Here is a 72089-nt window from a genome sequence, read left to right as displayed (position 1 = left end):
CTCTCTCCGGCCAGCCAAATACACATGCACAGTAGGCTCTCTCCAGCCCGGCAACAGCGAGAGCCTTCGCAGGATCCCAGCCTGCCTGGGAGCACCCAGCCAGGGTGCTCCCAGCCAATCCTGATGCTGCTCTGTGCAGCGTCAGGATTGGCTGCAGGGTAGGCTGGGAGCCTGTGCCTGAGGAGACGGAAGAGAGGAGAGGAGTGGCGCGGATGTGAGTTTTTTTTTTCTTTTTTTTTTTCATTTTTTATTTACATTTATTTACCCCCCCGCCACCACCCCACACGGCTAGCTGTGGGTAGAACGGGGTCATAGTTTGCAGTCACATGCAGATCTCTATGAGGATGCTGATAGGTATGACACCTTCATTGGAGAGCGCACACCTTTCTTAGGCTGCTGTGACCAGTGAGTCATTGCCTGGTCCATAGAGTGGGTAACTTTCCGTTATTACTTTGCATGGACCTTTGTGCTTGGAGACACTTTGCATACATGAAGGCTTGAGAAGGTGTTTATTTGTGGTGTAAGGGTCCATGAATCGTGGAGCACATTTTTGGGTTTAATTCCTTAACTCCATTTATCTAAATCAGGCTCTTTTATATGATATAACTCACCTGGAAATGTAGCGTATAGAGTGTGATTACCGTGTCACTATATATTTGAGTTCCATTCTCTTTACGATCCCTTGAGTAAACCTTGACTTTCTCCTACTGCCAACTCTTGAGATTTAAGTTAACATGCTAAATAACTATCTATCGAAATGTAATGAAATTGTATTATACCTAGAAATGCCAATGTTAACAATTTACACCAAAGATGCTGCCCAATAATTTTTAAATAATTTCCAAGTATTACTGCTCCTTTATATGGTTCGTAGTGTGATCTGCCTGTTCAGGGTTCCCTATTATTTTGGCTCAGTCTTCACCTGGGATAAAAAAACATAAATTCAACTGGCACTTACGTCAGCTGCTTGTCACTTCCTCCATTGTCACTGCATAGGTTTTCGCCTTTACTTCGACTTAATATTGCAGAAACAGGGCACTTTTACTATTATAACTTCAGTCTTTCAACTTTGAGTCTTAGAGTAACATTGTGCTCCATGTAATGTATGTAGTGAAGCATTGGATGTGTAAAGTATTGGCAGTCAATGGGGTTGTGGAAGGGCAGTAGTGGACATGTGCCTGTTTCCATTATCTTGACTTTCCTGTAATGCTGAAGACTTTTTAAGGCGAGGTAAGGAAAGGCCCAAAACAGCTGTATTTTTCCTATTGTATAGGTACCATTTCAGGGGCAACATTTGTCCGGGGCATCTAACATATTTGCATTGTTCCTACTTCCCACACTTCAGTAAATACAGGTAAAAGGTATTGGAAATGAGTCTTGCTGAGCTCTGGTTTCCTTTGGAACCAGATATGATTATTAACACATAAAAAAAAAACACATCTCAACATCTCAAATCAGTGTCACAAGGGCAACCGGAATCCAGGCCACCATATAGACGTCACCTACAACCAGTGTAGTCATTCTTGCTGCACATTTTATGCATGTCTGGTAATCGGGGTGGGGGGGATGGGTCCACAGATCTTTAAATCCTCAACCACCTTGTCATCTCTGGGGGTCAGTTTGATATGCTGCTCATCTGCAATCGCCCATTTAAATAAATCGCGCTTCCAAGGTCGGATCTCTGGCGCCCGAGGCACCTTCCATCTGACAGCAATTTATCATTGTGCCAGAACTACCCCAAGTGCCAGCATCTGCGCTGCCATTTTCGGTACCCTAGTCCACAGGAGCACTCCCAGCAAGCAAAATGTCACTGTTCTCATCAAGGTAACTCCAACTACATGCAACAATATAGTGACCACTTTGGTCCAAAAGTCCACGAACTGGGTGCAGGACTAGATCATATGCAAAAAGTCTGCTGAAGGCTGGTCACAGTTATCACACTTGGCCAGAGCTGCAGGATAAATGTTAATGAGTTTCTTAGTGGTCATATAGGTTTCATGCAGAAAGTTAAACTGAATAAGCTTGAAACAGTTGTTGGGTGTTACCAGTCGGACCTGCAAGCATGCCTTCCGCCACTTTGCATCTGTCAACATATCTGGGCAATCTGCCTTTCACCTATCTTTGGCACACGTTGTCCCTCCCACGTATCTGCGAGAGGGCCCCCTGGAGGTGTGTAAAGAGTCTCCTACAGCCTGCCAAACCCACTAGCTGTGCCATCACTGCATGCTCCTGTGGGAACTGCTTGTTAAGGCAGATATCACCTGCATTCATGCAGCCTCCCTCCATCTCACGAAAGACATATATTTTAGGAGGGCGGAAACCAGCCTCAAAGCCAATAGGCGCATATCTTCGGCATAGTGTGCTCTTCACAAGCCCATGGCCAGCACCCTAGGTCATACTCAGCCTGTTTGTTGCAATAAGTACAGGAGGGAGTTTGAAACAAATGTCCCCATCATGAATATCTCTAGGTGGGTATAGGGGTCGTGTTTGCCTACCAGCAAAGGTTTTTCCCCAAGTCGGTTTCTCACTGAGCCATTGCACCACAGTGCAGTTGCTTGCCCGCATACTATAAGAAGAAATTAGGTAGCCCAATGCTGCCATTTCTCCAAGGAAGTTTCAGTGTGCCCAGTTTTACCCAGCTCTGTCCACCTGCACACACCAGTGTCCCCAGCATCTTATCCAACTGCACAAATGTGGAAGGTATGATCTATCAGATTACATTCTGTAGCACCTATAAGCAGCGTGGCAAAAATACAACTTTAGCTTTAGATCCATCCCATTGTGGAGGGAGGGAGCATTTTCCAGAAATCAACAGACCAAGTCAGTCTCCCAGGATCCTACCCTCATTGAGGTCATAATGGGCAACTGGGCATTGATTCTCTCCACTGACCTACATTGAAGCAGAGGAGTTTTTAGGAGGGAGACACTTAAAATTAATCCATTTTTGGCTTCTCAAATCGGGAGTCTCCTGCCTGAATTGTATCTTGTGGCATGTATGAGTCTCTGTAGAGCAAGTCTCTTCAGTGCAGTATTAGGATGACCAGACATCCTGGATTAGCCTGGAAAGTCCTGGTTTTTCAAGGACTATCTCAGCATCACACTTTTTGCAAAAATAAGTACATGTCCCTGTTTTGAGAGTGGGCCAGGTGAGCACACTCATTGCTGTGAAGGGTGACATTCACACCGGCCCTCTCTTTGCACCAGGGCTGCCTGGTCTCATTCACACAGCACAACAGCACAAAAGGATTATGATTTAATGAGGGCTGAATGAGCCTTCTCAGGTGGTGCTTGTGTGCTTATTTATACACAAACCTCTATTGGATGCAAAAAAATAAAATTATATATATATATATATATATATATGTATATATATATATATATATATATATATATATATATATATATATATATATATATATATATATATATATATATAAATATATAGGAGGAGCCAAGTCAACAATTAAAATACATGCACGTGAGAGAATGGTTTCACGGAGAACATTTGAAAAAGGCTTGGTAGCTGAAAGGCGTCATGCTGAGTGGAACTAATCCATCTTAGGGAGCGAAATAAATGCAATTTTCAAGACCGAGGAGTGCTCCGTTTGTGCCTGGTGGAGGGACTTTGTTGTTGGTTCATCTATTCGTGCAGACCACATGCACGCCGGAAGCACCCGTCATTTAAGAGTTCGCAGGCTCGGTTGCCAATTGTTGGAATATATATATATATATATATAGAGAGAGAGAGAGAGAGAGAGAGAGAGAGAGAGAGAGAGAGAGATAGAGAGATTGCTGGTGGTCAGTGCATGTCAATGTCTGTGTACTGGTTTTTGTGCTGAAAATCTGGTCACTCCTTGCAGCATGCTGGACAAATGTGCACAGGCTCCTGGTCTGAAACAAATCTATTCTCTATACCTTCGGCATTGTATCTCCTACTCTCCTTCAGATTGCATCAGTTGCTTGAGTATTCTCTCCTCAAAGCCATGGAAACAAAGAACCTTAATAGAAAGATGAAGGGTAGGAGGTTGTCCTCTGTGGGCAGTGTCAATCCCCTTGCAATTGTTAATCTTGCAAAAAGACTTGTATGCAAATAGATATGAGTAACCTGAGTAATGGGTGGAATTATAGCATTTGTAAAGCATAGGCCATCCACCCATGTCATAATTAGCATTGTAAAACATGTACTCTTAATGTTTGTGAAACACCTCAAACACACAAGAATGATAAACACAAGGGTCATGTTTTTTCTAAGCCTCCAGCCTGGTCTTGCACAGACTGGGTTAACAAGGGACTATGGGCCTGATTACGACCTTGACAGAGGGAATTACTCCATCACAAACGTGGGGGATATTACAAGTTCCATTATATCCTATGGAACTTGTAATACGGTGGATGGAATATCCGTCATATTTGTGACGGAGACATTTTCTCCCTCAAGGTCCTAATCAGGCCCTAAGTGTTTGAGAATACAAAGTAGAGAGATCAATGGAAAATTAAAGTGAACCAAGGATGTGTTCTCTAGGAATGCTAATTTGCATTTCGGGAGATTCAGATATTTCAGGGACCCCACAAACTGCTTCCAAAAAGCATAAAGACGTAGGAAACTTCATGGGCAAATGAAAAAATGCAAGGATGGCACAGATCAGAGGCTTTCACCCTTACAGCCTGTATGTAATGAAAACACAATATTTACCATTATAGTAAGGTAACCCTGTTTAAAGTAAACTGACCGGTTGGCAAATTTGGTAAGGAAAAGGTTAGCATTTTTTCTACAGATTGTTAGGCAAAAATGTATTGAATAAGAAACCCAATTTTTGGAATTCATACAGATGGGTCCTGTTTTGACCATGCACCACATCACTTCCCCAATAAATTCCGAAATGGACAATGTTTTTCTTTGGAACTGTTAAGGTCTCCTGGAATAGCCTCAGAGATTTAATATGTAATCATATTTATTAAGTCAAGATTTTGGATTGAACGCTTTTGGAGTTTCTCGAGGTTTCTTGTCTCGGACAAATAAAAATTGAGTTTGGTTGTAATGTCTCCTGCTTATCTCCAAACCACAACTGTGGATCACTTACTAGTCTTCTTGTCTGGGCTTTGGTGCAGCGGTGAGTGATGTGGAGCAGGTTCATCTGGAGATCTCTGAGCTGTGTCTGCAAGGACCTGAATACTGGTGCCAGAGTGAACAGACAGCCTCACTATGCATGAAAGAAGATTACTGCATGGAACTATTAAGGAATGCCCCTGCCGAGGTAAGTCTTTAGAAAAATGATTATCTCCCAGAAATTATACTTGTTTTGTCTTAAAAAGGACGCAGAGAAATGGAACAGGGATCTTTTCTGATATTTAGGTTTGGCCTGGAGAGGGCTTGAGCTATAGGTCAGATTTTGTAAAATAATACAAAATAATTATACACAGCAGTGATCCTCTCATATGATGACTTACTGTAGAGCACTGTAGGAAAACAGGCACACAGTGGCCTATGCTTCGGGCAGCTGGAATCTGGCACTGGCAAAGGTAACCTCATCCAGCTTAGGCAGCACCATCATAACAATTTTTTTTGTTAAATTTTTTATTGGTTTTATATTTCAAATATGCGATACAAGCTGTTCAATTATCAGCAACAGGATCACCTAGAACATTTATCAGCGTTAGAACCATTTAACAACCCCAAAACCCCACACATTAGACACATCTCGGAACACTACCAATCCTTCAGTATCATTACTTGCTGCGATTGCTGGAAGCTTAGCGTGTGTTAAATATCTGCGGGGGTACTCGCGCGTGACCAGTGTGGACCCTTTGCTGCTGAGCCTGTATCGTGTGTCACCTGGTAGTGGCCCCGCCTAGGTTGGTGATAGCGGATGGCGACGGAGGTGGAATTTTACCCTGTGTGTTATAGATATTCTTGCGCTGGTGATCTAGTGGGTTATGAATACAGGAGGGAGAGGGGGTGGTCGGGACCTTGCTATGGTAATGGGCCGCCCTTCGGGTTATGCTTCTGTGGTGAGGTGTGCGGAGGGATTTATATCGCGCTTGTTCCATCTATGCGTTCCCTGGATCAAGGGGGCTTATCATCGTTTTTGGCCTCGAGTTTGGTTACCAACGATTCCCAGGCGGTGCTCCCTGTGTGATGTTGCCCCTCTTGCACCAGCTTCTTTAATACCTAGTATTCCGTGCAAGCCCAGCGTAGTGTTAAGGTGTACCAAGATTTCCGATCGGGAGCATTGGGGGCTTTCCAATGCATCGCTATCAATCTTTTATACATTAAACAGGCTAGATCTACAAATTTGTGCAGGTGTCTTTGTTTTTTAGGTCTTAACCTCAGCCCCAGTAAGCAGGACATGGGGTCTACTGTCAATGCAAGCCCCGTTATTTCAGAGATCCCCTGTACCACCTCCGTCCAGGCTTTTTGTATGTAAGGGCACTCCCAGACCATGTGGTGGAAGTGTGCTGACGGCGCTTTACATCTAGGGCATGTCGGCTCACAGTCGGGGAACATTCGCTTTATCCTGGCAGGGGACAAATCTGTTTGATGTGTGAAGTTAAACTGGGTGTACCTGAATCTGGGATTCCTCTCTCTGAGGAAGTCCTTTGTTCTGCCTTCCTGGGCCAAGCCTGGCTGGACCCCAGGAGGGCAGAAACCTGTCTGAGGGGTTGGCAGCAGCAGCAGCTGCAGTGAAACCCTGGGAAAGGTAATTTGGCAGTACCCGGGTCTGTGCTAAAGACTCAGGGGATCATGGAATTGTCTCCCCAATGCCAGAATGGCATTGGGGTGACAATTCCATGATCTAAGACATGTTACATGGCCATGTTCGGAGTTACCATTGTGAAGCTATACATAGGTAGTGACCTATGTATAGTGCACGCGTGTAATGGTGTCTCCGCACTCACAAAGTCCGGGGAATTTGCCCTGAATGATGTGGGGGCACCTTGGCTAGTGCCAGGGTGCCCACACACTAAGTAACTTAGCACCCAACCTTTACCAGGTAAAGGTTAGACATATAGGTGACTTATAAGTTACTTAAGTGCAGTGGTTATGGCTGTGAAATAACGTGGACGTTATTTCACTCAGGCTGCAGTGGCAGGCCTGTGTAAGAATTGTCAGAGCTCCCTATGGGTGGCAAAAGAAATGCTGCAGCCCATAGGGATCTCCTGGAACCCCAATACCCTGGGTACCTCAGTACCATATACTAGGGAATTATAAGGGTGTTCCAGTATCCCAATGTGAATTGGTGAAATTGGTCACTAGCCTGTTAGTGACAATTTGTACAGAGAGAGCATAACCACTGAGGTTCTGGTTAGCAGAGCCTCAGTGAGACAGGCATCACACAGGGAACACATACATATAGGTCACAAACTTATGAGCACTGGGGTCCTGACTAGCAGGGTCCCTGTGACACATAACAAACATAGTGAAAACATAGGGTTTTCACTATGAGCACTGGGCCCTGGCTAGCAGGATCCCAGTGAGACAGTGAAAACACCCTGACATACACTCACAAACAGGCCAAAAGTGGGGGTAACAAGGCTAGAAAGAGGCTACTTTCTCACACAACCCCCCCTCCCGCCCCCCAAACGAAGGACAATAAGGCTAACCTTGGCCAGTTGGACTTTATTGTCTACATGGTGATAAGTAGAGAGTAGCTCTGCAATAGACTGGTTACTCCCTTTATCATCCACTATATGGTTAGTTCTCTGTGGGGATGTAAACCACCCTGTTTGAAGTTTTGTTTAGCTAAGCAACAATGTGAAGATATATTTTCAGATTTTCTATCAGTAAGTTTTAGTTTAGAGCAGTGGGAATTGTCCACTGAACCTATTTGTAGTGATGAGAATGCCAGACAGGGATGCTGTCTCAGTAAAGCCATAGCTGGGTAAAAACTTTGTCCATATGGCTGGAAGAGAGAACAGGGATGCTGTTTCTCTTGATTAGGAGCAGGGCATGGATGTTGTCCTATGAGCTCCACACTAGGGCAGGGATGCTGTCCTAAGTGTTGTGAGGCAGTGCAGAGTTTCTGCACTAAAGTTTCTCTGGGAGGGTTGGAGGGATTCTCCATGTTAACTAAAATGGTGCTTTTTTCTCACCAATATGAGTTATCCCACAGAGAGGTACTTCTACCTCAGGGAGTACAGCTATGCCAGCTGATGATTCCCTTGGAACAGGTGCCACCCCAGGAGAGGTTTCTCCCACCACAGGAATGGTATCCTGAATGGCAGGGTGGTTAGGGGATACTGTGATACCCTTTTTACCTGTTGTTGGAGAGGGATCCTGAGTTTTCAGGTCTTCTCTCCTTTGCTTTTTCATTTCATTAGAAATGAGAGGGAACAATTCCTCAGGGATACCCAGCATGGCTGCATGGGTATAAAACTCTACATCAGCTCAACCTGAAGCCTCTAGGTCATTACCTAAGAGACAATCTACAGGTAAGCTAGGTGATACTACCACCTGCTTAGGGCCAGTAACTCCACCCCAACTAAGCTGAACTATAGCTAAGGGAAGATACTTAGTGGAGTTATGGGCATCAATAATCTTATACTGTTGTCCAATGATGTGTTGTTCAGGAGCCACTAGGTTTTCAGTCACCAAAGTGATACTGGCACCTGTGTCCCTGTAGGCCTGGGCCTCAACACCATTTATTGAAACTGTCTGCCTGTACTTATCCATTGTAAGGGGACAAGCAGCCAGTGTGGCAAGGCCAATGCCACTAGGTGTGACAGAAACTGTATTGGGACTGACTACCCCAGTTTCTATGATGGACCCATAAGTGAACTCAACTACACCCTTAGTTTGACTGTTGCCAGCAGTCCCACCACTAGTACCACTACTGCTAGGGGCACTAGAGCTTGATGTATTAGTGGTGGTAGGCTCAGGGGGTTTACCTGGACAGGACTTATCCCCTGGCCTATGGCCTCTGTTTTTACACACAAAGCACCAAGGCTTTTTAATGTGTATAGGTTGTGAAGAAGAGGAAGAATTTGTTTTATCCCCACCCCCTGAAGAGTGTTTAGGACTTGAAGAAGGATCTTTGGTTTTACCCTTATCCCCATGCTTATCCTGAGATTTCTCACCATCTTTCTTCTTGCCATGCTTGTCACCACCTGTATGAACTTTTCTGTTCACTCTTGTTCTGACCCATTTGTCTGCCTTCTTTCCCAATTCTTGGGGAGAGGTCAGATCTGAGTCCACTAGATATTGGTGTAATAAATCAGACACACAGTTATTAAGAATATGCTCTCTCAGGATTAAGTTATACAGGCTTTCATAGTCAGAAACTTTACTGCCATGTAACCACCCCTCCAAGGTCTTCACTGAATGGTCAACAAAGTCTACCCAGTCTTGTGAAGACTCCTTTTTGGTTTCTCTGAACGTGATCCTGTACTGTTCAGTGGTTAAGCCATAACTATCTAGGAGTGCATTCTTTAAAACTGTAAAATTATTGGCATCACTTTCCTTCACAGTAAGGAGCCTAACCTTACCCTTTCCACTGAAAGATAGCCATGGGATAGCAGCCTACTGCCTCTGAGGGACCCCCTGTACAACACAGGCCCTCTCAAGTGCAGCAAACCACTTGTTAATGTCACCCCCCTCCTTGTAAGGGGGAACTATCTTGTGCAGATTCCTAGAATCATGCTCTTTTACAGGATTACTATCTGTAATACTGCTGCTGCCACCATGGGGTCCAAACCCCAACCTCTGTCTTTCTTTTTCTAAGTCTAATGCTTCCCTGTCTAGATCCAGCTGTTGCTTTTTAAGCTTCAGCCTGGACTCTTCCACTCTCAATCTATTGAGCTCCCTTTCTAACACTCTGTCATCAGGGTGGGTGGGTTGGGCATGCTTAGACACAGAAGAATGGTGTGAATGAACAGAGGGAGACCTGTCCCTAACAGATGGCACTCTAACAACCTGGCCTAAAGGAATGACATCCCTACTGTGATTAGAGCTCACATTACTACCAGCCATGCTAGGTGGCCTGCTAAGGGGCAGGTTGGGAAGGTTCCCATCTAACACTCTTGCTGGGGCTACCCCAGAATCAGAGTGTGAACCATCTGCTAATCTCTCACCTGATGTGCCAGCTAAGGTCTTATCATTTTCAATGAGCATATTAACCAACAATTCACTAGAGGGATTCTTCCATACCCTTAAACCTCTATCAATGCAGAGACTCCTTACACCTTTCCAGTTAAGGTGGTCATAAGCTGTGCTGGCCAGATCCAGAGTTTGACCTTTTCCAGACATGATAGAAAAAGGTTTAAGGGACAGAGAAATAAAGAAAAAGTTTCAGTACTTTTTAAGGAACAGAAAAAAAAACTTTTTCAACTTTTAAGAAACTTTTAGAAAGTTTTTAGATGTACTTTTCAGCACTTAGCAAAAGAGTAAGAGAAGAAAAGCAAAACTTTTTGGTTCGGTATACATACACTGAACTTGTTTTGTATATTTTTCTCTTATGAAAAGTACAAAATGACAAAGTGGTAAGTAGTTACAAGTACTTATCCCACCGCTGCACAACCAATGTAGGAGGCTGGCCTGGTTTGTAGTGGTACCAAGGGGTACTTACACTCTGCACCAGGTCCAGTTATCCCTTATTAGTGTAGAAGAGGTGTCTAGCAGCTTAGGCTGATAGAAAAGGTAGCTTAGCAGAGCACCTTAGGCTGAACTAGGAGACGTGTGAAGCTCCTACTATACCACTGGTGTCATATGCACAATATCATAAGAAAACACAATACACAGATATACTAAAAATAAAGGTACTTTATTTTTATGACAATATGCCAAAAGTATCTCAGTGAGTACCCTCAGTATGACTATAGCAAATATACACAAGATATATGTACACAATACCAAAATTATTCAGTAATAGCAATAGAAAGCAATGCAAGCAATGTACAGCCACAATAGATTGCAATGGGAGCACATAGGTATTGGGGCAACACAAACCCTATACTCTAGAAGTGGAATGCGAACCACGAATGGACCCCAAACCTATGTGAGCTTGTAGAGGGTCGCTGGGACTGTAAGAAAACAGTGAGGGTTAGAAAAATAGCCTACCCCAAGACCCTGAAAAGTAGGTGTAAAGTGCACCTAAGTTCCCCAGAGAGCACAGAAGTCGTGATAGGGGAATTCTGAAAGGAAGACCAACACCAGCAATGCAACAACAATGGATTTCCAGACGAGAGTACCTGTGGAACAAGGGGACCAAGTCCAAGAGTCACACTCAAGTCGGGAGTGGGCAGATGCCCAAGAAATGCCAGCTGAGGTTGCAAAGAAGCTGCCACATGATGGTAGAAGCTGTGGATTCTGCAAGAACGAAGAGGACTAGGAACTTCCCCTTTGGAGGATGGATGTCCCACGTCATGAAGAAGCTTGCAGAGGTGTTCCCACGCAGAAAGACCGCAAACAAGCTTTGCTAGCTGCAAGGGTCGCGGTTAGGGTTTTTGGATGCTGCTGTGGCCCAGGAGGGACCAGGATGTCGCCAATTGCGTGAGGAGACAGAGGGGGCGACCAGCAAGACAAGGAGCCCACTCAGAAGCAAGCAGCACCCGCAGAAGTGCCGGAACAGGCACTACGAAGAAGAGTGAACCGGAGCTCGCCCGAAGTCACAAAAAAAGGTCCCACGACGCCGGAGGACAACTCAGGAGGTCGTGCACTGCAGGTTAGAGTGTCGGGGACCCATGCTTGGCTGTGCACAAAGGAAATCCTGGAAGAGTGCACAGGAGCCGGAGCAGCTGCAAATTACGTGGTACCCAGCAATGCAGTCTAGCGTGGGGAGGCAAGGACTTACCTCCACCAAACTTGGACTGAAGAGTCACTGGACTGTGGGAGTCACTTGGACAGAGTTGCTGAGTTCCAGGGACCACGCTCGTTGTGCTGAGAGGGGACCCAGAGGACCGGTGATGCAGTCTTTTGGTGCCTGCGGTTGCAGGGGGAAGATTCCGTCGACCCACGGGAGATTTCTTCAGAGCTTCTAGTGCAGAGAGGAGGCAGACTACCCCCACAGCATGCACCACCAGGAAAACAGTCGAGAAGGCGGCCGGATCAGCGATACAAGGTTGCAGTAGTCGTCTTTGCTACTTTGTTGCGGTTTTGTAGGTGTCCAGAGCAGTCAGCAGTCGATTCCTTGGCAGAAGGTGAAGAGAGAGATGCAGGGAAACTCTGATGAGCTCTTGCATTCGTTATCTAAAGAATTCCCCAAAGCAGAGACCCTAAATAGCCAGAAAAGGAGGTTTGGCTACTTAGGAAGGAGGATAGGCTAGCAACACAGGTAAGAGCCTATCAGAAGGAGTCTCTGACATCACCTGCTGGCACTGGCCACTCAGAGCAGTCCAGTGTGCCAGCAGCACCTCTGTTTCCAAGATGGCAGAGGTCTGGAGCACACTGGAGGAGCTCTGGGCACCTCCCAGGGGAGGTGCAGGTCAGGGGAGTGGTCACTCCCCTTTCCTTTGTCCAGTTTCGCGCCAGAGCAGGGCTGGGGGATCCCTGAACCGGTGTAGACTGGCTTATGCAGAGATGGGCACCATCTGTGCCCATCAAAGCATTTCCAGTGGCTGGGGGAGGCTACTCCTCCCCAGCCCTGACACCTTTTTCCAAAGGGAAAGGGTGTAACACCCTCTCTCTGAGGAAGTCCTTTGTTCTGCCTTCCTGGGCCAAGCCTGGCTGGACCCCAGGAGGGCAGAAACCTGTCTGAGTGGTTGGCAGCAGCAGCAGCAGCAGTGAAACCACGGGAAAGGTAGTTTGGCAGTACCCGGGTCTGTGCTAGAGACTCGGGGGATCATGGGTGACAATTCCCTGATCTTAGACATGTTACATGGCCATGTTCGGAGTTACCATTGTGACGCTATACATTGGTAGTGACCTATGTATAGTGCACGCGTGTAATGGTGTCCCCGCACTCACAAAGTCCGGGGAATTTGCCCTGAACGATGTGGGGGCACCTTGGCTAGTGCCAGGGTGCCCACATACGAAGTAACTTAGCACCCAACCTTTACCAGGTAAAGGTTAGACATATAGGTGACTTATAAGTTACTTAAGTGCAGTGGTTATGGCTGTGAAATAACGTGGACGTTATTTCACTCAGGCTGCAGTGGCAGGCCTGTGTAAGAATTGTCAGAGCTCCCTATGGGTGGCAAAAGAAATGCTGCAGCCCATAGGGATCTCCTGGAACCCCAATACCCTGGGTACCTCAGTACCATATACTAGGGAATTATAAGGGTGTTCCAGTATGCCAATGTGAATTGGTGAAATTGGTCACTAGCCTGTTAGTGACAATTTGTACAGAGAGAGCATAACCACTGAGGTTCTGGTTAGCAGAGCCTCGGTGAGACAGTTAGGCATCACACAGGGAACACATACATATAGGTCACAAACTTATGAGCACTGGGGTCATGACTAGCAGGGTCCCAGTGACACATAACAAACATACTGAAAACATAGGGTTTTCACTAAGAGCACTGGGCCCTGGCTAGCAGGATCCAGTGAGACAGTGAAAACACCCTGACATACACTCACAAACAGGCCAAAAGTGGGGGTAACAAGGCTAGAAAGAGGCTACTTTCTCACACATGGGAGCTTCGATTATTTCCCTGTCGGTTTGTGATAACTGCGGCAGGAGAGAGCCAGCGAGAAAAGCCTCAAGTTGTGGAGCAGTGCATGAGGTGCGTTTGGTATATAAGTTTGAGTAATATTCTCTAAACGTCCTGTTTATCTCAGCTTGTGTAGTAGCCATAGCGTGTGCACCCACGCGTATGGCCCCTATTGGGGATTGCTGTCTGTCCTCTCGGGGCAGCCACGCCAGCATTCTGCTCGATCTATCCCCTTCTGTTTGCAGCCTTATTAGATGATAGTTATAATCGTGACAGCGGAGTTTGCTGTCAGTGTCGTTGTATTTTAAGCGCCTTTCTTTTAGAACAGTGTGAGGGATTTCCCCTAGCGCTGCTGCTATTTCTGCTGCTCTGAGCTCCTTTTCTAATTTGCCAATTTCCGCCTGTAAGGTGCGTCTTACTCCCCAAGTGGAGAAGATGCATACTCTACGGACCACTACTTTGTGGGCATCCCACTCTATCGCACGTGTTGTTGCGGTCATGGCATTTGTCTCCCAGTACTGGCTTATAGTGGATTTCAATGCTTCGGCGAATGCCTGATCTTGTAGTGCTTCCACTTGGAACCGCCAAGTGGGAACCGCCTGACGCGACCTACCCCAATTCAGTATTACTCTCAGTGGTGCATGATCCGACAGTTTCTTCGCTAGGTATTCTGACTCGCTGACCAGTGCTCCTATATCCCGGGTGCCCCATATTATATCTATTCTAGTGTGGGTATTGTGTGGTGCTGAGTAGAATGAGTATTCCCTCTGTTGTGGGTGTCCTAAGCGCCATATGTCGTGCATCCTCATATCACGTGCCCAATCCTGCAGGGGGCCTTGGGTTTTCCTATTTGCTATCGAACTCACTTGAGCATGGGATCTGTCCAATGTTGCGGTTGGTGTGCTATTGAAGTCTCCGCCCCAGAGGGCCGGGGCCATTGGGTTGGACAATAATGTTGGTGTGAGGGTGCCCAGGAAACCTGCAATCCCACTATTTGGAGCGTATATACCGACTACAGCTATTTGTCTCCCGTCCAGACTGCCTTCCACTACCACGTATCTACCTCCTTGGTCTATTTTATTTGCCGATAAGAGGAATGGAACTCCCGCCGCTATACAGACCAGCACCCCCCTCGCGAAGGCGGAGTATGCGGTGCCTATCAGTTGGCCTCCCCATTTCGCAAGCAGCTCTCGTCCACTTCTAGCATGTGCGTCTCTTGTAAGATGGCAATATGCACTCCTAGTCGCCTAAGGCGTGCGTGGACTCTGGTCCGCTTGCTCGACGCACCCAGGCCCCTTACATTCCATGTTACTATGACATACTGGGTTTTGTTATTTCTCCTGTGAGGCGCCATGAGGGGTTTTGGGGATAATCCTCTGTGCTTGAGTTCTGAGCCTTGAGATTGGCCCTCCTGGTCACTACCCCTCTGACAATGCTATTTGTTAAAAGTAGCGGGTGCAGCTGTTTTCTTTGTGTTTTGAGTGATTCCGGCGCGTGCATTTTTGCTAAACTACTAACCCCACCCACCCCAAATGGATCTCCAACACTACTTACAACTTGTGTGAGACTACTAAACCCGTAAACGTGTGAAATAACCCATATCCGATTGGATTTCCATGATGGAGTTATCATATCTACCAGATGTGGCTCTTATAAGGGGCTCACATCTTTCCGCAGACTTAGGGGGTCATTCTGACCTTGGCGGTCCATGACCGCCATGGCGGAGTGCGGCGGAAGCACCGCCAACAGGCTGGCGGTGCTTCCTGGGCGATTCTGACCGCGGCGGTAAAGCCGCGGTCGGAAAAGGAGAGCCGGTGGTTTCCCGCCGGTTTCCCACTGGCCCAGGGAACCCGCCATGGCGGCGCTGCTTGCAGCACCGCCATGGGGATTCCGACCCCCTTACCGCCAGCCTGTTTCTGGCGGTGTCCACCGCCGGAACCAGGATGGCGGGAACGGGTGCCGTGGGGCCCCTGGGGGCCCCTGCACTGCCCATGCCACTGGCATGGCAGTGTAGGGGCCCCCTAACAGGGCCCCACAAAGATTTTCACTGTCTGCTTAGCAGACAGTGAAAATCGCGACGGGTGCCACTGCACCCGTCGCACCCCTTCAACTCCGCCGGCTCCATTCCGAGCCGGCTTCATCGTTGAAGGGGCTGTCCCGCTGGGCCGGCCGGCGGTCTTCTGGCGGTCGCCCGCCGGCCCAGCGGGAAAGCCGGAATGACCGCCGCGGTCTTTTGACCGCGGTGCGGTCTTTCGGGGGGAACCGCTTGGCGGGCGGCGACCGCTGACCGCCGCGGTCAGAATGACCGACTTAGTCTGCTGATACCATTGGGCGCCCCCCGGGATGTGAGACTATTCCGCCCGGCGCCACCCGCAGCGCACCCCAGTGCGCCCCGTATCGGATAGCTATACATTTATACCAAAGATACACGTTGCTGGAGGCGCATCCCCCCGGGCCCCGGCGGCGCTCCAGAGTCCCTAGTGGCTTTTCGAGTTCAGGCAACATTAGAGCCGGCGGGCCAACGGAGTAGATGTGTGCAATTAAAGTTCATCTGCGGACCTGGGGGGTGACCCTCGGCCCGCCCAGTTCTCCTGGTATTGTAGATGGGGAGCTGGCCGTGTCAGAGTCCGTGCCCATCTCAGGGGGCTTCCTAGCAGTCGCGAAGTTGCTTTGCATGTGTAAGGGCGTCTCTTTCAGCACTCTTGCTCTTTCTTCTGCTACTTGCAGGTCGTTGGGTCGGCCCCTAGTGGGCCTCCTGGACCGCTTCCTTGAGGCACAGGTTTGCCATTCCTCATCCCCTTCCGCGTCTTCCCGCGGGCGAGCAAGGCCCTTGGCGTGCAGCCATGTCCAAGCATCCTCAGTAGTGGTGAATATGTGGGTGCGGTCCTCCGCTACCACCCTTAGTTTCGCGGGAAAAAGCAAGGCTTACTTTATGTTGTGTTCACGCAGGCGCTGTTTAATTTTAACATAGGAGTTGCGTTGACTTTGCACCTCCTATGTGAAGTCCGGGTATGCGTTAATAGTCGAATCCTCGTACTTAAATGGGCCTTTGTTGCGGAATTGTTGTAATATTGTGTCCCGGTCCCTGTAGTTTAGGAATCTAGCGATCAGTGGTCTAGGCGGCTGGCCCGGGGCCGGGGGTCTGCCCGGGATTCTGTACGCCCGTTCCACGGAGAAAAACTTGGATGGAGCTCCGTTTAACACCTCCTTGATAAGCCATTGCTCCAGGGGAATTTCCGATTCTGATTGCAGCATAATTTCTGGAAATCCCAGGAATCGTACGTTGTTGCGGCGCACCCTGCTCTCCATTTCTTCCGATCTCCTCCAGAGCACTTTCAATTCTGCTTCTATGCGCTGAATCTGTTTTTGGTTGCCTTGAGCCACTCGGGTTAAGTCGGAAAGTTCTTCTTCGGCCGTTTTCACTCTTTCGGCTAAATTTCGGTGGTCCACGTGCAGGAGATTCAGGTCTTGTGAAACTGCATCTATTCTGTTTTCCAGAGAGGATTTAGTGTCCATATTCGCCTGTAATACTTTCTCAAACTGGGCAGAATGCGACATGAGAGTGTTTTCCAATGACTGTAGGGACGGGTTGGTCTGCTGGTCGTTGGGTGTTGTTCCAAGAGTGTTGCGTCCAGATTCTTAGATGACTTGGCCCTGCAGGCCATTGTGGCTGTCTGGGAATTGTGCCTTGTGAGCAGTTATTTCGCACAGTTTGGTGCTATTGACTCGGCGGGCTAGCCTTTTGCCTATTGCCCTCAATATGGCCTTTAACTCTTGGGGTGTGGAATTGGCTAGTAGAGCTAAGAAGGAGCTTATTCTTTGCTTTGAATGACCAGTGCGTGTGGCTGTGTGCTCCCTGGGTGGTGCGGCGCCCGCCGAGTCCTCCGCCGGCCTCAACGTTAAATCACCCCGGGGCTATTTGTAGTACCCCTAGCGGGGATGCGTCCAGTATGTGCTGGAGTAGGGTGCCCGTACCCCCAGGGATAGCGGCGGAGTCCGGCGGTAGCAGCGCTCCCAGAGGACAGAGGGGGCGCGGCTGGAGGCAGAAGAGGGAAGCACAACAGGGCGAGTTCAAGAAGGGGGAGCGGGTGTCTGGCCCCACTGCCGGGTTCCACGTCAGCTCCCGTGATCGCTGGTATAGATCCACGGGAGCACAGGACAGCTAGTTTCTTGCTTCTCACGGACAGTCGGTGGGGCCCAGGTGTGGCTCCTACGTTCTCGATCCGGGCCAACCACCGCTACGGAGCGGCCTGTCAGGGCGAGATCAGTGGGGCCCCAGTGGCGCACTCTGGTCCTGAACCACCTCCTGAGCTTGAGCGCTGCGTTCCGCCATTTTAAGGGCGCAGGTCGACAGTAAAAGAAGTGAAGCGAGGGGGGGCGGGGGTTTGGTGGCGTCCCCTCCGCGTATTTCAAGCTTCCCCCAGCAGGTCCCCCCCTCACCTCGGTGCGCTGTCGTGCATCACTTTTCCCGGCCCCATCTCAGGCCGCAAGCCGCAGTGCACATAAATCGCGGGCTCGATGTGTCCGTGCAGCCCAGTGAAGCGGCTCTTTCCTTCACCGCTGCAGCTCAGTTCAGTGCGGCGCTGCAGAGATGTGGCCCAGTCCTGGGCCCCCGTCTCAGCCTAGCGCTGGCTTCTCGTCAGGTTGCGGGTGCGCCGATCGCCGATCCCGGATCCCGGCCCCCGCCGGTCAAGCTCCGGTCGGCGGAGCAAGGATAGGCAGTCGCGGCCACGGCCCCCCAGCCCCCCCAGCTATGAGGAAAGCCTGGCGGGCGCGGGCGACGCCGGGCGGAGGCGCGGCAGATCCGCTGATGTGGCTCTTCACGCCAGTAGCCACGTTTAGGTCGGGGTCTGCGTCTCACGACCCACAGCCTCGCGGCCATATTTCAGCGCCGCATCCACGTTTAAGGCAGCGACCGGCCCCCGTTAGGTGCTCTGTGCCGCCCCGGGCAGACCACCACTCCCGATGTGACAGTGGGGTTCTGGGGGGCGCCCTACAGGATAGTTTTGGCGAGCCCTGGACGGAGCGCTCGCTTCAGGCGTCCATCCTGCCCGCCATTTTGGCTCATCCCCCACCATCATAACCATAATTGCAACAAACTCTTCTTTGCAGCAGTCCAGGAACTGGCAGCAGAAAACCACACTAAACCCTGACAATTAAAACACACATTTGCACACAATCAGCACATTAACCACATCCACACAACTCAATGAGACAGAGTCCTCTGGAACTTGGATAATAATATTCTTAAAATCCAATAGTGATGAAAATGTTGTGGATGGAACTTTGTCGTGAGCTCCACTTCTCAGTGAAAGGTGGGGAGGGGCGGAGGTACTCAGGTGGAGCTCCTAAGCCACAAGAGGAATAATACATAGCATATGCTCTTCACGGAAACTGAGCATAGATAGGTGTATTTTTTGCCTCACCACTTCAAGTTACTCTCATATAGATACGAAATGTTAGGAGTGAAACAGCCCTGAGAATAACTCTCATCTACATGGGGAATATTGTATATCGATATGGATTACTATTCTGGCCCCCGGAGACAATAGAAACACACAGTTGGAGAGAATTCACAATACAAGGTAATTTATAATGCACTATTCAAACAAAACTGTTATGTATCAGAATGACAGTAATTATTACGATAATTTCAGCAGTCATAATACGACATAGGATGAATATGAGAAATACTTCAAACATTGAGCATTCATGCTATCTTCATTAGATTAGTCTAGTCCCCTACCTAATATTTACATATATATTATCAGGCTTATGGTTATTCCACTGGCTGAATGATTATTAGAATCCCATTACTATTTATTAAGTCCTGAAAGTATCCCTGCGTACCTCAGAAAGCCATTGAGTCTGCAGCTGGACAGCAGTATTTCGGCATCAGCTATTAAAATAATGCCTGAAAATAAAATGGTGATCTTGCACACAGTTAACATTACCATTCATAAACACATTTTCTAGACTTCTAGCCTGACGCACAGACAGTAAGGAGTCACTGCTCTCATGTTAGCATACAATCAAGCTTGACTTTTATGTAACGTAACTATTGCCAGGAACGCCCTTCCACACATGAGAAATCAATGTAACATTAAATAGCATTTTAGCAAGTGCTACAGAGCAGCATTCCACTTTGCTGCACATTTCCAGCACCATGGTCCTACTCAGGAGCATAACCAACTTCTACTCATGACTGTTTCACCTGATGTCTTAGACTAAGGGCCTGATTTAGATCTTGGCGGAGAGGAACTCTGTCACAAACATGCTGGATATCCCGTCTGCTGTATTATGATCTCATTATATCCTATGGAGATCGTAATACGGTAGACGAGATATCCATCACATTTGAGACAAAGTATTCAATCTGCTGAGATCTAAATCAGGTCCTAAGCTTTCTCTTCGTTACTTCCAAAATGTCAGGCAGCCTAACTGCAGAACAATCAATAGCCATATGAGTTTCAATGTAACCTGAGCCGTGTCATTTTCTGTTAAATTCAACATTGTTGAATACAAAAAAGAAACAACTTCTTATTAAACCCGCTCAAGTCCGTACCCATTTAACTCTTGGGTTGTGCAATCACTTGCAAAACAAGTGGCTGAGTGACACACTGCAAGGCCCCTGTTTAGATGTAACTGGTACCCACTGTCATAAACTCACTTTATTATTATTGTTTTATAGAAGAACAATTTAGAAACATCTTAATATTACAGAAAAACAACTTATTAGACCAGTTACTCAGATGTTCTTCTTTGTAGTGTCCACAATATGACCCAACAGGTTATTAATTTAGAGAGCAAGCCTAATTTTGTCTTCTTCATTCTAGCTCTGCCCCTCTTGTCCACCTGCCAGCTTCTAACAAGTTCTTAGTCATTATCCTGAGGACTGAGACTGGTTGATTTTAGATTTTATGACTGTCGTTCTCCTAGCAAGTGGAAGGATTTCTCCCACATTTAGGGACATATTTATACTTTTTGATGCAAAACTGCACTAACGCAGTTTTGCATCAGAAAGTTTAGCACCGGCTTGCACCATTCCTGAACACCAGCGGGTGCAATATTTATGGAATGGCGCAACTCGGTGCAAAGGGTGGGCTAGCGTAAAAAATGACGTTAGCTGGGTGGGGGTGGCAGTATGGGAGAAGGGGGTTTTGCATAAAAAAATGATGTTAGGCTGGTTAGAAGAAAAGAAAATGCCTCTAACCAGCCTAGTGTCATTTTCTGACAAAACACCATCCATACCACATGACTCCTGTCTTAGAAAAGACAGGAGTCATGCCCACCATCCCAATGGCTTGCGCAGGGGGCCCCAAGTTGGGCCCCTGATGGCACTTTAATTTAAAAATAAAAATATTTACCTATACTTACCTGGGATGGGGTTCCCCATCCTCCGGTGTCCCTCTGGTGTGGGTGGGCATGTTCCTGGGGCTTGAGGAGGGCACCTGTTGACCCATTCCATGGTGTTTAACCATGGAAATGGGTCCACAGGTCCCCTAACACCTGGTCTGAGCCAGGCGTTAAATAATGGTGCAGAGAAAGCTTTGCACCATTATTTAGCCCCTCCTCCCACCCATGCGTCATTTTAGCACAGAGGGGATAAATATGGGGCTATGGGGTTAGCACCATTTTTAGATGGGAACTCCTACCTTGCATCTCATTGATGCAAGGTAGGTTCAAACATCTAAAAAAAGGTGCAAACTCCAATATTTTGAAGTTTGATGGTCTAAAGTCAAAATTTCAATATGGAGTTCGTTTTGCGCTAAATTTCCGTTATCAAAATGACACAAATTCATTGCAAAGCAGGTATTAATATGAGCCATAGTGCAACTTTGAAATTTGTGACGTGACATGTCTACTGCATGTGGTCTTAGATGGACAAATATTTCATATATCAAAGGAGCCCGAAATGAGCTCGGAAGCTTGCGGCAGGCTTCTTGTTGGTGAAGGTACAGAATGGGTACTTCCTGACAAGCTGCTTTGATGAAGTGCATTAACATTGCTATATTGATTACAACTCATTTCAGCAAACGTTAATACTAATTGATAATTCAATTATAATAATACTTTTTTTAAAGACATCCTTTATTAGGTGTTCACTTTGTTTTTTACACTAACCAGTAAATAACAAAGGTCGCCATTAACAACGTCACTTGGAGAAGTAGCATGAAAATTATACTTAATTTTAACAAAAATGACAAATACAGTTTCAAATTAAAAATGTGTAAAACTAAAAAGAGATTAAGAGTTATCAAGCAAAAAAAACAAGTACCTTTGTTGTTGTTGTTTATTTGTTTATCTTACTTGTTTCATATATTAAAGAGACCAATTGTACAGACAGGTTCAGCCCTGCCACGAAGCTGCAAGGTCACACACACTCTGGAAGAATCAATCAACACAAATTTGTACAGCGCAGCTAATCACCCATGAGAGTATCCAGGTGCTGTGTTCTGCTGTCAGTCGAAAAACCAGGTCTTGAGCTCCTTTCTGAATTCAGGGAAAAAAGGATGCTGTTCAGAGGTGCAGGCGAAGGTCGTTCGAGGATATGGCAGTGAGGTAGCAGAAGGAACGTCTTCCACTGTGGCTCTGGCAGATGAGGGAGTGTGAGTGTGAGTAAGGGTGAGGGAGGAGGAGTGAGGTGTCTGGAGGGTTGATGGAATTTCAGGTGGTGGCTGATGTATGCTCGTCCATGGTCATGGAGGGTGTATCACCATCTTGAAATGACATCTTTTATGGATGGGGAGCCAGTGGAGGTTCCTGAGGTGGAGTGTGATGTGGGTTCATCTGGAGAGGTCGAGGATGAGTCTGGCAGCTGAGTTCTGTATCGTCTGGAGTTTCTTTAGGAGTTGGTTGGTGAGTTCTGCATAGAGTGCATTGCTGTAGCCCAGCCGGCGGATGACTAGGGCTTGAGTAACAGCTTTACTGGTGTTGATGTAGGGGCCATGGGTTCTGACAATGTTGGCCAGGGGCGTCATGTAAGTTTTGAACAGGGTGTGGCTGAGGGCTGTGCCTTGAGGGACGTCACAGATGATGCTCTTGGATTCCGAAGTGAAGGACAGTAGGTGGATTTTCTTGGTTTGACCTTTGAGGAAGGATGTGATCCATTTCAGGGCATCTTCCTGGATACCAATGTGGCGGAGTCTCCTGATAAGGGTGTGGTGGTATACAGTGTTGAACGCAGCCGAGAAGTCGAGGGATCAGAGCAGCGGTCTCTCCCAGGTCGAGGAGGATACTGATGTCACTGGTGGCAGAGATCAAGGCAGTCTCAAAGCTGTGGTTGGCTCAAAAGCCGGTTTGGGAGGGGTCCAGCATGTTGTTACTTTCCGTGTCCAGTGAGTTGATGATTGATGGCTTTCTTGAGGACTTTCCCAGGGAAGGGGAGAAGAGTGAAGGGACGGTCGTTCTTTAGTTTGCTGGGGTCGAAGGAGGGTTTTTTTGTGGAGAGGGTCTGACTTCTGGTGTTTCCATTGGTCAGGGAAGGTGGCTGTGTGATGGATATGTTGAGAATGGAGGTGAGTTTGCCGCTGATTACCTTGCTCCTGACGTTCAAGAGGTGGTGGGGCAGGGGTCTGTGGGTGCTCTAGAGTAGATGGAGTTCATCAATACTGGGTTGTGTGTGGTGAACTGTTGCCATGTGGTGAGCGGATGGATGTGAGTGGAGTCCATTCGAGTGAGGTGGCTGTCAAGGTTGGCGTGTTGGGGTTCAAAGTTTCTGTAAATGGTGGCTATCTTGTTGTGGAAGTAGTCCCCCAGGTGTTGCAGAGTTCCGAGGAAGGCAAGATTGTGTTTTTGGGGGCTGATGGGCAGGACAGCTCTCTGACGATGTTGAAGAGTTCCTTGCTGTGGTTGGAGCTAGGTTCGATACGATCCACCAGGGCACATCTTTTTGTGTCTTTCAGGCATTGATTGTATTTGTTGAGTGCTGACTTGAAGGCGGCTTGGTCTGGGAGAGCTTTGCTGGTGTGGTATCATCTTTCTTGGCATTTGCAGCTGTGTTTCATGGTCCTGAGTTCTGGTATACCAGCTGGATTGTTTGGTGGATTTTCTGGTCTTTGTGAGCTTGATAGGGGTAACTGTCGGCACAGCTAGTGATTGAGGCAAAGAAGTCCTTGAGGACCTATTCCAGGTTGGTTGCGGGATCGGAATGGGTGTTGTTGAAGGTATCCATCCATTGGGTCTCTCTCACTCTGTTCCAGCTGTGGTGGGAGGAGCTGGGGCGCTTGGTGGTGGTGTAAGGGGCTCCTGCGATGGTGAATTGGATGGTGTCGTGTTCAGTCCAGATGAGTTCGGTGACATGACTGTACTTGACTCTGTTGCTAGCAGTGAAGATTGGGTCAAGCCTGTGTCCTGTGCTGTGTGGAGTTTGTGACCAGTTGAGTGAGGCCGATGTTGCTCACGCTTTCCAGAAGATTGGCAATGTTTGTATCTTTGAAATCATTGTGGTGGAAGTTGAGGTCACCAAGGACGATGCAGTGTTTGGAGTTGATGGCGAGTGGGGTGATGGATTTGGGAGTGGCATTGTAGAAGCTGGGGCCTGGAGCAGGGGTTCTGTAGGTGAGAAAGCATCTCTAGATGAATTATGGGACAGTGAAAACACTATTTTGAGGTGTTTATTAGATATTTCCACCACAATATTTCCCTCTTTTCTCCAAATCGCCTAGCCACATAGAAGTGCTGTTTGGCATGGGTTTCAATTGGCTTTTCCACTGCTTTGTCAATATTTCAGAGGTACCCACCTGACTTGTGACTGACTCTACCCCCGCCCATACAGTCTCCAAAAAATACAGCCTTGGGATGCCACTGCCTCTTCTCTCTCCTACCAGCCTATTAAAGCCACTGGCATGACATATGCCTGACTTGATCCCAGTCCTGGAGATCTCCGATTGACACCATCATGACATGATATAACTGATTATGTCCCCAAAAAACGCGGTTTTGAACCACCAGCGGTTTAGAACCACCAGCTCAGCTACACATGACTGTTCCTGCTTGCCCAGCCTTTGAGAGGCGCCCCATGGTCATGTGGTCATTCAGTAGCAGCATCCTAAGGGCACATCTCATAGTTTTACTGTAGGCTGGTTCGCCTGGTGGGCTGTGAAATGCGGCCCCCTCCCCCTCAGTATTGGGTATGTAGAATGAACGCTTTCTCACTTTTATCATTATTTCTTTTTGCCCCAGACGCTGATTGACTCTGGCGCTGGAGAGTCTGCTGGAAGTCTGAAGAATCCCTTTGGGGAGAACAAGGAGTGGAGGAGGAAAGACCGATTTATAAAGCTGCGTGGTCGCTGGTGGCTCCTGTGTAAGGCCTGCAAATTCATATTAGATTTTTTTAAAAGGAATGTAATTAATGATCAGAGCGATGTGAGTATTACAGCGTGAGGCTGTGTGTGAAGTTCCCTCAAAAATCGCTCTGTTGGAGTGGCAGAAGGTATTCAATTACCCGAGTCAAGTAGTCCTGGGGATGACTAGTTTTGTATTCGTGCAGCATCATGAAAGGATTTTTGGGGTCTTTAGAAAGACACATTTCAAAAGTTTTTGTGAGGGATGCAAACTATGTCTTACCCAGGGCCCCAAAAATCGTTAAAACAGCACGGGTCCCCTGTGTGTGTGTGTCCAGCTCTCAAGGTGACTGGCGCAATATTTGTGATCCGATCCTGTCAGCCATACAGCACTATAGGCCTCGGGGCACAGGTTCTGTACCCTAACCCCTGGGTTCATACAATCTAAGAAGACAGGCTCCGCTCACCTGCATCAATTCCAGGAGCAGTCCAGTACTAGAGGTGACTGGATTTCTATCCCAGCGCCAGTCTCTTGAGCCATCCAACGCAGTGTCTGTCTCCCTTCTCTCAACCGTAGACCCCCTCCGCCTCAGTGTGCAATAAATAACATTTATATTTCACAAATAAACACATGCATGTGATTAAACCGATATTTTTGTTCACTCTCTCGCATCTGCTGCAGGGTCAGATCAGAGGTGCACTGAGCACCGTGTGCCTAAAGACATTTTTTCTAAGGTGGCCCTGCCAATGGGCGATTGGGAAATTCAGGGATGCGATTATGCACGCTTTCGAGGAGCACCTGAACCCGACAAAGTTCTGTATCAACGTGAAACTGTGCAGCAAACGAGGTGAAGATCATTCAGGAGCCTTGGAAGTGATTCTCCTTCAGGAGTCACAGGTGGTGTACATGAAACATTGACCAGTTCAGTGGTGCTACAAGCTGATGTCTCTGAAGCAACAGGTGCCTATGTTCTTCTGCTCAGTTTATAGGCATGTTAAAAACAACTTAAGGATGATGACAACAGTAGGCGTAGTGTGTACAAATATCTACTCAGTTGTATTAACTGCAAAACCTCTGGGTTCTGATGAACTAAACAAACCACTCTACCTTCGGACATGATTTATGCAGGGTTTTAAGTGGGATTTAAAAAGGCTGTCTCTATATGCATGGCTTATACATGTAAAGTAAAGTTCTATGATCCTCATAGTGTGCCTCTCTGAGCTTTCTGTTATTGCATCCAGATATATCACAAAGACTGACATACACCTAAAACCTGCTAGGGCCATTGGCTTTGTCAATGGTTGACAACTATAAATTAAATGAGCAACACAATGATTTTGTTTTAAATAATTGATACTTAAAATGTTACAATTCTGTAATTGTGAGTGTGAATTAAACATTACTGAGGCCTTTGGAAGGGGTAGTGGTCTTGGGACTGTATAAGTCACTCCTATTATGTTCACTCATGTTAGACATGTACGCCATATTTGTCTCCACATTTCGTCCATCCGCATATCTTTCACCTTGTCTCTTTCTTCTCTTCTGAATGCACTTTCTCACATCTCCTTCACTTCACCACTCTCCAAACACAAAGTGCACACCCACTCACCTGTAAGCATTACATTTTCTTTTATTTTCACTTAGTCAATATTTTGACAGCTGTGTATCTCCTTCGCACACGCATGCACAATATTACAATTTGAACTGAAATATGTGGCCATTTCTCTATGCATGCTGCAGAGGCCAAGAATTACATTACCATGTATTCCAAACACCTTTATGACCCACTGACAGGCGCAGGGAGAAACTCTCACTGCATTAAGCCTCAAATCACGAGCTCTCAAACAAGGCCCATTATATACACCTAGATGTAGCTCAGTTCACAGAGTGATATACTACACAAAAAATATAAACATGACTAAATCACTGACAAATATTACTCCATCATTTTTACCTTTCATTGTTCAGAAATCGATCAGTATTTTTGCCAGTAAAGTTAAGGATATGGATATAGGTCTTGATAGGGACCCGTTTCAATGCCAGTTTTTAATTACTACTGGGTTTGAGATCCGGGGGAACCGGCTCACTTTAAGCCCTAGGTTCATGTCACCAGTTCCCCTTAATGGTTATATTGGACAATATGACAAGGTTAGCCATTGTGCTGGTTTTCTGTCTCTGTGGACAACACTCCCAATTAATAACCTAATGTACTGTGTCATCTCAGTACTGTACCGCACATTGCTTTGTGCGCATAAAAAGCTCCACATGCAAACACATAGAGAATACATGGAGGGCAGAGTGGTTCTATAGCGCCATCTTGTGCTTCTGACACAATCATAAACCTGTCTCTCCCGAACCCAAAGATCACCATACAGGGTATTAGCATGCATAAGGCCCATCTCCACCGCATATGGTTAACTATTCCTCCTCTTTCCTTCAAATGGTCATAGCCGTGTTGGTTAGATGCTTGGCACACTTCTCATTTGCCCCAGAACTTGTACCTTTAAAGATTGTGACATCTTTTGAATCTTATTCTTGAAGCTATTCCTATAATTCCTATACACTTCCAGGGTTTTCAAAGTGCACATCCTGGCCACCTACGACCTTCAATTTGTTATGACACTCAAAACGCTCTGTGGCCACAACTGGGTGATCACCAGTGCTGTATAAAACAATTACATAAAATTAACGGGACACTGTCACTTGTGCTATATTTCGTATGCTGCACTCCTATATTTTTAAAAGAAAATTGTCACAGAGAGAGTAGTTGTGGATCACTAACTTTTCATTTTTGCTCCAAGTAGATGCACATTTCCACCTCAGTTCAGCTGCCCTGCCAGTTTATTTTCTTTGTGTGTCTTTGACTTTGTCCTATCAGATTCGAATAGTGAGTTGGACTAATTAAATGCAGTCAAATTCACACGGGCGGACCAGGGTCCAACTGGCCTGTGGCGCAAACTGGAAGTACCCAAAGTCCAACATGTCACTGTGTTGGTCGGTTCTGGGTTGTTTGTGGGCTTGTTTTATAGCCTTGTGGGCCAGGTTTTACCGTTCAGTTCCCTGATACTACCATAAACACAGCTGTTAGTTAGAGGTATTTCAAGTAACTATAAGCATGCCCTAAGGTAACTGTAACTATAACTTGCGCCCTCACCATGTACAATTTTCTCATCAATAATTTTAATGCAAATGCTACAGTGACATTATCAATGATGTCATAGAAGATGTCATGAGTGATGTAATATCTGGGGGAATTAGCAGTGCATGGCAAGAGTGCGAGTTATAGTTACCTTAGGGCAAGAATTATAGTTACTTGAAATAACTTTAACTATAACAGCTTAATTTCTATGGTTTTGTGCATGTAAAATCCTGAACCTAACTATAACGTCCCTGCAACATTTGTTATTTTGGTGACTGTCCGTGTTTTTTAAAATTCTATTTTCTAACTATAAAGTCCCTGTAACCTTTGTTATTTTTAGTGAATTTGTAGGATTTTTTTTTTAACAATGAGTAAGGTGCCCATTGTAATGCACTGTGGGGGTGGGGGGCTGGACGCAAGGCCTTGGGTGCTGCCCCCAGCCAAGCTTGCTGCTTCTGCTCCCCATCTCTGTGCCATCCATTGTCCAAGTCCATGCTCCTGCTCCCTCATTACAGCCCTGTGTGGTGGTTGTTCTGCCACAGCCCTTCCCGTCTGCCCTGAACAATTAGCTTGTCACTCCATCCGCTTCCTACCTACCCTCTGTTGTCCGAGTCCATGAACCAGCCCTTTTCCTTCTGCCCTGTATGGTCTGATGTGCTGCCACTGCCCTCCATTTAGCTTGACATCCCTGCCCACTCCTCTTGCCCTCAGTTGCCCAATTCTATGTTTCATCATTGCTCTCCTGCTTAGCCTCTGTGCTTAGCTTGTTGTCCCTATCCTCCTCCCCCCTGCCATCTGATGTCTGTGGGCATGCCCCTGCTCCCTCGTTTTTGCACACCATGTTCCATCGGTTTGCCACTGCCTCTCCTATCTATTCTTAGTGTTGTGTTGAGCTGCCACCTCCCTCCCACACATCTGCTTCTGAGTGTTGTGTTGAGCTGCCTCTGCCCAGCCATCTGACCTAGCATTCTGTGATTCCATGCTAGGTCAGATGGCTGCCACCTGTCCCTCCCACATCCACCCTGCCTGTCCGAGTTCCATGCCACTACCCTTCCTCCTGTCCTGCATGGTCCATTCTGCTGCCACTCCCATTCTGCCCTCTGTGCTCAGTTGTGCTGCAACTGCCCCTCCTGCATGCCCTGCATGGTCTGTTGTGAAGCCACTTCCCCTGCCCTCTCTTGTTTGTATCCAGTCCCTACCTCTCCCTTCTGTCCTCCATGGTCCTTTTATGCATGCTCCCGCCCCCTCCCTCTTGCCCACCTTGGCCCTTGCTGCCGCTAACCCTCCCGCCTGCAATGAATGGTCTTCTGTGCTGCCACAGCTCCTCCCACCTGCCCTGTGTGGTCAACGTGCTGCCCTGGCCCCCTGCCACCTCCCCTCTGTTGTTTGTGTGTATGGCATTACAGATTCACTGTTGCCCTCCATGATGTGTTGTGCTTCCAGTGCCCATCTTGTCTGCCATTCATGGTCAGCTTTCTGCTCCTGCCCTACCTCCTGCCCTCCATTTCTATGTGCAGGCCTGTATCCCCTCCCTCCTACTCTGTCTGGTCCGTTGCACGTGCCCCTGCCCTTCATGGTCTGTTACACTGCAGCTGTCCTTCCAGTCTGTCCGGTATGGTCAGTCTGCTGCCCTTGCCTCTTTTCCCTCTGTTCTCTGTTGTCCATATGCATGTCCCTGTTCCCTCCCTATTGCTTTCCATGGTCTGTTCTGCTGCACTGCCGTCCCACTTGCCCTGTGTGGTGTATTGTGCTGCTGCAACCCCTGACACCTGCTGTAAGGCCAGTTTGGTGCCCCTGCCCATCTCCCTTCTGCCCTCTGTTATCCAAGTCCATGTCCCTACCTCATTCCTCCTGCTCTCCAAGAACCAATGTACCATACTTGCCAACATTCTGAACTTGGCGAGAGGGAGATTTTGAAAAAGAAACCTGGGGAATAGGTTTTACCTATTAACTTACATTGAAAAAGAGGAAATTATAGGTAGGAGACAGAGAAAATAAAGCCTTTTTGGGCTTAAAAACATTGTGAGTCTCCTGCCTGAATCAGGTTTTTCAGCTTCTAGGGATATACTGCCACTGGCTCTTCCTTCTGCCCTCAATGGTCTGTTATTTTGCCACAGCCTCTCCTGCCTAGCCTGCATGGTTGGTTGGTTTGTTGCCCCTGCCTCCCTTTCTGCTGCCCTCCATGGTCCGTTGTGGTGCCACTGCTCCTCCCGCCTGCCCATCATTGTCAACTTGTTGCCTCTGCACCCTCCTCCCTGCCCTCAATTTACCGAGTCCATGCCCCTGACCTCTGCCACACCACAGTATCCTAATGAACAACTAGATTGGTAACATCCTATATTTATTACGAAAGTGTGGCACACCTGGCATCATCTTGATGTAATCAAAAATGTAATTCCTAAATCATTTCCTTTCTAAATTAAAAAAATTAGAGGGTCTTATTTCGATAGACATTATGGTTAGTGATCTAAAAAACTAAAATGAGGACATATTGTCTGAGTTCCCAAATACTGACAAAGCATTATCTTAATTATTTGCTGTATTTATGTTTTTTATCCAGTTGATCACATGATTATATGTTTCACTTGGGGGAGAGGATATGGTGTTATGGCCAGAGCTGCAGACTTTGCATCTGGGGAACCAGGTTCACGTTTCAGCATCAGCTTGAGATTCTGTGATTCTGGGGAAATCACCTATTCTCCCCATGTCTAAAACCAAAATTAATATGTCCTTGTGTAATATAACTGATGTTCATGAAAAGCACTCCAGTACCTTAGGGTCAAGTCTGTGCTACATAAAACTGAAAAAACCCAGAGAAATGATAAATTCCCTAGATATCGTGAAGGAAAGTTTCAATTGTATTAAGGACACGGAGACAAGGACTTTGCAGTCCTTCCTTCACTTTTATTAAATACAGCAAGTTCAAAGTTCAAACGAAAAACATTGCAAAATACTCTAACTCCCACGAGGCCATCAACAGTGCCATGGAAACCATAAACCAATCATAACAGCATCCGAATGTCCATATACATGCCCATCGGGTCCAGTCCTCCTTCTTCTTCTTCACTGTACGAAGTTAAGTTCAAGCAGCCTCAATCTGTTTTTGAATCGCCTCCTAAAACATAGAAAGATATGAATGCTCTAGCTTCGAAGCAGATGAGACTACCCAAAGCAATATTACATCCAAATTCACTATAAACCAATGCTTATGAGTAAAACAATTGTCATAAAAAACAGTTGATCCCCAAATAGAATAATCTACGTAACAACATAAGAATCAAAATAAATACCATAAATAATGAAAAAGTACATAAAATACCTGCAAGAGACGTGGCCTCATGTATAGGTTTGAAACAGAATTTCTTAAAGGTGGATTCTGTTGACCTGTCGGCCGCGTTCATAATGTCCTCCAGTCTACCACATTCCTGTATGGCCTTGGAAGCCATCGCTCCTCTGGTGAATGAGTGCCAAAAAAATGGATATCAATGCCCGCTTCCATCATAATCTATCAAACCCACCTGGCAATAGTCGGTGAAGCAACCGCCCTGTGTGGTTTCTTAATAGTGATCAACAACTGCCTTTCTCCCGGAGACCTTATCTCCTCAGTCATTTCCTCATATGTTTTAAGGCATCTTAACACACACAGCTGAGGATGAGAATCAAAGCTAGGGTATGATACTGACCTGGTATTGTCTTGGTCCATTTGGAAGTTGTAAACATAAGCCCCTCAAGGGTGAAAACCCTTGCCGTAAAGTCCAGGACACGGACATCCGAAACCCTTTTGCAGGAGATAAGACACAACAACATGGCTAGTTTCACCTAAATCTCTTTCCTAGATAGGGATTGATTATCCTGCCAGGCTGAAAGAAGGCAGAGCACTCTATTCACATCCCATAAACCTGAATATCTGGGGTCCGGAGGTCGAGATAATCTGAACCATTTCAGAAGCATACTCAGCCAGGGGTGTTCCCCTACTGGTACGTTGTTGATGGGTAGGTGTCCTGCTGAAATGGCTGATCGGAAGGAATTGATCGTGGAATACGCCAATCCAGAATTGTACAGTTCCACCAGGAAATTGATTGTGAGAGTGACGGGCGCCCCCAAGGGATCCACGATCCTCTCCAAACACCAATGGGACCAATCGGTTCCAAGCTGAATAATATCTCTAAGTCGTGCCTGGTACCCAAGCTTGTCTGATAAGGTTGCTAGTGTCCTCTTAAAACTCAATGTCTTGCCATCGTACCCTGAAATCCTTCATGCCATGAGGTTGAGATGCCCCTGGTTTACTAAAGGGTGTGGGCATCCTGCCGGATCCCACAGGACCCCCCACCGAAGCAGATAACTTCAAAAGTTCCATCCAGGAAAGTTCCAGCAGAGTCAGGTACCTCGTTTGAGACTTCCAAATCGAGGTAACAAGTACTAGAGAAGCTCTCTGTCTTCTGACCTGAGCTGCCACCCTGGGGATCAGAAAAAAAGGAGGTAAGGCATATCCCTGACCCAGCATCCAGTCTTGCAGGAAGGCATCCACTGCTTCCTCTTCCGGATCTGGTCTCCAACTGAAGTGCCTGGGGAGCTGCGTGTTCAATCTGGGTGCAAAAAGGTCCACGCTATAGGGTCTCCATCGATCCATCAGAGACTGGAAAATTGAAGGATGCAATTGCTAATCACTGGAATCCTTGAGGTAGCGGGAATTTCAATTCACCACCATGCTCTGTGAACCCGGAAGATATTCTACTGTCACCTAGATCTGCTTCTGTAGGCAGTAGTGCCAGAAATCCTTGGCCAGCTCTGCCAGAGCCTCGGACCGGGTGCCTCCCAGTCTGTTGATATACTGAACCGCTGAAGTGTTGTGCATCCTCAACAGGATGCAACAGGAGACCTTGTCCTGCATCAGGGATTGGATCTCTAATGAGCCTGCTAGAATTTCAGTCAGTTCATATGAAGATTTAACTCCTCCTGTGTCCATTGTCCCCCCATGGAGATCTGTCTGCATCGGGCTCCTCAGCCCAATCTGCTGGCATCGGACTCCATTATCAAGTCTGGGAGACAGCCAGAGATTGCTGTCCTATTCCATGCATCCATGTGGTCTATCCACCATTGGATCTCCAATCCGGCTTCCAGCGATAACTCCATCAGCTCAGAGCATGTGTGAGTTCTTTCCTGAGGTGGTACACCTTCAGCCACTGTAGGGGCCTGTAATGCAGGGATAATAGCCTGGATCGAGGATGACAAAAGTCCCACAACCCTCACTATTTGTCTGAGGGAGATCCTGTCTCTCCTGATCACTTTTGAAAGTTCTTTCTTGATCTTGGAGTTTTTGCATTCCAAGAGTTTTAACGTGGCTGGTATGGTATCTATTAGAAATCCCAAGAAAATTGTGGATTGTGACGGGGTCAACATTGACTTCTCATTGTTGATGACAAATCCAAGGTCCCGAAATAAGACAATTATTGTGCTTAGGTGGACCAGCAACTGCGTGCGGGATTGGTCCATCAGGAAGATATTATTGAGATAAATTATCAGCCTGAGGCCCTGAGTCCTTAGGGTCTCCACGACCGGTTTCAGCAACTCTGTGAAGCACTAGGGTGCCAACCAAAGGCCAAATTGAACAGCAGGAAGCAACAATGCAGAGGAAATATGGGGACCATCAGGTAAGCGTCCTTGAGGTGCAGGCGAACCAGCCAATCACTTTGCAGTAAGAGGTCTCTCGAAGGAGGCAGAGACACATCTTCAAGTGCCGATAATCTAACCACTCTTTGAACTCCCTGAGGTTAGTAGCCAGAACAAAGCCCTTGTCTTTCTTTTAGACAAGGAAAATATTGCTCAAAAAAACCCTTGGGTGTAGGTTTGATTGGGTGATGGCTTCCTTGGATAGCAGTTCCTGTACCTCTGTCTCGATCATTAGAGAATCCTGTAAGTTGAACTGAATAGAGTGTGGTCTCACCTTTTGAATTGGGGTGCCATAGAATTATTTGTGTAAATTCCTGACTGTCTCCATCCTCCAAGGATCGGATGTAATCTGTCTCCAACTGTATGCAAACAGTTTCAGTCTCCCTCCCAGACTTTGAGGGGAAGAAAGGCTACTGCTTAACACTAGAGCCTTCCGGGGCATTAGCGCCTCCTCTTGCGGACCCGTAGAATCTGCCTCTACTGCCTCATCAGTTGGGGAAGAAGGCTCGCTGCCTTCAATCATTCCAGCCGTTATTGCGGCAGGCCTGTGGTCTGGAGGGGCCTGCTAGGAAGGAGCGGCTGGAGAAGCATTCCGGCCCCATAGAAAACCTTCCTGAAGAAAATCTTTTTAATAGAAGATTGAGCTTTATCAAGTGCCAAAAAGGTCACCACAAACTTTCTGAGTTCCTTTACAAAGGGTCCCTCAAAAGGGTTGCCCTGTGCAATCACTCCAGCTTCAGAGTTGGATAGTTCTCCAAGCTTGGGGTCAGTTTTTATCATGAGAGAATGACGTCTCTCTGCAGAGATGGCACAATTGGTATTTCCAAGCAGGCAAACCGCCCGCTGTGCCCAGCCCGCAAATATGTCCTCTGCCGTTGGTGACCCTGACTGCCTGGAAGATTATGCCAGCTCGATAATTTTGGTTAAGGGTCCCAAGATGACCAGGAGCTTGTCCTGGCAAGATCACCAGGAGCGATTGATCCCTTTCTTGGGATCTTGTTTGGATTTGGCATAAAAAGTACAAAGTTTTGGATCAATGGATGGAGTGGTTGCCACTTTGCCATCCAAAGGAGGCCTGGGGCACTCAGCGCACAAGTGGGCCCTCACCTCCTTGTCCAAGGGATGCCTAATTGCCTTGGCCAGGTAAGCCACCACCTTCGAATCCGGGACCCATTTAGAAGACCTAGAGTGGTAAATGTCTTCGGGATCAAACATATCTGTGTTTTCTAGCTCCTCCTCATCATAGCCTAAGGTGGTTGCAGTCAGGCGCCAAGGTCTGCCCGAATCGCACCCCTCATCCGATGAGCCCTTCTCATCGGAATCACCCCTCCTGAATCAGGGCAACCCCAGGTCAGGATCCGCTTTGAGGGTGGTTGTGGCAGGATAAATTTGTTTAGCGTTTGCGCACTCTTACGAAAGGCTTCCCTTAGCTTGTCGAAGCCTTCAGGTGCCCTGTGTCGCGCTTAACTGGCTTGGAGGAGGAAGACCTGGTCGAGGCACTGGTCTGGGCCCCTGAGTGCCTCAGAATGCCTGGGGTGTTCGAAATCTGGTCCACGAGCTTGGCCATCCTGTCCTGCAGGGGTGCCAGCTCCTTGGTAATCACCTGCGAGAGAAGTCTGTTGACCCCTGCAGGTGGGTGGTGCTGAGGAGGTCACTCATCTGCTGCCAGGTTAGGGGCATATGCATGATCCTCGAAGGACTCCAGACTAATTTGCCAACATTATGCAAATAGTCTAAACAGTTCTATTTATTCTGGAGATATGTGCAGTTTTCTCTCCACAATATTATTAATTGTATTTACTGGGGTGAGAGCACCTGTCACACGCCCTGCAACTATTATTATGAGCAGCCCCCTCGCTGGTGCTTCAGGGCCACGATCTAGGGCCTAATCCTTTTAATGTTGCCCTGAGAGGGTGTCTTGCACAGGTCGTGCCTGGACAGAGCACTCACTTGCCCTCTGAGGGCATTAGGAAAAACAGGCCTCGCCTGTCACTTACCGCCTAAAGCGGTGTCAGCGAGGGTTGAAGGGAAAAACCATCCTGCAGACCCTGAGGGCAAGGGGCAGATTGTTCTCTGATCGCGCACTGGTAGTCCGTAATAAATTCTGCTCAAAGCGATAAGACAGACTGCAGCACGCCTGACAGGACAGAGGGGGTTATTACAACTTTGGAGGAGGTGTTAATCCGTCCCAAATGTGACGGATATACCACCAGCCGTATTAGGAGTTCCATAGGATATAATGGACTCATAATACGGCTGGTGGTATATCCGTCATTTTACTGTCTCTTTTGCGATGGATTAACACCTCCTCCAAAGTTGTAATAACCCCCTGAGTATGGTGCGAAAGTGTGCCACCTAGTGGACCCGCAAGGTACTGAAAGGTGCACTCGGGCTGTAGCCTTCCACGCTGCAGGAATGAAAATGTTATATCAAACAACAGGAAACAAGTCACGCTACGTGCTCTTAACACAAGGCTATCCCCGGCAACCCCACACACAAAGAAAACGTTAAAGAAGCGAGGGACTTAACTGATGAGTCAGCAGCGAAGAAAGAGGAAGGACTGGATCCAACAGACATTTATATGGACATTTGGATACTGTTATGATTAGTTTATGGTTTCCATGGCTACGTTGATGGCCTCATGGGAGTTGGAATATTTTGCGATGTTTTTCATTTGAACTTTGAACTTGCTGTATTTAATAAAGGTGAAGAAGGGACTGCATGATCCTCACCTCCGGTCCTGACACAGAATTTAGTGTTTTACACACTTCTGTCATTGGGCTGTACTTGGGCTACAGCTGGGGGATATTTGTGCTACATTTCAGCTCTTTTTTCTCTGGTGGCCATCTTGGGAGACTTATTTGTTATGGAGCTCCCCAATCTCCTCATTTACTGCAGTACTTTCCGTAGAAAATGCTTTACATTTTTTACTTTGATTCCATCCAAATTGCACACTTTCAGCAAAAATTCAGAATGTTAGCACTCTGGTTGCTCATTAGAACACTGCAAGCTGCTGCTAGCCAGGGAGTTAACTGGCAGTCTGCTGCTGGAGTTGAAAGTGCATGTTTCAGTCTGCATGTCAGAATGTTTTAATGAAATAGAAAAGGAAGATATTTGAGAACTGACGTAAAACGTGCCCTAATTTTAATTTCTTCAGCACTACCCATAATTTCTATGACAAAATGGACCCCATCATTTGGTCCATTCTAAAATAAATGTTTTAAGTTTTATCAGTTTGATTCAATCAAGATAGCTTCAGGTGTGTCACAATTTAGTCATAAGTAAGACTGTAGCGCTCTTTGTTTTTTAGAACACTCTGGAAGGCTGCAGTAGAACACAAGGGAATCAACTGATAGACTGCTCCTATTGGAAGTTCACGTTTTGCTGAGAATGTCAGACTGCATTCTCATATGGCTGAGAAAGATAGTGTGAATTTACAGAAAATATGCTCTTATTTCAGCTTCTGGAGCACCTTCCATAACATCTATGTGAAAATCATGAGAAAACAGTTTTCTCTCAAACATAATTTATGCACTCATAGCAGGGTAAAATCACCCTAGAAACACCATAATTCCTAAAACTAGTATTGTACCATCAACAAATGATTTATATCGCAACTAAAATTTGTTTATACGTTCTCCTTTTTGTGATCCTCAAAACCTGCCATTCACTACAGTGCATTTCAATAGGGTGCTATCATGTATATTTGTCCCAAGATGGCTGCCATCGCTTTCTGGTTCAAGTGCTGACAGCCAATCAGATCTCACAATGAGATCTGTGCTTAGGCTCCCCCCCATGTATGCAAATTTGGATTTCCTTTAATATCTAAAAAACTACTGAATGGGTTTACACCCAATAACAATAAAGGCGCTTTCCGGACCAAGAGCTACCTTTCTGACAAATTCTCTGTAATTGCATCCAGCAGTTCAGGCTGCACGCATGTCTAAAGACTATATTAACATGGGAAACACACTTTTTTAATCCCCCTTTTTTCTTGGCCCCCGCTTGATGGATCATCTCAAAACTTTCCATGCTCAACAAGACACTGGAGGGCACTTTTTAGGGAAACTTTCATGAAGATTCAGCAAACGATACTAAAGATATAGGCAAGTCAAAAATGCTTTTTCATTGGAAACTAGGCCCTAACTATAACTACTAAACTCTAAATCCGGTCCGTAGTCTCAAAACTATGCTAGCCATCCAACCCTCACCGATCTATGTACCATTATTGCTGCTAAACAGTCCAGGATCCAAGTCTTACTTTGTTAGGTAAATATTAAATGAATTAGTCCAGTAATAATGCTATTTAGTTCTGAGTCCACATTTGTGGATCACTTATTTGTGTTCCTGTCTTTTTTGTTTGCAGGGGGAACTGATATGGAACTGTCCCATCTAAGCGACCCAAAGCTATGCCTGCAAGGCTCCGAATACTGGTGCCAGAGTGAAGAGACAGCCTCACTGTGCATGAAAGAAGATTACTGCATGGAGCTCTGGCAGAACGCCCTTGCCGAGGTAAGGGTTCACAAAATAATACTCACTATGTCATGCTCTGCTTTGTCAGTTTTTCCTTTGGCACAAAGGCTAAATTAAAAGTTCTGCACAGACCCTTTTCTGATATTTTATATGGGCATTCAGAATTTGTTATAGTGGTGTTTTCATTTTGTCATGTGGTCTGGTTGTTTGTGGTTTTTCATTTAAGATGGTGGTCAGTTAAAGATGCTGACGTGTTGGCTACTCTGTGCCGCTTATGAATGAAATGCAGTACCACGAAGGAAATGGTCTCAGAGACATATCAAAGGAGCTTATTTCCAGACGGCGAGCAAAACTCCAAACGTGTGTGTATGTGCGGAAAAGTATGGCAGAGGTGCACAATGCGATATGGAGAGGTGTTTTTGTTTGGCCTTACTATAAAGTATTTAGTGTTGACACAGAGACCAAAATATGTAATTCTTTCAGATGTAAAAATGACATAGTAAGCAAGTAACGAAGCATGCTACTATTGTTTGGCATTTTGCAGTGAGAAACAAAACAAGCACTGTTCGACTTGGCCACAGCAATATACTTTTGAAAGCCACCGTCCAGTGGCGGTCACTTGTCAACCGGAGTGGCGAGGGGGAGGGGGGAGTTATAAAAAAGAAAAAATTGAAAAAACAAACTTACCTCTATGTTGGGAGAGACGGTTCCGTCTCTCCTTCTCGGACTCCCGGAAGCACAAGGCTTCGAGACTCCCCTCCATTCATGTCGCTGCTGTCAACACCATGACAGCAGCATCATGATTGGTCTGAGCGCCCTGCTTCAGCGCTCAGACAGGGAGTAGAGGCCTGTGCACTTTCTCCTCCCGGCTGTTCTATACAACTGGGTGGGGAAATGCAAAGTGTGCAAGACTGTTTGGCCGGGCCAACACTGCTGGCCAAAGCGTCATGCGCACTTATGTGCACTCACCACTCTTCCTCTAGCCCTCCTCCAACCCAGCCCCGCCCCACCCTAACCTGGCTCCCTGAGGAAAAAAAATAATCATAACTTTACGTTATTAGCATTATATTTTTCCCTTTCGCCCACTGCATAAAGCAGTGGGGCAACTCTCCTCCAGCCGCCGCTGCCACCATTGTCAGAAGCTGTGGGCTAATGTATACTGTGGGCAATATTCAATGGAACTGCTTTCTGTTTATTTTCTCATTCAGTAATGTATCTAGCATATGATGCATCAAAACATTATATTATGGCATAGCTGATTCACCGGGCAAGGCAATTCCTTAGGTCTGGTGCTAGCTAGGATTTTTCGATTTTACTATTATTATATGGATAATATACTTACTTATAGGGACTTTCAGCCAGCCCCATTTGTACACTGGTTTGTTAATGTGTTGTTCATATTTCATTTTCCTTCTGCCCTACTACAGCATGGAGAAGTGGGTTAGGCTACTGAATCTATTGGCTAACAGTGTGAGTGACAGCATTCTGCCTTTTCACAAAATGCACTTACACACACACACACACACAAACACCACGCACAAAGTAGTTCCCTTACATGCCAGTACCTACCATGGCAATGAATTATTTTTGAGACCAAAAATAATTTTGCTTTTAACCAATGATTTTTTTTTTAGATTGACGAGGTCCCAGTAGCATGCCGGACAATAACATTCTATAAAAGCCATGACAAAGCAAAAGTAGCACTGACAAAGTCAACACGCTGGCAGCCAAAACCAGACCCTTTGCCTTTGCCAGTGGTTGTTTTTTCAATACGTTTCTTAGAATGCGTAATATAGTGCACCACTGTGACGAAGTCGGATACAACTGATTCTTTAATGATATGAGGCACTGCCAAAAAGTAATATTACCAGAATTTAATGGGAAAATTATGTCCCTAGAAAAGAGTCATCTCAATCAAGTAACGGAATTTATAATTCCAGCAGTACCTTTCAGGAAAAAAGAAGTACGTATCTATTAGAGAATTCATTAATTTAGAGTCAGTACAAGGGGGAGCAGTGTTTATTTATCTCTCAGTGACCAGGTTGCAGATAGAAATACAGGTTGGCCATATCGCATGTCCTTTTTACCTACCATGTATGTGTTTATTTTGTTTTATCCATTTGAATGAAGCGTAGAAAAGGCATTTTGTAAACAGATTTAGGAGAGCATATGGGGCCTCCTTCTGAGATTGCCCAACTAAACTAGGAGAATTATCAATTCCAGCCGACAACTCCACTCCAGCTAACGACCTTCACAAATTGCTGGGCCCAATATGAGGAATAACATTCCTGATCCTGTGCTGCATGCGGTTCCTGCCTAAAACCCCAGTGCATTGCTCTGAGGTCAAGAGAGTACCAAGTCCCCAAACTGAATAATATTAAACTTTGAAGTCAGCCATCAACTAAGGTAACATGTAACACTCCTAGATAGATTATTCTCCGTGATAAGATACATTTTATCTCCCTAGGCAGCAAGGTACGTGGGGATTGCATTTACAAATATTGACTCTCATCTCAGGGACACATTAGCCATCGTTAAGTGGAGAGAAAGACATATTTGATTAGCTGGTTTAGGATTTCCCGCCTTGTAAGAGAGTGGGCGGTGCAAAATATATGATTAGTGATGCCGGCCTCCATTGCTCACCTATGATCTCACCCCGAGGGGGATCTAATGTTAAAGGATGCTGTTACATCATGTCCTGTAGGGAAATGTGGAGACTACAAAGACACATTCCAAGCAAGACAAAGGACAGCCATGGATAGCTGCGGAATATATCACTTTGTCTACATGCATACAAGATGCAGACACAGGCACACCTGCTCATATCTCATACTCGAACCGCTCCACTCACTCCCGAACACTTGGCGCACGATTCGTATGCAAAAGTTGTAAATCTGCACCCATAAATGTACTTCTGCTCACGGGGCTAAATGTAGAACTTTCGGGAATTTGCACAACTTCCCAGATGTACTTCTCCAAAAAGCTGTACCAGTTAAAGCTTTACAAGTGTAGGTCTTTGACAGTTCTAAGGCATTTTTACATTTCGTTTTCCCATCAGGGGTGGTTCCTTCGCTATGGCGAAGGAGTGTTGCCGCCCTGGCCAAGAGCCAGGATGTTAAAAAAAAACGATAGTTGCACTATCGGTTTATTTTACATCTGCTGGCTCAGCCAGAAGTACAGGGAGGGGTGGGGCAGGGCCACAGGAGGTGGGAGGGGGGAGGAGAGAGTGTGGACCTAAGTGTGCACGTGTGTTTGGCCAAACACAAATGCGCACTTAACCGTCTTAGGCCGGCCAAACACAAATGCGCACTTAGGTTTCTCTAGCTCGGCTGTGCTTAACGGGAGAGCTGCAGAAACTACACAGACCCCAAGGCACTGTCTGAGACCAATCCTGGCACTGCATTCATGCTATGGTTGGCATGAAAGCAGCACCAGGATTGCTGGGGAGCCTGTGCTGGTGTCCCAGCAAATGCTGGGACACCACATGGAGGGAAGAGGAGTGTGAGGCGTCAGGAGACAGAGACAGCAGTAGGGTAAGTTTATTTTATTTTATTTTTTATTTTCCCCCCTCCGTCTCCGTACCCTCCCCCCCCACCCCTCCCCTTGAGATTTGCGGCGACCGCCGCTGATTCCCACAGGTCCCAGCATCTATGTGCAAGTGTTGATTTTCTTGCTTTGTTTTATCTTAGATGTAAACTATTTTTCCCAGTGTAGAAAACCCTTCCCTACATCACCATGAAACTTGAGGGTGCTTTGCCCCTTCCTACCCTGAAATGGGACGTAGGCAATCTCTGACCATTTTTTTAAGTGAGAAAGGGGCTCGAAAAAACTTTTAGAATGCTTTCAAACTTTGAGTATTGGGCGTCCAAAAAGTTGAACTGTGCCTTGTAACAACCACTTTCCACCCCTCACAGAGAAGTGTAATTGGATGTAATTATAATGTACAGTTGTGCTTGTAATTGCAGTTAGTTAGTGCTCACTCTCCTGATGAGGCATTGAAGTGATTTACACTGGGCAGTATAGTGCACCAGACTCAAGGTTAGTAATTAAACAAGTGTTATTGGTTATTGTTAATTACCGAAGAATAAATGGATTTACACGTTCTTTCTGTTATCTAGCAGGCCCAAATTCAGCAATTTTCAGCTACATATGTTTATGACCAAAACTGCTTTGTAAATCAGGCCCATTGTGTACAATTGATCTGGGTGAATCTCTTTAGAGAGGTACATGCTCTTCACCACTCTCTATACATAAAGGGGATCAGAGAGAAGGCCAATAAGTGCTGAAGATATCTTAGGGTGGATTGAATTAGACCATCCCTGGCAGAAAAAAAAGTATATGCCTGCATCATTCGTTACAACCAGGTCAGACTGCAAAAGGCAGGGTCCTGGTAAAAGGGCCCTACTGCAAGTTCTTCTGGGCTGGCAAGGTTGGAAATTGTGTATGTGTGTTACACAGCCAGTTCATCAAGTACACATTGTAGAAGTTAATAAAAAATGCATGGCAGGTCATTGGGAGTGTTTGAACGCCTACTGTATTGCATGTACGCCCTTCACACTAGTTCCTTATTTTTAGCCCATCCTTTGACTTCTCTAATTGAGTTATCTACTAATGTGTTGTGTGTGGAGCAAAGTGGCAGAAAGTGATGAAATGTGATGCAAACTATTAGATCAACTTACAATTAAGAATGCCTGCTACACCGCAGAAGATTGTGCAGCACAGCACAAGTACCTGAGAAACCCCTACTAAATCGAGGTCCATGTCTCAGTGATTTGTAGTCTTCTTTCTTCTACAGCTCGAGGCCTCTCCACATGGCGGTCCTGAAGATGCAACCGAGGAGGAGAAGAGGAAAAAGAAGAAGAAGAACAATAAAGGGAAGCAAGACAAGAAAGGAAAGAAGAACAAGAAAAACAAGAGAAAAGAGAAAACTGCTGTGAAATGCTCAGGCTGCACCCAGATTGTGACAAACCTGAAGAATTATGTCGGGGGAAAACTTGATGACGTGAGTGACCTAACCTTGGCATCAGAAATATCTGGGCTTGAGGTCTAGACTAAAGCATACCTTTCCACTTTTACAAGCCTCTCATTGGTGTTGCTCATCAGGTACACCAATCCATCCCTAATACCCTTATCTCTGTAGCGAGTGACCAGGGGCACCCCCTTTCTACTCCATTCTACTCGAGGCCGAGTAACTACACAGAACTTTTGGTGAGTGAGGTGGAGGGGCAAGCAGAATGAAAGGGGAAAGTTATTCCAGAACTCAAAGATGGTCTATGAGCCATGTTTAAAGTTGAAGTTTGTTTTTCATAATTTCATGGTTAAGTGGATTATTAGCTGATCCCTGGAAAGTAATTGCTAGAACAAACGAAGAATAATTTTATCCTTCCAGGCTAATGCCCTGGATCTCTAGAAATTACATGTTACCTTTGGCCACCAATCACAACAATTCAGAAAGTTAAATATGCTCTCATAGTCCAACCGGAGTTTATGATGAGCTGTCTGATATAAACACAGACAAATACCTATTACCTACCTTTTTCTCTTCTCTGTTGAAAAAGCAAAGCACTTACAAAATGTCCAAAGTAATGCAGCCTAATATATGTACCAAACTTTGCATAATTTTAAGCAGGGTCTAAAAAAAATATTTTTAAGGTCACAATGAGAAGTCATATAGCGAGATCCGTAACAAAAAAACAATGGTGGTGGGAATCACTGATGGAATGGCATGTTATGTGGTATTGACGAGTTCTGATCACTCATTGTATGTTTCTCTCTTTCACTCTTTACCTTGTAGAAAGTATTTTAGACTCTCCACATTACATTTTATTTGTGTGTTTAACACATCCTATATTTTTATAGGACACCATCAAAGGAGCTGTTGATTCTATGTGCGATAAGGTGGATGACAGTATCATGAAAATCTGCACAACAATGAAGGAGAAAAACAAGGATGATCTAGTAGCAGCTGTGAAGAATTGGGGTAGCCCAAAAGACGTCTGCACACAGATTCAGTTGTGTGAGGGCCAAGAGTTGGAGGAAAGTGAGGGTAAAGCGATGGGGTGGGGTGCCTCCTGCACTTCCAAGGTGCTATGATAACCTAGACCTTGAGGTGATAAGTCACAACCCTTGGGCTCTGATATTATCACATCATCTTGCACGTCACCTATGAAGACTGGAATCCTGAGATTGTCCATTTACTACAGGGAGAACATTTTCTCATGGACCTTTTGCTACCACACTAGCATCTGCTTCCTGTCCCTGGGATTGGGCGTTCTTATGAGTCTATCACTGTCAGCCTGTAATATTAAGCCTGTTCTGGAGGGCAGAGTTCCCTTAGATCTAGTAGAACTGGCTTTCCCCCTTGCTGTTTATGTTGTAGGTACTTGCATTAACATCTCTAATGTCTCCATAGTCTCCATTTCCTTCTCTTGGAAGTTGAAGAGTGTTTTCTTATGAATCTGGGGCAACCCAGATGATGTCTGATCTCTGATTCTGTGTGGGAGTTATTTAATAGGGATCTTTGGTTGGTAGAGTGATCTCGGATCCCTTCTTCTGGGAGTTGACAATCTGATAGGGATCTCTGATTATCACCTTGGCCCACCTATAATCTTTGTAAACTCTGCCCCTAGAGGACGGTTATCCTATTGAGCCTCTGAATGAACACTATAGGTGCTGGAGTTCAATGCCTGCTCTAGGAAGAAGATGTTCTAATGATATCAAGAACTAGTTGCTTCTTCTGGAGATGGTCCTCGTTCTTGCAAGACTGATTCTCCAGTTAACATCTGCTGATCTCATTATTTTCTGGTGTCCAGTGACTCCTCAGCAAGTTGGAACCTGTGAATGGCTATAGAAGTAGTAACCTCAACTCATATGTTCTTCTGAAAAAGGAGTCTATGGCTGACAACGCTTTGTTTCTAGGTGGATCAAAACACTAAACAAAATTCAGAAAGCGCACTACATTCCACCTTCAATATCCACAGCCACTTCTCATTTTCACCTGATCCACCTCATCACAATTGATGTCTCCCAATATTTTGCTGCTCAGTACCATGATGTGCACCTGCTATGGAGAAAATCATTCACTAGTGATAATCCTGAATTGTACAAATCTGCACTTGACACCATGAATGCTGCCCTTAATGAGGCCAAGGTGCTATCAATACCTTATTATATCTCTTTAGATCCTCATAAAGTATTTGTCCCACACAGTGAACTCACTCCTCGCACCCCCATCCCAACCATTGATCTTCCTCCACAGACCACCTTAACCACAAATAACAATCCATAATAAGATCACGACTATCAGAAACACTGAATCTGCCTTCTTCATTGCCTTCCTTTTACCTGGTCTACTCTGCCACCTCAAACTCCACACCACTATATGCCTTAACAGGATCCTTCCTACCCTTAAAACACTGAGAACCTTTCCTTGCCTTCTTAGATGGTTTCTTTTCTAAAATGATCAAATCTAAGGCTCTTTCATCGAGTGCCTTCAGTGCTCTCTAAAAAGCTATACTATTCAGTGCCTCTCCTCACCAATGTTTACTCACAATGTTTCATGAAGCTTTTATATTTAAAATACTCCTAACTATTTCTGAAATAAAAAAAATAGCACTCATTTTGAAGATGTGGAGATTTGTGACTATTGTCCAAAATAATAGTTTGCCAATGATATGCCAAAATTTAAATCCTTGAAGGTATCAAAGGATTTTGGTTAATGTACTTTTTAAAGATGAAAGAGCCATTAGAGGAAAGAGTTCCAGCTGGATTGACATTCAAGTAGTCAACGAAACTATACTACTCATATATTGGAGTGTTATTGTTAATGGGACAGTCAGAATGTGTGGAGATGAACACAGTGGTGCCAGAAAGAACACATTTTCGATATTACAGATTTCTTTTTGTAGGGTCTACATAACTGCTAACTTTCTCCTTGAGATGTTCTCCTTCAGATAGAATTGGATGCATTAGCCAACACCACTGGATGACTTCTATCTATCTATCTATCTATCTATCTATCTATCTATCTATCTATCTATCTATCTATCTATCTATCTATCTATCTATCTATCTATCTATCTATCTATCCTTAGATACGAATATATCCATCTTTCTGTCAGTTGATAGTTACTTAGAGTGTTTTGGTACATAATTATGTAGATATCTTTCTATATATTGCTAGGTAGCTAGCCATAGTAAGACAGGCATAAACAGACAGACAGACACACGCACACACATATATTTTATATATATATATATATATATATATATATATATATATATATATATATATATATATACACACACACACACCGGGGCATATTTATACTCCGTTTGCGCCGAATGTGCGTCGTTTTTTTCGACGCAAATTCGGCGCAAAACGAACGCCATATTTATACTTTGGCGTTAGACGCGTCTAGCGCCAAAGTATGGGCAAATAGCGTCATTTTTTTGCGTGAACGCCTTCCTTGCGTTAATGAGATGCAAGGAAGGCGTTCCTGTCTAAAAAAATGACGGCGACGCAAATGCGTCGTATTTATACTCCCGGGCAAAAATCACGCCCGGGAGTTGGCGGGGCCGAAAACCCCGCATTTGCGCCACTTTTTAACGCCTGGGTCAGGGCAGGCGTTAAGGGACCTGTGGGCTCAAAATGAGCCCACAGCTGCCCTCCCATGCCCCCAGGGACACCCCCTGCCATCCTTGCCCACCCCAGGAGGACACCCAAGGATGGAGGGACCCACCCCAGGGACATTCAGGTAAGTTCAGGTAAGTATAATTTTTTTTTTTTATATTTTTTTTTTGGCATAGGGGGGCCTGATTTGTGCCCCCCTACATGCCACAATGCCCAATGACCATGCCCAGGGGACAGAAGTCCCCTGGGCATGGCCATTGGGCAAGGGGGCATGACTCCTGTCTTTACTAAGACAGGAGTCATGTAAATGGCGTCTGGGCGTCGTTTAAAATGGCGCAAATCGGGTTAAGACGATTTTTTTGCGTCAACCTGACTTGCGCCATTTTTAAGACGCCCTAACGCCATTTTTCCCTACGCCGGCGCTGCCTGGTGTACGTGGTTTTTTTCCACGCACACCAGGCAGCGCCGGTCTGCTTGCGCCGGCTAACGCCATTCAATAAATACGGCGCCCGCATGGCGCTTCAGAATGGCGTTAGCCGGCGCAAAATTTTTTGACGCTAAACTGCGTTAGCGCAGTTTAGCGTCAAAAAGTATTAATACGGGCCACCATCTTTAGTTATCTAGATACAAGCATAGATAGACAGATATGGATATGTATCGAAAAGAGAGTATTTAATGAGATACTCATGAGGCAACTCACAATGAGGATACCCACCTTGTAGGCAGCTTTGTTAACAAGATTATCACTTGGAATGGTCCTTGTGTCTCCTGTCCCAGGTCCCCAACTCCCGGCGCCAAGGGTTGGTCCGACCTGTATCTTTTGCCAAGCATTCATCAGCTTTGTGAAACCTCTGCTTACTGACAAATTGCAAAATAAAGCCACTGGGCAACTGCTGGCAGGTTTCTGCATGGAACACTTTGGTAATTCGACTACGGTAAGGGCTGCTGCAATTATGTTCCCTTTTAGTATTTCAAGAGAAAATTTACTTGTTGATGGCGAGTGAAGAGTTGACGAATCAATGTGGGAATTATTCCTCATACATGCAAAGTGCCAGTCATGATGTCCATATGCCCCATGCCTTTATGACTTGAAATGTCACCTTTTGAGGAGAGTTTTCCAAGAGTAAATGATAATCCCATAAACCTCAGGCCAGATAGATCACATCAATGTTAAATGTTCCTATTGAGAATGTTGTAATTTCATTAGCCATCCAACACCTTTTCACGAAAGAAATATGTTTTGTGAAAACATTTCACACATTCAAAACATATTACCTCTGAATAACTTGAAAAGCCAAGCTATTTATGAATTAAATCTGCTACATTTGCTTCTTTACCTTTTCAGGAGTAGAACTGATAGGGTCTACATAAATTCAAATTTAAATATAAATTCACAGATGTATGTTATATAAAAATAAAACTCAAGAAAACAACTACAAACGTGAATTAGAAAATCTGTAATTAACTAAAGAAGTCTGAACATCGCTGTAAGCCAGTATGGGTGCTGGAAGGAAATATGAAACCTAAGTTACAGATTTCTCTTTAGTGCTCTGATAGCATTCCTGACTGCTCTATGGAACAATGTTGTTACTTCATAGACAATACCCTCCCATTTAATCTGGTAGTCACACTATAGCATCTATAGCCATATGTAAGAAAGCATATAAGAGGTTAATCTGAAGGCAACTGATCTCCCACACTTTGGGGGAAGAAAAGTGGAGAGAGCAGGAGTGTTGGGATTTAGATATGAAACAGTGCGAATGGAGGCAGAGTACATAACTTTGCCAACACCGGAATTGACAAATAAGATAGAGAAGAACTAAGAGGACTACAGACACCTTATATGGCAGGAAGCTAGGGCTCGCTATCCGCAAAACAAGGGCAGGACAGAAATAGATACGCAGGCTGAGATGGAGGGATGGCGGTATGGCGAGAAGCACAGCCTGGAAGATAACAGCACATTTGCGGGATGTGTACTGCATGCATGCCTCATGCGGCTCGCAGGAGCTACCAGAAGCGGCTCGCAGGGCTTTGTTGGGGAGGAGTGTCGAATGGGGCAGGGGTATTCAGGCGGGAGAAATTAATTACAAAAATAATTAAAAAAATTACTTAACTGCCTTGCCGCTGCTGCCGCCACTCCTCTCCTCCACTACAGGCACAGGCTCCGAGCCTGTCCTGCAGCCAATCCGAACACTGCTGACAGCAGCATTTGGACTGGCTGGGAGGGCCCAGCCAGGGTGCTCCCAAGCAGACTGAAAACCTGTGCCTGCTCTCCCCAGCCCAGCAATTGTGTTGCTGGGCTGGAGAAAGCCCAGTGCACATGTATGTTTGGCTGGCTCAAGACGGCCGGCCAAACATACATGCACACTGATTCCCATCATAACCCATGGCCCGCCCTTTTACTACAAAACAATAATAAATGTAGTTTATTAGTGGCTTGAAAAACAATGGAGGCTGAGATATCAGACTCTGCGAAAGCAGAGGCCCTGACTCTCTTAAAGAGTGGGAAGCACTGGGTCTTAACAGCTTTTTGCCTGATTTTTTTAGGTGCCTCCATGCTCAGATTGTACCCCAACCTGGGAATTGCTCAGGAGTGCCAGGCAAGAAGGAAACCCATATACAATGCAGGGAAATCCAGTAGGACTGCACATCCTATCAGTCCATCTTGCTGCTAAATATGGAAGTGAGGGTGTTGCCTGGGGTTCTTTCGAGTCACATGCTTCAGGTAATAGAATCTATGGTGACAGTGGACCAGTTGTGCTACATGCCACATACAGTGACGTGACACAACCTCAGGTGCCTAATCCGTTGCTTGGCCTGCAGAGAGAGAGAATTGAGGAACCAGTGGTGATTTTATCGCTAGATGCAGAAAAAGCACTTGATTCAGTGAAATTGCCCTACCTAATGGCGGTGCTAGAGAAAATGGGCTTTGGAAGGAATTTTTATAGAGTGGGTCACACTGCTCTACTGGGACCCCGGGGCAATGGTGCGAATGGCACACTTTTGGAGAAAATATGGATAGAAAGGGGCATGTGGCAGGGATGTCCCACTACTTTTTGCAGTGGCCCTTGAGCCACTTAGATATGGATATTTAGAAATGCCCAAATTCGGAGCCTGTGCTGGGACCCAGATTGGGAGGATGCAATCTCTCTGTACCCAGATGGCATCCCTCTTTATCTGGCTGATCTGGGCCAGTCCCTCCCAGATAAGAGAGAGACACTGCGAGTCTTTAGAGCATTCATGATGCTTCAGATCAACTGGAGAAAATTGGTGGCTTATCCCCTGACAGATAGGTGCCTCCACATCACGGACACATTCTGGTCCACTGAGAGTCAGCTGGTTTCAAGTAACCAGGTATTTATGTAATGACTGATCAGGAAAAGTTCTTCCAGGAGAACTTGGGAAGAATCCTGGAGGCATATAGGCAGGACATAAGCCATTGGCAGAGTCTTCCATTGCCACGGCTGGGCAAAGCAACATTATACAAAATTATGTACCTGACCAAATTCCTCTATGTCCTCTAAAATAAATTTTATGCTGTTCTGTATAGGTTTTTCTGGCACGTGGATGAGGTCACTCGAAGAAACAATCTGGGTGCGAGGGTCCCACGGATTGCCCTAGTGAGGATGATAATGAAGACATGGGCGGGGGGCATAGCGCTGCCGATCATGTGGCTGTACTACTAGGTGGCACAGCTGATGGTGGGGAATAATTCGTTTTTTTTTAACGGCACAAGCCATCCCTTCTGGCAGATAGAAGGGCCTTAGACCTGGTGGGCTATCTCTGTCACCTGTACTGGGTAGGGAAGACATAAGGGATCTTATTACAAGCAGTAATCATGGTATTGTGGTGGATATCTGGAGGAGAAGGTGCGAGTCACAGGCTGGCAAGGGAAGATAATGATGATGACATCCGTTGTGGGAGTCAGAGGCCCTAAAGGACCTTCAAGAGATTGAGGGCTACAAAAATGGGACATGCTGGGTATCTCAGAGTTGAGGGATGTCTGGAAGGAAGGACAGTTTAATCACTTCACAGAGCTTCAGTCTGAATATGATCTGATGAGTAGTCAGTTCCTGAAATACCTGCAGATGCTGCACATCCTTAAGAAGCGTAACCCCCACTGGAGGACCAACTGGAGGAATCACCCCCTGAGTATAGGTTACTGGTCTCTCCTTTGCACAACCATGCCATTTCACTAGTCTACACAACACTCCTAACTCACTCCTAGCTCAAAGTTTCCTCCCCCTAGACTCACTCAGACACAGGGGGATAGGGATTTAGGTAAAATGGCGGGTGACACAGTTACACCTCATGCCCCAGTTGGTCAAATTTGGTATATGAGGCTAGCAAACAATGGAACGATACACACTGCTCTTCTGCAACATAGTCCTGGTAGTTGCCCGACAGGACCTAATCAAACAATAGGGCAGCCCCTCTATGCCCAAGGTGCGGGAGTGAGAATAAAACTTTGACTAGTGTATGAGGGCGGAGGAGCTGGTATACAAAGCCTGAGGCTTCTCCCTCAAATTTGAGAGAGTCTGGAATTTCTAGAGGAATGAAGAGCCATGCGGTTCCCTGGAGTTCCATGTCCATACCAGATCTTATCATTTGCAATTTTACGCTGCCTGTCTGGACAAAGTTTATGTTGGGAGGTGGAGAGAGTGGGGGGGGGCTTGTTGACTGGCCCACATGTATTGTGTGTTTTGTGTTGCAAATGCTAATAAAAATATTTATATAAAAGAAGTCTGTGCATAATATTGTCAGTGGGTTTTGGCTCTTGTATTAGCATTAGCACAGGCTTCATCAGAAATATGAGGAAAATTAATTGATTTTTATGTGGATCAGATAGGAGTTTAGTGAAAATTTACAAAGTCAGATATTTTGGTACACTAAGAAAATGTGTCCATAGGCAATGTCTGCCATAGTCGTTGGATACCACAGTACTTTTGTGTCTACAAGAACCTAAAAGTGGGAAATAAAATGTCTGAACACCGATAAATATTTTGGAGACTAGTACTAATGAGCTGGAGACTTGGTCAGGGTGAGGCACATCGAGCCCAGGGAGTGCAGTTTGAATAAGGGGCTCGCTCAGAAGACGGAACCCAAAAATGGGCAGAGTGGGCCTGGTTAAGGAACTTCTGAGGATAGAGAGACTGTAGTCAGGATTGGGAGATCTTAGTCTGGGGTATATGCTCAGGGTATGGGAGATTGGCAAAGGTGTGTGGGTGTCAGTATAAGGGTCTCTGATACATGTTGTGTAGCCAAATTGGGAAGCTCTGAGGTGGGTATCTCTAGGATGGAATAAAGGGTGCTGATATTAGGGTGTGTGGTCAGGTAAAGGGGCTCTGAGATGAGAGAGAGAGAGAGAGAGAGACAGTGTGTGTGAGAGAGAGAGAGAGAGGGAGAGAGGGAGGGAGAATATGTGACTCAGACAGTGATTTGTGGTCAGACTGTGGGACTCGGAATGCGTGCGTACTACAATGAACATACTCGGCCAGGAAACTCGTGAAGTGAGGTCCAACTGATATCCATTTTATCTGTAGTGTGTAGTTAGACTTAATCATTGAATCTCTCCCTGTTTTGCTCTGCAATTTTACATTCCTTTTGTGCTTCTTATGTTTAAAGGCTCCTCCATTCGTCTCTCTACTAAAGTTTGATTCTACCTCTTTATGTTTCCCCCATAGTGCAACGGCTTCCTTTCAACTTATGGCACAGTGGTAAAGCAGGTCCTGCTAAAGCCCTGGGACCAAGTCACCACCTGCCGGGTAAGTGATAGAGCTGTGGAAAGGACCAGCAGGGCACTGATGTATGCTTGAGACCTCTATAAGTCCAGAGATCAACAACATGAGTAAATGGGCGGTGAGCTTCTCATAATTGATTAACCTAGCCTCAGAACCATGGCCTGGTATTGAAGCTACCAGGGTAATCTCACCTCCCATGCAAGGTATCTTTAAGCTGTTATTAAGGGTCTTCTGCCATTTCAGAGCTGTTTACATTTCCCAGGATGCTTGGATCAGGACATCAAACTTTTATGACTTTGAGGACCATTGGGCTGGAATGAACTGTATCTAGAGCTTGAGATGAATGGGTGCTCATGGCATAACTTTACCACCCTAGAATCTGTTAATTAACTGATTAGAGACCGCACCCTATGAAATAGATCTACCAGCAGAGACCGCACTTTGTTGGCCCCTTCTCATGGAATAAAGACCATTCCTCAGTACATGCAGGATTGAGAACTGATGTCTTCTATATATTATGGTTGCTCCAACTTTTCCGATTGGATAACAATAAAGTTATTCTCGTATTTCCCAAAACTACTGTGGTAACAACCATCCTATCGATTTTTGCTTATGTGGGGAAGTGTGTTAGGAATCGGACAAAAACCTCAGAGAATCTCTTATCTTCAGGTGAAAATGTGGACCCGTGCCTCACTTACAAAAGCAGTGCATATACACTTTCACTTTATAACAAAGTATTATTATGTGCTATTTTACAGATAATATGAGTGACAATTATTGCCATAACTATTGCAACGTAATTTACACAGGTCTGCCAAAGAATTTGACTTTAGAGATTTTAAAATTAAGGAGTCCTGGGAGAAAAGTTTAATTATGCTAGAGTACGTGGAGTAATTATGCATTACTCTTGTGATGTAAAATTATGCAATTACACCAGCTTGAGTAATTAAGAGTTATTTGGAGCAAAGATCCAACTGCATAAGCAAAGGAACTAAGAGAGAGAGAGTGGCTGCTGGCTACTGCTGTTTATGTCTTGTAGCACTTAGTGCTATTCTCTTAGTGCAAAATACATCTTCAGACCCATTGTGGAGGCAAGGGCGCATTGTGTGCTAAGAAAATAGCCCTAAATGCTGCATCATGCCTCTCACTTAACTATGCATCATTACAATTAATTTTGCTGTAATTACAAATAATTACATTAGAGAGAATTATGCCAGGTATGCCCACCCCTAAAATGAATCTGTGAAGATATGCCTCTATTTACATAAGCACAACCTTATCAAACCAGTTCAGAAAACTCTCTACTTGTATCTGGATTCTCCACAGGTCTTTTTGGGAAGCTTAACAGTATGCCAGCGAATTTACGTAGGCACAAGCGTAGACACAAACATCTTTGATTGATTTACAACTCCCTATCTCAGAGGGAGGTCTTAGTAGCCAGACAAGGATCAGAACTATTTGGTGGCACTGTGCCAATGGATAGCCACAGGGCTATCTTTACATGACTTGCTGGAGTCTAACAAAATTACTGGGATATCACCTTATGCCTTGTTGGTCACACAACTATTTGCACCTACACATAAACATGAAAAATGACTTGCATTACTGGAAGTAGCCAGGAACTCTAGGATAAGAGCCCTTAGGCACACAAATACAAAGGTGGCATAACCCCCCTCACTTACCACTCTGTACCCTGGTGGACTTCGTGAAGATGGGCAGGAGAATAGACATAGATGTTAGGACAGGTGGCGACACACAGACATTGGAGATCTAGTGAATGATAAAAGACTGCAAATGTTATAGATCCTCAGATTGAAATGGTCATTCTGGAGGGGCCGTTCCATGCTTTCACTGCATCGGTAGCCTTATTCGAAGAGATGCAGAATACTGAACTTGAGCTGTCAAAGCTTCTGCCGTGCTGCGATTAGGAAATGGAAGAAGAGCAGTAACACAATTATACCAGGTGTTGCTGGACATGATCAAGGCAGAGTTGCTTACTCTATGGGTGAGATGATCCAAGCACGTGGTACTAGACTTGACAGATGTGGAGCAGTAAAAAGTACTGGAGTACCCAAAAGCGATGTCCAGGAAAGCTTGATTAAAAGTCATACGGCACCTTACACCGCACTTATTTGACACCCATCTGTTTCCACAAGATATGTTCCTCATCATCAAGCGCATGCCCAAGATGCCAAGTTATAGAAGATGACCTGCTACATACATTTTAGTGAAGTGAAGTCCAACTATAAATTAATATAGGAAAGAAAGGATTGCAGACGCCAGGGTGGAAAGAAATTCCAAAAGAGGTTTGCCATGTTTATTAGGGAGGGCCATTAGATGTATTCTGGCATGTAGATTTCCAGGCTTGGTCCTTCTACTGACCAAGAGGCAGTTACCAGTATCATGGAAAAGTGAAAGCAAACCTCGAACATCCAACTGCAACTGGCAAACAGAACACTCTAAGTGAGTGGAGGCCAAAGGAAAGGTATAGATCAAGAACAATAGGCAGGAGGGTGGACAGCTTTGAATAATAGAATGGAAGGGGGTTCTCCTGAGTCTTGCTGAAAAGGATGATACTAAGACACCCTTGAAGTGAGTGGATTGATCCCCTACTGGGGCTACAGGTCAACGTGCCTCAGTAACTATGACCACCCAAAACCTTATTGAAAGGAACAGAGTTGAGACAAATTACCTAAGGGTGCAGCGAAAACAATGGAAGAACCAACAAAGATCAACTGAGTGTTAGTGCTTGAGTGAGGAATAAGACAACAAGTTTTTATATACTTTGAGAGATGAGAGACAAATTATTTATCAGAAACAGGCACATGTCTAATATAACTGAGAATCTACCTGCACATCTATATATAATCACAGACAATATTCAAAATGCAAATATAGAAATTTAAAAGATAAGTATGTGCACCATACACACGGCCTGCTGGAATAAATGCCCATCATGTTTACAAAATCTGGCTCAGTACTGCACCCTCACCAGAAATTAATGGTCAGCAATGTCACGTCTAGTTCCCAACATCTTTCATCAACCATCAGGGGATATCCCTGAGAGCGCAAATCTAACTACCGATCAGGAGCCCAACACAGGCCCCTGATCTCCCTTCTCCACTTAGTCTTCGGCCTATGAATTTATGACAGATACGAGAGTCTCACAGGCCTCTCACCACATTCTGCGGTTGGGGGGGCATCGGTGTGTTATGCCACCCACTGCTATATCTCTGATTCTGGAATCAGCTAAATCCCAAACATTTTATGAAGGTGTATACCTAAGGCTTTCACAGGGGTAACAACTTAAGAATTCTGGAAGGCAAGACCAGCCCACCAGAGTGGAGTCTAGTGGTCTGGTTAATAACCTTTTAGTCTTTATATTCTCCTGTTCTGTTTTTCCGGTCTGTGCTAGCACTCAGGCATGGCTCCTCCGTTAGGGCGTGGCACCCCCACCCCCCGCCAGCAGTGGCTGCTGCAAATCGCCTTTAACAAACGAAAAGATAATAAACCATGTTTATTATCTTTTCGTTTGTTAAAGGGGCGGGGCATTGGGGATGACGAGATGAGGGGAGTGCACTGTGTGCTCCCCTCACTGCGCATGTGTGTTTAGTCAAACATACATGCCCAGTAGGCTCTCTCCAACCCAGCAACACAGTTGGCAAGAGCATGCACAGGGTCCCAGTCTGCTCTGAGCAGCGTCAGGATTAGGCGCAGGGGAGGCTGGGAGCCTGTGCCTGTCTGCAGCGACAGGAGAGGACCACTGCAGTATGTGAGTGGGGCAGGTGAGTGATTTTTTGTTTTTATTTTGTTTTAGAAATTTGCCCCATGCCCCCGCACCACCTGCGACCCTATGCCACCCCGCGAGCCGCTCCTGCTAGCATTCTAAAGTTACTGTACTATGATAAATGGCACTAAATGCCTAAATAAAGTAAACAAAGTAATAAATAAGAAGTTCCAATGCCAGTGATTTTAAGATGACCAGCAATACCTGATATCAAGTGGGTGTGTGGACATTTATAAAGCATCGAAACCTGCTCCCCAAGACATCATGACACTAAGATATTGTACAAGGAAACACAATGGAGCTATCAGCTTCCTAACAGAGTAGGTGCATTTTCAGTTCTAAAAGTGGTGAGATGTGATGCTAAGACTTTCGATTCTCATTGTGAGCACTATTTTGTTCACTTACCACACACTGCATTCAACAAATGTAAACAACAATAATTAATCGTGAAAAGGCAACATTACCAGTGTCATCTCTTTGGCTAAAACTCCTCTTCTGGCTTCATTCCATTACAATAAGTCAAGCAAAGTATGAGGGGCATTCAATAAAACATAAATGGAGACCTGCTCAGAGAAGCCATTTTTCAGTATTCCAAAATGAAATTCACAAACCTTGATCTGGAAATCTTCAGGCCCTATTCAAAACCCCATTTAGGAATATGTAACCTGGTACCCGTATAATACACTGTAATACACTGTTTTACATACTACTAAGAGTGGGTGGTGACCTACACTCTGCTCGCAGAGTTTGTGGATTTCTTCCCACTCTGGTCTCTGCTTAAAGTGTGGTGTTCTGAAAAACTCTGCAACGTTACGTTTGCGGGCACGAGCAAGGAAAATCTTACTCCAGACAATCTCCCGGCGAAATTTCTCAATGCGGGCTGTCTCGGATGGTCCCTACCGCTCACACGGGGAAACCTTCCATTCGTGTTGAGGAAGCTACAGCTCAAGTAGAAAATCTAGTCGAGCGGCAGAAAAGAAGCAGCGCCCTCTTGAGCTGCGCATGATGCCATTTACGCTGATTTTACAGCACGGGACAAAAATCCGGTGCTAAAAATCAGTGCAAACGGCGCAATTTAACACAAACTGCCACTTCGCGGAACTCCACGTAGCGTGAAGGAGTTTTTTGTTCACTTCGAGGTGTTCTGCATAGATCTCTGACAAGGCCTACATACTACTACAGATCTAAAATGAAAATAAAATGGGAATTTTCGACGGTAATTTGACTATTGTTGGCATGCATTTCAGGAAATCATACTTGGCTGGTGGCTTTTTTTAATTGTAACTTTTAAAGGCATGGATCTGTATTCAACCAGAAGGCTGCCAGCAATCTGTGTGGGCTGTAACTGTATGCAACGATGCCGCTTCCTTGAAATGCCATCTACACGGGTACCCTAGTTAGAGTCACCATGTGATTTCTTCCCGCTTTATATTGCAGCACACTGTTAGCAGGAAACAAATGCATTAACATGTCACTTCATCCACCGGTGTCACTCACATGACAAGGAGCATGGTCCCTTGTTTATTTGTCTAACCTGCAAAAGTGTGAAAGGTCAGCGATTTTAAAATACAGCCTCGGGAAAATCGACAGCCCCTGCCTTACACCGGACCCACTGTTGGCTGTCTTCTTTCCTTGCTTCCCTTTGTGCTCTATTGAGTCCGTTCACTCTCAATCGCCCTGTCTCTCTTCTGTTTATTGTTGTACAGACCGCCCACCACCAGTGTTACTCTATACTTTATAAATCGTGGGCTTCAAGTTTGGTTATAAAAATCATCCTCTTAGTTATCACTCATCTTTTTTCTATTATGTGTTTTACATCGTCTACACCCAACCATCCAGCACTTTAGTTCAATTTAGTATAATTCAAAAGATTACGGCCAGTAACTACTGTGTGTTTTTTAAACCATATACTATCTTAGTATTATGTGACACTACTGTATCCTTACTACCTGTACACTACGTGTGTCATTTTTACAGCATTCTGTCCGTTGTGTCCACTTTGTCTACTGAACGATACGTATTTGTTATATTCAGGACTATGGCCCTAATTATGACTTTGGCAGTATTTTCCTAAGACCGCCGAAGCCACGGGCGCCAGAAGACCACTATATTACGATTACTGAAGGATTTGCACCACAATTTGGGTGGAAATACTCCAGTAGTCGTGCTGGTAGTCAAAGGCGCAGAGGTGGTTCCACCGCCGGCTCTGCCAAAAGGACTAAGATAGCCATATTACGACCTGTAATACGGCCTGGCGGTGCCCTAATGGTGGGCTGCTGCTGCTGGTGGGAGCGCCAGGTTCCGTCCCCTCAGGGAGGAGCACCTCGTCAGACGAGGTAAGTGTCCTCCGCAAGGGGAGGGGGGTGTGGAGTGTGAATGGATGTGTGTAAGTGTGTGCATGCGTGTCAGAAATGGGGGGAGGGAGTGGGAGTGTTTGTGCATGCATGTGTGTCTGTGTGTAAATGTGGTGATGGCGAGGTGTGTGTGGGTGAATGTGAATGCTGGGTCAGGGTGTGTGTGTGCATGGGTTTAGACAGGGGTGGGGGTTGCGTCTGTACGTTAAGGAAAAGAGGGGGTGAGGGATGAAGTGTGTATGTGTGTCAATGGGGTAAATGTAGTGAGTGCGTATGTGAGTGGGGGTGTTGTGTGTGTGTGCGTGTATGTGTGTATGGATTTGGGGGGGTTGCGTGTGTGTGTGTTTGAGCGCAAGGGTGTTGTGAGTGTATGCACGTGAGTGTAAGGGTGTAGTGAGTGTGAGTGCGTGTCAGGGTGTGCGTGTCTGTGGGTATGTGCGTGTATGCAGGGGGTGGGGGGTCACTACTGGGAGCGGAGGGGTGGGGGTTACTGGTGGTTTGGGGAGGTGGGAATATTTTAAGGGAAGGGGGGTGGGGGAGCTTTTGAGTAGGCCGGGGTGGGTTAGTCATCTACCAGGAATGCAAATTACTATCACCAGTAGCATTTCTGCCAGGAATTTCATGGCGGTGCTACCGCCACAAAATCCCTGACAGAAAGGGGACTTGTGATACCACTGGCAGTATTGGGTGGACTGCCGGGTCGTAGATTTTGATCTCTGGCCCGGCTGTCAAACCGCTCTGGCGGTACCAGCGGGGATGCGGAGGTCTGACACAGGCCAAACCACCACACTTATAATGTGGCGGTCTTCACCGCCGGCCCCTCGGCAGTGAGACTGCCACCACGGCCCTGGCGGTATTCAGACCGCCAGGGTCATAATGAGGGCCTATGTCCTTTTTAACACATGTATTTCAATGTATTGAAACTGAATTGCAGAACTATTGTGCTTACTACCCCTGTTGAGGCGTTGTGTGCGTAAAGTTCCTTGCACTACTTTTTTATAATAGCACATACATCACATTACAATCAAGGCTGTAGCTACAAGCTTAGATACCCAGATAAGAAAGTAACACTTTTTTCAATCTCTGAAAAATCACAGATTCACAAACTGTGGCATTATTTATTATTCCACTAACAACTAAAAAGTACAACCATTTCACACTTATTGGGAGCTTTTCCCATGTAGCATGCTCTTTAAAGGCTTACAGTATTTTTTTAAATGATTCCTTTTGTCATTATTTTTTACATTTTTCGCACATCACTGCCAGGTGAAACGTTTACAAATTACCATTAGTGCCAGTGAACACCTGTGCTTCCTGATGTGTTTTACAGATAAGAGTCTTGCAGACGATTTCTCCTGTGGCTGTGATTTGTTCTCCTCATAGTGATAGACACATATTTTCACTGCTGTGCCATGAAGCCTAAAGCTCCAGACAATGGCAAACGCACCAATCACCAGCTGACCAGAAGTGTAACAGCAGCTGATTGGCTTCTAGGATTTACTCCATATGTTAGACAGCCCTCATGACTGTGAGGGGCTTGTTTTAAGGTTTTCACTGTGCCTGTGTTGGTAGCCTACCACCTAAATTGGTGCGGGGTTGGCAAATGTCTTGTGAGGTGTGAGCACTTTGTTGAACATCATTCTGTTTAAATGGCTCAGCTCTCACGTCTGCTCTCCTAATCCTAACCCTTGTCTGGGACCTTCATTTTCAACCCACCACTTCTGCACTCTCCCTGTTACATCCATTCAGGCGCCAGCCCCAAATGTTCTTGGACTTTGAGGCAGCTTCAGGAGGGCATGAAATGCTTTACAAGTTATTACATCATACCATAACACAACCCTTTAAATATAGTGCTATATAGTTGCAAATTAATGACTGCAATGACTGTGTTAAAAGCAACTTAAAGTCAAATGGGCAGAAGCTACCTTACATATGATAGTAGTGAACATTCTATATGGACAAACCATCCTTAATGTAAATATATTGTTGGGGTAAATAGGTTATAGTCTTTGGTGGAGGGCAGCTAGGGGTGTTTTTTCCGCGGAGCACCACAGTATGTCATCCTACTAGTCATCCATTTCCTATCTGAAAGGCTGTGGATAAAGTCTCAATGACATTGAAGCACCTTCTCTTCTGACCCTTCTCCACCCCCAAGGCTCTATTGCCCTCATTGACTTCTAATGAAGGAGTGCACTTGCAAGAATAATGACCTGAATCTTGCTTTTACAGGAGATTGGCGCGTGTGAGGCGGAAATCTCGATGTCACAGTCTGGTGTGAAACGTGAGTAACACGTGCCTTACCCTAGTGCATACAACCTTCCAAATGTTGCTTATCCGAAGCTGGCAAACAGCCCTCTTTCTGGGACACCACGGTATACAAATGATTAAGCAAAATGTGGGATTCTTATTTTACTCTATTGTATCTGCATTTACATTGCACTCGCTACTCCTGAAGAGGCGTTGAAGTACTTAATGTCGGGCTGACAGCACACTGCGTTAGAACACTAGGTTTAGTGTTTAATCCAGTGGTTCTTGAATATTGGGATTAGTCTTCTCAAGCAAACCACTCTATGCATTCACTCCAGTTTCTTTGTGGTAGGTTAAAGTAATAGGAGTTATGTGTGATCATTATTGGGGAAAGGTGGATATGTGAAGTTCATGCAGATGTTTGGTGGGGTTAATAGATGAGCTAGAGGAGATTAGGCAATATTAGGTTGCCTGGGTATGTATTTAGAAATTGTAGTCCTACACAACCTCAACTGAACTAAAATTCTAGATTACAGTGAGATAGACATGGGAAACTTGATGAGGGAGAATGCAAGCCTTATGACGTTATGTGATATTATTGGCCTTGATATGGCAATAGTAAAACTTGATCCTTACTGATGGAGATCTTTTTTCCCTGATTCAAAAGGTGCTGCCTCGCAACATAAAAGCCTAGAAGATACATATTCCACTCAGCTGCTAATGGTCAATGACTGAGGTTAACCGGCCTCCCATGATCTTCGTGAATAACTGTGCTCAAGCTTCGCAAGTGGCGTAACATTTTGGCACCTGCAGTTCTGCTGATGCTTCTACAATGGAGAGGAATAAAGTTTCTTCTTGTCTACTTGTATTGTGGTTCCTGTTATTGGATGCCATCTGCGGAAGGAGGGTACTAGTGGTGTACATCATCACATGAGTTAATGGGACTAAAAAGTACTATTTTGAGAGCTCCCTAAATCAGTGGGTCACAACCTGTGATCCAGGGACCCCTGGGGACAGCAAAGCCTCCTCAGGGAGTCCGCAACTGCTTAGTAAATTAAATAATATTAACCCCTTCGCTGCCAGTCCTTTTCCCCACAAGTGCAGTCTGTTTTTTTGGCTATTTGGGGCAGTTTGCGCTTGTGGCCCTCATAACGTTTTGTCCACATGAGCTACCCATGCCAAATTTGTGTCCTTTTTTCCAATACTCTAGGGATTCTAGAGGTACCCAGAGTTTGTGGGTTCCCCTGGAGAAGACCACGAAATTAGGCAAAAAAGAGTTATTTTTTATTTTATTTTTTTAAATGGGGAAAAAAGGGCTGCAGAAGAAAGCTTTTGTGTTTTTCCCTGAAAATGGCATCAACAAAGGGTTTGTGGTGGTAAAATCACCATCTTCCCAGCTTGCAGGAACAGGCAGACTTGAATCAGAAAACCACATTTTACAACACAATTTTGTCATTTTACAGGGACATACCCCAATTTTACTATTTATTTGTGCTTTCAATATCCTTCCAGTTAGTGTCAGAAATGGGTATGAAACCGAGGCTGGATCCCGGACAGCTAAACATTTCTGAAAAGTAGACAACATTTTTAATTCAGCAAGGGGTCATTTGTGTAGATCCTTCAAGGTTTTCCTATACAAAGTAACAGCTATAATAAAAACAAATATTGAAGTTGAGGAGAAAAAAGAACTATTCCTGTCCACTTTTTCTTCTAGAACTTTTTCCAGCTATGACAGACTTTTCAAAAGCAAGATACCATTGCATCTGCTGGACTCTTCTGGTTGCGGTGATATATAGGGTTTGTATGTTCATCATGAACCCTAAGTACCCAGAGCCAATAAAGGAGCTGTATCTTGCAATGGGTTTTCATTGTATAATGGGTATACAGCAATTCATTTGGTGAAATATAAAGAGTGAAAAATAGGTATCAAGGAAACATTTGTATTTCCAAAATGGGCACAAGATTAGGTCTTGAGAAGCAGGAGTTATTTGCACATCTCTGAATTCCCTGGTCCCCATCATTGCATGGGAATTACAAAGCATTTCTCAAATAGACGTCTTTTTTACACACTGTCTTACATTTCGAAGGTAAAAATGTAGAGAAAGATAAAGGACAATAACACGTGTTCTTCTATTCTGTATTCTCCCAAGTCTCCCGATAAAAATGGAACCTCACTTGTGTGAGTAGGCCTAATGCTCGCGACAGGAAACGCAACATGGACACATCACATTTTTACATTGAAATCTGATGTGTTTCTTGGAAAGTGCCTAGCTGTGGATTTTGGCCTGTAGCTCAGCCTGCACCTAGAGAAACCTACCACACCTGTGCATTTTTGAAAACTAGATGCCTAGGGAAATCCAGGATGGGGTGACTTGTGGGGCTCTCATCAGGTTCTGTTACCCAGAATCCTTTGCAAACCTCACATTTTGCAAAAAAACACTTTTTCCTCACATTTCGGTGATAGAAAGTTCTGGAATCTGAGAGGAGTCACATATTTCCTTCCACCCAGCATTTCCCCAAGTTTCCCGATAAAAATGGTACCTCACTTGTGTTGGTAGGTCTAGTGCCCACGACTGGAAACACCCCAAAACGCAAAATGGACACATCAAATTTTTACATTGACAACTGACATGTTTTTTGGAAAGTGCCTAGCTGTGGATTTTGGTCTCTAGCTCAGGCGACACCTAAGGAAACCGAGCAAACCTGGATATTTCTGAAAACTAGACACCTATGGGAACCCAGGATGGGGTAACTTGTGGTGTTCTCACCAGGTTCAGTAAGCCAGTATCCTTAGCGAACTTCAAAATTTGTAAAATAAATCACACATTTTCCTCACATTTCACCACTGCAAAGTTCTGGAATCTGAGGGGAACCACAAACATCCTTGTACCCAGCATTCCCCCACATCTCTTGATAAAAATGGTACCTCTTGTGTGGGTAGGCCTAGTGCCCGCGACAGGAAATGTCCCAAAACACTACGTTGACACATCAAAATGATCAAATACAAAACTACCTGTTTTTGCTGGGCAGGGGGCACCTGCGTTTTTGGTCCTGGGCTCAGCAGCCATCTAGGGAAACCTACCAAACTCAAATATTTCTGAAAACTAGACACTCAAGGGAGTCAAGGAAGGTGTGACTTGCATAGATCCTCCAGTCTTACCCAGAATCCTAAGCAAACCTCAAATTTAGCTAAAAGAATATAAAATGTCCCCACATTTCTGTGTGGAATCACGCAATGGCACAAATTTCCTACCACCCAACATTCCTCTCGGTCTCCCAATAAAAACTTTACCTCACTTGTGTAGGTGGGCAAAGTGCCTGTGAAAGGGAAGAGCCAAAAACATGTCGAAATTGAGGGTGAACCAGAGTAGGTCCAAAAGGGCAGTTTGAAAAAAAATGTTTTTAGGCTGACAAGAGGGGCAGAATCTTTATCGGTATAGAAGCGACAATACTGGGTGGTAGGAATTTTGTGGATTCCTGCAGATTCTGGAAGGTTTCATCACAAAAATGTGGGAATAATGTGTGATTTCAAGCAAAGTTGGAGGTTTGCGGGGCATTGTGCAGGGTCGGATTAGCATGAAAAATAGGCCCGGGCACCATAAAAAAAGTGGCCACAACTGCGGATTATTCCTTTTCGCATAACACTGCTTCTCTGTTTTAAGTAGTATCAAAATAAGGAAGGGGGTTCTCCAAAAGAGGCATGTCTAAAACTCTGAATTATCTCAGTGTAGCTGCCAAGATCTATGAAATAGGTATTGATACTTAACTTTTGTCTTCTGAACTCCAGTGAGATAAAAAAAAAATGCAAACATCGCCATCACTCCTTGTGCATGGATTAGTTCACATAAGTGAACCACAGCTGAATATCATTGAGGTCACTTCTATTCAGCCCCCCCATCTGTTCTCAATCTACATACGTAAGCAGAGCCAAGTTAGGACTGTCTCGTTGTGCGCTACTATGCCTCCTTCGTATATAATGTTACAGTTTGTGATCGAGTGTCGACAAGTCTAACCAAACGCGAGTACTCGGTCCTCTACCACATTTAACGGGACTCTGTTACAAGAGAGAGCTAAATATAATTTACTAAAAGATAACTATCAATTGGTATACACGAGATAGGATATACTGGATTTAGTTTTACAGTTAAGGATAAATACGGGGTTCAACGTACCAGTTGTGAGAAGCCCTGATGAAGTCTGTGGGGAGACGTTTACCCAGATGAAACACGTGTTGGCTTGGCTGTAGCTGCTAAAAGAAACATTAAAGAAGATGATGAACATATCAATTTGGAACAGTGGACTTTGACTGTGGCTTTTATTAATACGTTTACATGGACTTGAGTGCTTCCAATGGCTTGCTTAGCTAGGGATTGCTTTCAGGCTTTCTGATTCAAGGTTGTTTAGGGGAACAACCTTGGGAAGCACCGTCCACTAAATACTAATTTTTTGACACGACAGTGAGCACCCCGTCTTTACAAAAAATCCCCTTCCTTGTATATTTGGTCTGCTGTTAGTGGTATCCAGTTTGTCACTTGTGTGTAGGTCAAGTTCCTTAAAGTAGTCCTCTAGGAGGTGCCGATTGACCTCCTTCTGGACGTCTTCTGATTTCCCTAAATTCACGTGTTGAAGTCGCCTGCGAGGATAATCTCACGATCTGGATTTTGATAAACAATTTCCTGTATTAGATCACAAGCTTCCATACCAATCTTTTTTTTGCTTTCTTTATTTGGATTGTTGTATTTATTGAGAACTATTATACTGATGGATTGGCCCCCAAGTCGCTGAGTGAGAGTCCTTGCAAGTCATGGCCGGAGACTTTTATCTCTTTTTTTTAAGTTGATGATTGAGTTTCATGAATGTTGATAGCTTACCAGTCGGCCTTTTAAAGAGATTGGTCTTCTGGGCAGTTTTGTGAAATGCATTGTAACCTGGTATTGAAGCAACCACTTTGGACCAAGGGTCAGATGTACAAAACTTTTTAACAGTTGCAAACGGTCCGATTCAGAGAAAGTATTTCTGCATGTCAAAAGCCTTATTTGCGATTTGGTAACATATTACCAAATTGCAAATAGGATTTGCGATCCGATAATAGATAAGGAAGTGTTTAGGGCGTCCCTTCCTAATACCAAATTACATTGGTCCGTGTGAATGTTTTGTGACCAAAATGCAGCTGCAAAACATTTGCATTTTACCACCTACTTCAAGTAAGTGGTAACCCATTCGCAAATGGGAAGGGGTCTTGAAGGGACCCGATTCGCCTTTGATAATGGTTGTAAAAAACAGTTTTATGAGCAGGCAGCGCCTACTCTTAAAAAATTAAAAGAAAACTTTTCATTTTTATTTTTGAAACACATTCCATTTTTCTTTCAGGAAAACTTGCTTTGTTAAAAAAAAAACAGATTGCTTTATTTAAAATCAATCACAGACATGGTGGTCTGCTGACCCCAGCAGGTCACAATTCAGGTGATTTTTGTCATGCCCAATAGTTCGCAAAGTGTGACCTACCTCATGAATATTAATGAGGTAGATCTATTTGCGACCCACTCGGAATCGCAAAAAGTGTCAAACACACTTCCTTACATATGTGTTTGCGATTACCAATAGCGATTCGCAAAAATTCACTATTTTGTAATCGCACTTACATTTTTACATCTGGCCAAAAGTTTACAGTAAGCACAGAATATTGGTAGTGGTCAGGAAGGTGACGGCTTCTTTTTGCTCTAGAAGACTTGCTATGCCTGCCACTTTCCAGCTGGTCACCCTAACACTCTCTCTGACCCGTTTTTTATTTCGTTTCGTAGTACCAGGGATGCTGCTGGTCCTTAGATGTTGAAGATACTGGCAGCCATCTGCAGTTAGGCTGCTCGGCCAATGAGAGGTTTTCTACTGGATGACTGGCAGAAATACTGTTGCCCAGACTATTTGTAAGGTGGACTGTTATTTTTCTCTGACATGAGGGATCAGTAGCTGTTTTGTACCTCACAGGATGCCATTACATCCCCAGGGCTTCGGCTTGTATTTGAAATCTGTGATAGCATGTGAGGGTACTTTTCTGTCACCAGAATGTTAATTCATATTCCCCATGCCTCAAAGTACTTGCTTTCCTTTAGTATCGTCGATTTCTTGGGGCCAATCCAGGGGCATGTTTTAAATTACACTGTTTTTAATTTTTGTGAGGCGAGGTATACTAATGATGGAATATTTTTTAGTAAACGTAGTATGTTAGTTCTGTTTAGCATTTCATAATCCCCTCGCATGATGTAATCAAGAGTGAATATTATAGTATAAATATTAAACATCAACAGGGGCCGTCCCACCTGTCTTGATGGCCAGCTTCATGTATAGAGTCACAGGCCCTGATTTCTTCCTTTGGTATGGCTTGGTTGTTAATAATTGTTTTTCAATGTTCACAGGCTTTCCAGTTTGGGTAAATTATAAGGGGAATATTTGTTAATACATACTTTAGAATGAATTCATGTACTGAGGTTCTTCCTTTGGACTATCTCTTCAGAATGTTAACTCCAATCTCTTTTTATGAACTTCATAATTGTTGGTATTCTTCGAGTTAGACGGTTTTCATTAATACACCCTGTCCAAACCCCTTTGACAGCGCCACAGGGCAAGCAGGGGTTACTGGTCCCAACCATGTAACCCTGTGTCTTGGGGCCCGACCGACTATGATTTCTGAGCAACAGTGCAAAGTACCCCTTCTGCACTTGACTCTCAATAGTACTGTGATTGAGAAGTCCAAGATTCCCTTGTGGGAAGGTGTGGATAAAGGGTAGTGAACACAGGCTCACAACTCAAAATGTGCACAGCAGCAGCAATAAATCATTGTTCAGTAAAACACTTAGGGGCATATTTACAAGCCTTCTCGTGCCTCCTTGAACCATAATAGCCTTATTGTTTTTATGCTAATGTGGCCTTAGGCAGGCATTTCCAACACGCCATATTTACAGAGTAGCCCAGTGCTTGCATTGTGCCACTTTGTAACCCCTTGCACCACATTATGCTGTCATAGTTGGACTCTTGCTCTAGGCAAGACTGCTGGTTTGAGGATGACAGCACTTATGTTTGTAGATGGCTATGCCTATCCTACAACAAGCCGCAACTATAATCCCAACCCTTCCGGCTCATTAGCAGCACCTCACCAAAACCCACACAGTTAAAGGTGATTTGTGGCAGCCTTTACGCATGGACTCAGAAGTACAACATCTCAGGGAGTGTCGTGGTTAAACGGAGATTACCCCTTTCTCACAGGTACATCATGTCTCAATCAAACACAGGCAATGACGAAGATGCAGTAAGGTTTTAATCATTTTTATTTAACACAACTGCAATCTGCGATAAGTTGTATGGGCTGCAACGAGCAGGGCAAGAAACAGAATAGTAAAGACAAGAGTCATTATTATAAAGACCCCCACTATTTTATAATGATACAAAAAGACATGAAGGTGTGTAATATGTCTTATACCCTATCATGATAGTCCTAACCTTCTACCTAAAGGAGAGCTTGGTATGCTAAACCTAATCTGCCAAAGCCATGTCCCTGAAAGGAGCCCCCAAACCTTGTTACCGTGGAATGAAGTCTCTAGCTCAGACTCCGTAGGGACACGAAGTCCACGTAAGCGTCGAGGCGACATGCAGCATCGATAGCAGCAATGGTATCTGGTCGGAATCCCTCTGATTATCTGTCTCAAGTGTGATGTATTTATACAGGTCTACTTGGACCCCTGACGTAGGTTTTTCCCAAACAATGGATAACGCTGCATGCTTGGGATGGTAATTTCTAATGTGAGTACCTACTGTTTGTTTGTCTTTGTCGCTTGAATTGACGCCTTAGCGAGGTGACATTGATAACTCTAAACCAAAGGGCCTAACTATAAACAAGGCAGCCATCTTAGAAGAATGAATTAAATAAATGGTCTAAGACAGAGCAAGCTAAGTAGGTTAAAAGTCACTAGGTGATGGGGGCACAAGTCTGCCAGCCAAAGGCTAAGCTAACTCCTGTTATCCCATTAAAACAAACTAGGATTCACTACACCCTCCCCATTGCTGTAACAAACATGACACTGTTACCGGACGCTACCAAAGGTGAGGGAATCCCAAAAAGCTAAAAAAAAGCTGCTCTGGACTAAAAGCGAACCATGAAACAAATTTAAAAACAACATAGTTAAAATGTAATAGTTCAAAAACATACTAAGAGACGTAATGGCGATCATTACAAGCACAGCAGGCCAAAGTAAATGACAATATAGCATACGCTGTATTTTAAGGCTGGTACAAAAAGCCAATTATTATTTTGTGGAACTATAGCCATGACCTTGAAGAGTAGCTCCGAAGTCACCGACCAAAAAGTCATCAAAAACTTAGGCCAAATCGTCAGATGTAAGATCGATCACATGGGCAGATGGATTCACGGAGCAGAAGTGTGCCATAGTCTCTTGTGCAGGTCCACCTGCATTAGGTCCAACCTCCGTAGAATGAAGGGCGAACTCAGTCAACACAGAGTGTTCATAGGTGGCCTCGCGGGTCAGCCTTAGTCTCATGGGGCACGACCGTGTATGAACCCTCATCGGGGACATCAGCAGTCCTTTGTCCACAGGAGGCACTGGCATGATGGCAAGACACACTGTTGGCAAATGTTCAAAGAACCACCATACGCAGCGAAAGACAGGCTGCACACACCAGAGGAGTGGTCGGAATGACAATGACCAATTCCACTCTAGTTCCTCCAGCAAGGAAACATCCAAAATCTGAACCAAGCGTTCACGGTACAGTTGTACTGGTGGCAGCTGCTCCATTTCTCTGTGTAGCTGTAAAGAAACAACCACTGCGAATCAGAAGATATAGCAGTAATATTCTGTCAATTAATGCCAAAATTACAGGAAAGCCCCCAAACGCACTCGAAAAGAGTGAATGGATGGCCGACGGGATGACTCCGAAGATAGTCTGGAAGACTGACACAAATCCAGACCCGACAGCCTTAAAGAAATAGACAATCCCAGTAGTGCGTGAGGCGTTGAAAATTCTGGATACCAGCTCACCAAAATGCTTGGGGAAGTTGGTATTTGATAGTCATTGTATCTCGTCTGAAAATCTCACAATCTGGAGAGCATACGTCTCTCTAGTGGATGTCAACGCGACCTGTTTTTGAAACAGAAGCGCCTTTAGTCTGCTCAACTTGTCATAATTTAGATTAATAGTATCAATGTGAGGCTACCTTTCTGATTCCTTTATCTCTCGTGTGGGGGGGAATAAAACATGTCCACAACACGTAACGACCTTAGAGACCGAAATTGCGTAGGCAATTCCTGGTCACATACCAAAACAGCTTTGGTCACTCAGCACCACATAACTTCCATTCGAAAGTACATGAAATGCTGGTCGAATCAAAGGGACGGGAGTACCCTTCAGAAAACAGGCCAAGTTCGCAACCCCCTCATTGCATTGGCCGTGAAGGGACACCTGCTTGCAGATCATTGAATGACTAACAGTAGTCTCACATTCGCTAAGAAAGACCTCTGTTTCGCTTTTCAAAAACTTATATTCAAAGGGCAGTTCCCACTCTTCCTTAATATAGCTATCACCCAGTCACCCGTACCTTCCCACAGCAAGATGTTTCAAGCATTTTGAAAAACTCAAAGTGGAAATAGGCAGATTAATTATGCCGTGTAGAAGCCATATAGTTGAAGGACTTTTGGCGACCGTGATAGGCAACTTATTTAACTTCTCTATATGAAGCATGGTGAAACTTGCTTCCTTTTTCGCCATTGTCTTTTGTTCCCTGGATAAATTAAAAGCAGTGAACACTTCACTACCGTTAATGTATCGCCACGGAATACGGCCATTTTTCAATGTTTGTAATGTCCAACCAAGTTGCATGATGGAACGCAGCTGACTTTGTCCATGGTATAAACGGGACATGTCCATCTGAACGATGTCTATGGTAGACAACACTATATTTGTCAATTAATAAATTCTGTTGGACAGTGTTCATGTCATTATCAACAACCGCCAAAGCCTTTTCTAAGTTTTCCTTATCTAATTGCCTTAATCGCGCAGCAGCTTCTATTTGAGAAAGTTTCCATATCTCATTATACATAGCATAGACAAACCTTTTAGAGCACTGTTCCCTAGGACCTAACAAGAAGTCCTGTAAGTCGATATCTTCGGAAAGTGTGTTAAGGTGTTCTTTAACTGCGGCTAACGTGTTAGACCATACCCATTGTTGGCACAGTTTACCCACACTATATGTAGGAACTATCCCTGTGTGTTGACCTGAGATAAAGCAAGGATCTGGCCGGCTAATCTTGAACCCCCCTGAGGTATTCAAAAATCGTGCCTTACACCCATTAGTGTCTACTGGCCATATTAACCACCCACCGGGACTGGAAAGTAAAGAATTATAGGTACCAGTCTGAACCTTTGCATCTAGCTCATCCTCAGTGTTATTCAAGAAGAATTGCCAATCATTCAATTTTGCCGGTGTGGGAATACTGGGCGTGTTCATTTCCTTTATTTTTGCTAACCCCAGGCAGGACGTCTCTTGAATAGTGTCATTTAAAAAGATCATTTGCACAGGAATCAGGCATGCTCTGAATAAAGATTCCCTACCCAGTATCTGCCAATCTTGTGTTCCCCAGACACTCTTAGAATCAATAGTGTTCTTCCAGTGATCGTAACCTTCGATAGCAAGACGGGAAACAAAGGAAGCTGAATAAATCAGTTTTGTATCTGTCAGCAAAATTTTCTGAATTTTGGAAGGAGGTAACTTGAAGTAATATGATTTGAGATTTTTTGTATCATGCCCAGAAAAATAAGTACATTTCGCTAAATAACTTTTCAGACTCCCCACTTGTGGTGTCGAACAATGTTCCCACTGTTTGTAATTAAGTACCGGTCTATGTCTAGTTACACGGTGCAGGTAGTAATGTCCCCAATTATTGTAGCAGAACATTTCCCCGTAATTCATTATATTTACATATACATCATCACTTTCAAATACTGAATAGTCCTTCATTTCAGTTAACATAGAATCAAATGTCTGGACATACCAATCATCAGATACAACACTGGGTGTAATAACATCTGTCATAGATATGTTGAATACGTATGGTATTTGAATAACCTCAGTAGGCCCGTGTATTTCAAATGAAACCTTGTCCCATACAAT

The 72089-nt window shown here is 45.1% G+C and overlaps 1 protein-coding gene across 1 annotated transcript; it reads left to right on the top strand.

Moving 5' to 3' along the window:
* The first annotated feature begins 21499 nt into the window (after positions 1-21499).
* LOC138265134 (uncharacterized) lies at positions 21500-61746 on the top strand. The gene is made up of 10 exons (XM_069212676.1): positions 21500-21539; positions 23911-24140; positions 24769-24889; positions 38046-38191; positions 42948-43154; positions 44012-44198; positions 47562-47719; positions 52469-52549; positions 60896-60947; positions 61581-61746. Exons 1-10 carry the CDS (start codon positions 21500-21502, stop codon positions 61646-61648), a joined length of 1290 nt encoding a protein of 429 aa, XP_069068777.1. The 3' UTR covers positions 61649-61746.
* Positions 61747-72089: the final 10343 nt, after the last annotated feature.

Source organism: Pleurodeles waltl, chromosome 11 (assembly GCF_031143425.1).
Source record: "Pleurodeles waltl isolate 20211129_DDA chromosome 11, aPleWal1.hap1.20221129, whole genome shotgun sequence".
In the NCBI taxonomy this organism is placed as follows: domain Eukaryota; kingdom Metazoa; phylum Chordata; class Amphibia; order Caudata; family Salamandridae; genus Pleurodeles; species Pleurodeles waltl.
This window is presented reverse-complemented; position numbering and strand designations above follow the sequence as displayed.

Coding starts and splice junctions, on each gene's coding strand:
- LOC138265134 (XM_069212676.1), top strand. CDS start 21,500: ATGAGCTCGGAAGCTTGCGGCAGGCTTCTTGTTGGTGAAG. Junction 24,141..24,768: donor GGGCCTGGAGCAGGGGTTCT/GTAGGTGAGAAA, acceptor TTTTTGCCCCAG/ACGCTGATTGACTCTGGCGC. Junction 47,720..52,468: donor ACTTTGGTAATTCGACTACG/GTAAGGGCTGCT, acceptor TTTCCCCCATAG/TGCAACGGCTTCCTTTCAAC.